At 47.6% G+C, this 70,594-nt stretch overlaps 2 protein-coding genes and 2 long non-coding RNA genes across 8 annotated transcripts in view; 2 read left to right on the top strand and 2 right to left on the bottom strand.

Annotated features, from left to right (window-relative positions):
• The window catches only part of LOC141571500 (uncharacterized), a 9,501-nt gene extending 7,634 nt beyond the window's left edge, over positions 1-1,867 (top strand). The window contains exon 3 of the long non-coding RNA XR_012496248.1: positions 1,540-1,867. This is a non-coding gene — a long non-coding RNA (uncharacterized LOC141571500). The remainder of the gene's footprint in view (positions 1-1,539) is intronic.
• RRM2 (ribonucleotide reductase regulatory subunit M2) overlaps positions 1-9,454 on the bottom strand; it is a 22,486-nt gene extending 13,032 nt beyond the window's left edge. For 2 of the 4 annotated variants that reach the window (XR_002138822.2, XR_012496247.1), the window contains exons 1-10: positions 9,254-9,437; positions 9,079-9,162; positions 8,592-8,735; positions 8,199-8,315; positions 7,513-7,646; positions 5,883-5,977; positions 5,624-5,757; positions 4,659-4,763; positions 4,459-4,572; positions 4,217-4,380 (exon numbers count right to left, since the gene is read on the bottom strand). Coding sequence is in view for 2 of the 4 variants with exons in the window: in XM_019748491.2 (XP_019604050.1) it covers positions 4,228-4,380; positions 4,459-4,572; positions 4,659-4,763; positions 5,624-5,757; positions 5,883-5,977; positions 7,513-7,646; positions 8,199-8,315; positions 8,592-8,735; positions 9,079-9,162; positions 9,254-9,355 (1,182 nt within the window). In the remaining 2 variants the exon portion in view is untranslated. Of the gene's footprint in view, positions 1-569; positions 919-1,904; positions 3,205-4,216; positions 4,381-4,458; positions 4,573-4,658; positions 4,764-5,623; positions 5,758-5,882; positions 5,978-7,512; positions 7,647-8,198; positions 8,316-8,591; positions 8,736-9,078; positions 9,163-9,253 lie in introns of those variants that run through there. The other 2 variants (XM_019748491.2, XM_019748247.2) reach the window with 2 other exon arrangements.
• Positions 9,455-32,949: 23,495 nt separating this feature from the next.
• Positions 32,950-48,894, top strand: LOC109460503 (uncharacterized). Of its 2 annotated transcripts, XR_012496245.1 has the most exons (5): positions 32,950-33,089; positions 33,177-34,180; positions 36,672-36,875; positions 43,338-43,390; positions 45,601-48,894. It is a non-coding gene; the product is annotated as an uncharacterized LOC109460503 (long non-coding RNA). The 2 variants fall into 2 exon arrangements; XR_012496246.1 differs by lacking the exon at positions 36,672-36,875.
• A 1,851-nt stretch (positions 48,895-50,745) lies between these two features.
• On the bottom strand, positions 50,746-60,810 carry KLF11 (KLF transcription factor 11). Its single transcript, XM_019755957.2, has 4 exons — positions 60,578-60,810; positions 58,683-58,952; positions 56,469-57,429; positions 50,746-53,386 (listed from the first exon to the last, which is right to left on the bottom strand). The coding sequence occupies exons 1-4, from the start codon at positions 60,617-60,619 to the stop codon at positions 53,106-53,108; spliced, it is 1,554 nt and encodes a 517-aa protein (XP_019611516.2). The 5' UTR covers positions 60,620-60,810; the 3' UTR covers positions 50,746-53,105.
• Positions 60,811-70,594: the final 9,784 nt, after the last annotated feature.

Here is a 70,594-nt window from a genome sequence, read left to right as displayed (position 1 = left end):
CTGAGTTGGGGTTATGCATCTTCCATGGGTTCCTACCCCACAAATCTGTGAGGTTCAGGCCTAGAATTTGGGGTTTTGAGTGCAAAAAGAGGAACCCCACGCTGGTGGGATTATTCCTTGGCACCCATTTCATTGGGTGTTGGGGGCCAGTCCCCGCTTTATGCGGAGGTTTCAGTTCCAATTCTTCCCCTAGTGCAGGTCAATCCCTCCCTCCAAACCCAAGGGGGTTTGGGGTCCCTCACACTCCGGTTTTTCTAAGGGACTCACCCCCCCCCCCCAGGGTTGTTCTAAGCTCAGGCTTCCAGGGTCCCTGCCGGTTCCAGCACCTGGGAACTCCCCTTTCTTGAGAAGTCATTACCCATTTAACTTTTCTTATTTGTCACTGGTAGGTGTTTGAAGCAGGAGGGGTTTTAGACTACCTCAGTCTGTCATCGTGCAGGAGCCACTCCAGGCTTTACGGCCACGCCATGAAGTTATTGAACCTTATACACAGCAATGGATTCAACCATTCTTGACATAAAACATTCTGATGTAAAGAATCCCTTCCCAGAATGACAAGGAGACACCACTGACCATGTTCCTCCTTTAATGCCCAGAGTACACCGGGAGGTAGACCCCTGTACGGGGGTGGGGTGGGGTCCTATCAGTGTTCTCTGGTCTAAAAGGGCCAAGCTGTGCAATCCTGTTGCCTGTAAGGCATGCAGCTACTCATTGATAAGGCTGGAACTATCTTGCTCTGCAGAGTTAAGTTAAACCATTAGCAGTCTCCAGACCCACACTGGCAGGGCTATTGATCCTTGATAACATAGAATCAACTCCAGGGCCGGATGGCTTTAACAAACACTCATTGAGTTCCAGCTGCAATACCAGTCAAGAATGTGATGAAATGTGCCTCTGCAGTGGCCAGGCTCAGTGCATCTGGAACACAAATCAGCAAGCACCTCCAGTTAAAACTGAGCAGGGCTGCCCTTTCCAAAAGTGGGATCCAGGCACTGGTATTTTTTAAAGCCCGTGGGCAATTATAAGGCATGCCAAGAGTTGAAAACCGCTGGTTTGCACTATATAAGGAGCCCTTCCCGTCCAGATCTCAACTATCTGAAAGGAACTAAGGTGAATTGTTGAAACTGCCGACTCCCAGATTTCACCCCAAGATTGACTCAGTAGGGCTGAGATGCGGCCCTTGAGTCTCTGCATCTACCAGGTTCCTGAGGCAACTCACTCCGTGGTCTGACAACACTTATTCGGATGCATGGAGGTGTGTTCTAGAAACAGTGTGGGTAGTGGGCATAGGCGGACGACAAAAGGGAACATGACGGTGGGCTGCCCACAGGGAGACTGTTGTAATAGTTGATGATCCTTAGAGCAGGGCTGCCCTGAACGTCCACAGTGGTGTCACCAACCTGACATTACCCATCAAATGACATTCACTGAGCACCTTTGGGGTGCAAAGGCAAAGCTCTCCACTGGGTTCCTCCAGGATACAGCTTTTTACCCATTATCCACCTCAAACGCTTGGCTCAAATTCATTTCCTCCTTCAGGAGCCACTCATGGAGGGCCCGGTGCTTGGAGGCTGTGCCAGGATGGGGAGATGGACAAAACCCGTGCCTCGAGTGAGCATTCTTCGTCACGGGAGAAAACTGGCAGGAACCCTGCTGCAGGGAGGCAGGAGGCTAGTCCCCAGTCCACCAGGGGAAACCACGGCGCCCCCTCCCTGGCTCTCCTCGACACCCCCATCCCCTGAGAAGTTTCATTTTAATCATTCAACACTTGTGCAGTATTCAATTTTAAGACTCAGAAATGCTTCAGACAAAACTCGGTTTCCCTTTAAGCAGACCAGGAAACTGAATCCTAGCTGGAAGTGAATTCCTACATGACACAGCAAATGGGACGCAGAATCCTAAACCCACCTCCAACCTCCACCTGTACCTGAACAGCACAAGGCAGTTTTTATTCATGTTTGTTGTACCAGTGCAAGGACCACAGAATCAGGATTAACTTCTGTTAACAATAACTAACAAGATAGAAAAGGGTCGCATATTAGTTTTTAAATGGATCATTTACACAATCAATGAAGAAAACTGACAATAGAACAGGTCAGTGGTCAGCCAACACACAACCTGTGTTAACAAATGTGGCCAAAGGATTGATATGTGTATCTATTAGTTTATACTTGCTTCTGAAATGTCTGAATGGCACATGTATTAGAAGCTCATGCAAAATTACTTTCCTAAATCACCAGGTGGCCCTCAGAGTTAGTTAGGTATTAGCACCAGAAGTAACTGCATTGAACAATATATACTTAGTTACAATCTGAAAGATAAGACTGGGTAATTATTTCAAAGTATAAACTATAGATATAATCTAAAAAGACAAAGCAAAAAAATATTTTCCACCTTAAAACACAGCTAGTAAACATAAATGGACTAAGTCCATAGTACCTGTTTACACACAAATTGAATTCAGAACAATTTTCAGAGAGCCCATTCCAGTCCTGGTTTTACCACGTAAGCAGGAGCAAAATCTCAGCTGGATCATTTTGTTCAAGGATGATTTGAAAGCCAATTGCCATTACTATCTTAGATCCCAGCCATGAATCTCTCATACTAACTTGCATTTGGGCAGAATACACTTTGAGAAATAAAATGAAACTAACGCTCACACACCCAGATTACCAATTGTCAGCCCAGATCACCTTCAATTCCTAATGATTTAAGATAAGAGCTCCTTCCCCTTTATCTCTTATCCCATGAAACTCAACCTGGGTTACAGAATACACAATACAACCCATCTACGTGGCACCAAATGGCTAATACTTAGGTACGCACAGGATTGAATTTATAAAGTTGATGAAAAGGCATTTCATTAAAGAAAACAAAGAATATAAATTAACATGCCTAGATTACACAGGCTTATCTTACTTTGGTCACCTGAACAATTTTGAGTTGGCTCCAATTAGTGGTCAGTAGAATACAGGGTGTCATCAAAAAATATGGTGAATGTTTAAATAAAAAAAAATTTATTACAGTAAAAGACACATTGCCATTATAAATCTCCCTCAAAATATGCCCCCTCGCTTCGAACACACTTATCCCATCGGTCTTGCCACTTTCTGCAGCAGTTCTGGAAGTCCTCTTTCGTGTCTTTACTTCATCTTCCATCATGACAATACTCCATGTCACACACTGCTTCAGGTACAGCAATTTCTGTCAAATAAAAACATTACGGTGTATCCGCATCCACCGTATTCACCGTATCTGGCCCGTGCGACTTCTGGCTCTTCCTCAAAGTCAAAATGACCATGAAAGGAAAACATTTTCTATTGACCCAGGGCATTGAGGCAGCCAAAACAGTGCAACTAAAGACACTCACAAGGGTGACCGGTTAGCTTGGTTATAACACAAGGGTGACCGGTTAGTTGGTTAAAACCTGGTGCTGATAACACCAAGGTTGCCGGTTCGATACCCGCATGGGCCACTGTGAGTGAGCTGCGCCCTGCTTAAAAAAAGAATTAAGAAAAAGATAAAGACACTCACAAAAGGACTTTCGGAACCGCTTTAGAAAGTGGCAAGAACAATGGGATAAATGTATTCTGAGCAAAGGGGATTATTTTGAGGGAGATTAATGGCAATGTGTCTTTTACTGTAATTTTTTCATTTTTATCCAAACATTCACTGTATTTTTTTAATCATACCTCGTATTTTACGTTTGGTGTATTAAACCAAATTAGCTTGAATTGGGCCTTTACATTGATAATACAAACTATGTTTATTTGTGTGTAAAGTGCCAGTTTTCTATACAATAAACTTTAAAATCTGCTTTGAAGCTGTGAGGCTGACACCTTCTAATGACCTTGTGGTAGTCACTGAACTGTTTAACCCTGCTAATCAGAAGCACCTGAGGCCCCACACTGAGGCCAAGACCTGTTCAGAGCCATGGTCACGCCGTGGATGGTCACGCCGTGGATAGCCAGCCAGCCTGCTTGCAAAAGTCAAACACTGAGCAGGTCTTTCATAAGCGTAGTTTTTGTACACACCTTCATTCTAGGTGAGACTAGCATTAGTAACAAATAGTATTAATATAGAGGTAGCTAGTTTTAAGTTGCTATGAATATTAACAAACATATGGATAACTCAGCATATGGCCGGGTGGTACACTAAGCAAACTAATTGTTTTTTTTTTGATGAGAAGGGAAAGAAAAATAAAAAAGAAGCACACCTTCAGTTCATTTAGAAGTCAGCATCCAAGGTAAAAGAATTCTCTGTCGGACTTGACATCACTCCCATTCTCTGATACTCGCCTACTCTCTTTTCAAAGAAGTTAGTCTTCCCTTCCAGTGAAATATTCTCCATGAAGTCAAACGGGTTTTCTACTCTGAAAATCTGAAATAGTTCACAGCAAAACATAAATACAAAACACCAGTTTTTAAAAGAACCACAGGGCTATGAACAATACTTTACCTTGTTAAAACCCAGCTCCAGCATAAGTCTGTCTGCCACGAATTCAATGTACTGCTTCATTAAAGTGCAATTCATCCCAATGAGCTTCACCGGCAATGCCTCTGTGAGGAACTCCTAGGGACCAAAACACAGCTTCTCAGTAAAATGGAAGCACGAAAGTGTCTTCTTCTGGCAAGCACGAGACTGTACACGTCACCCACCTGTTCTATCCTAACAGCATTGACAATTATTTCTTTGACTCTCTGCTCCGAAGGTTTGTGTAGCAAGTGTTTGAACATCAGGCAGGCAAAGTCGCAGTGTAAACCCTGGAAGAAAAGGTTTAAGATCACTGTAAAACCAGACTTCCATCATTAATATGGACTAGGGAATGGCTTTATCTTTTTCTGCATTCTCCTTATACATCCTGCTTGGCTGTACTAAAAGCACTTAAACTGTTGAGAGGACTGCCAGCTTAACTGCTCCCTACTCTGCTTATGTCCCACGACAAGGGCTCAGCCACACCCAAGGCTCTCAATGCTGCCACCTAGATGCTGACAGCAGGCTAGGTGTGGTCCTCACTGCTCTGTGATGTGGCAGAGAGAGGAGGCAGTACTTCCGCTCAAAGCATCCTTTTGCAGCAGGAAAGGCAAAACTCTGACTAGGCTACTTTTTAGAATTACAACTGAATGCGCAGGAAATCGTTAATTCAATTTCAAGTGAATCAAGTCTGCAATTCTTAGTGCATTGAACCCCAAGTAATGCCGATGTGGCCTAAACTAGAATCCCGGGGCACCTTCTCCTCCTGTCTGCAGCTTAATCCAAGTGCATTCAAAGACATACGATGGATCAGAATGGGTTCTCATTTCATCGAGATGCTTATCAACTGACTTCCAAATACAGTAGAATCACACAAGATACTAGGAAAAATAACACATCCCTTTAAAAATCCCATCATTCATAGAGAAATACCTATATATAAATATACTGTAATATACTAAGAATGAGTAAAATAATTTCAGTATATTATTTAAAGTATTTCATTCCCCGCCAAGTATATGGTTGAATTCACATGTAAAATGTGAATATAGGCAACCTGATACTGGGAGTTCCCATCAATGAACACGAGAACCTGCCTAAAAGTTGGTGATTGGGGTCCAGATTAGCCTAGTACTTGAACTAGACTCACCTCATCTCTGCTAATAAGTTCATTGGAAAATGTGAGGCCAGGCATCAGTCCTCGTTTCTTGAGCCAGAATATTGATGCAAAAGAACCAGAAAAGAAGATTCCTTCTACTGCGGCAAAAGCTACAACACGTTCTCCTATTTAAGAGGTAACACCAAAATATTTCTAGTGAGTAACTGTTCGGATTCATAGAAAGGGCCAAGAAACCAATGGCATTTAGAAAATGAAGCTTAGGTATAAGGAGGGCCACAGGTAGCCTTACCATAGGTAGCCTCTTTGTCCCCAATCCAACGCAAGGCCCAATCTGCCTTCTTCTTTACACAAGACATCGTCTCAATGGCATTGAAGAGAAACTCCCTGGGAAGCACACAGAGCGTCAGCAATTCCAGCAAAGACCGTCTGTCACAGGCTTCTGGAGCAGAACACTGGGACCAAGGCCAAATTGGGGCTCAAACTGAAATGTGTTTTTTTCTACTGGTTTGCTTTTTCCTTCACTAACCTCTTTAAAATGTCAACATTGATTTGACTTATGTTAATACAAATTTAGGTGTTTGTTAATTTGTGTTGAGCCCCAAGACTAAAAACACTAAAACTCTTAATCCATTACACGAAGAGCCTTTATTGGCTTAATTATTTCAAGTCCAGGTCACGACAAAGTTCACAGGCCCTATCTTCCTTAAATTTGAAGAACCATAAAATGTTAATCGCTAAGACTATTTAAGCTATGCTGACCATTTTTACCCTAAACAGACAGCATTTCTCCTACCAAGTCTGTATCAACGGTCCCCAAATGCCATATGTATATAATAAAATTATTAAATGGAAAATTTCAAAAATAAACTATTCATAAGTTTTAAATTACAATCCTGAGTAGCTGATGAAATCTTGTGCTGTCCCTCTTGGAACGTGAATCATCCCTTTGTCCAGTGTATCCATGCTATATGTGCCACCTGTCACCCATTAGTCACTTAGCTGTCTGTTATCAGAAAGAGACCACATTCGTAACTTTTATTATAGTATATTGTTACAACTATTCTGTTTATTATTAGTTATTGTTGTCAATATCTCCCTGTGCCTAATTTATAAATTTAACTATCATAGGTATGTATATATAGCAAAAAACCTAGTATGTACAGAATTTGGTACTATTCAGTTTAAGGCATCCATAGGGTCTTGGAATGTATTTCCGGCAGATAAGGGAGGACTACTATATTATGCAATTCCTCACTTACACTTCTAGGTCTTATTTTCTGTACCGTGTTTCCCCGAAAATAAGACCGGGTTTTATGTTAATTTTTGCTCCATTAGGGCTTATTTTCAGGGGATGTTTTATTTTTTTTCAATGTACAACAATCTACATTTATTCAAATACAGACATCATCTTCTTCTGGAACATCGTCATAACATACTAAATGCTTCCGTCTGCTGAGATCTTAACTGGGGCTTATTTTCGGGGTAGGTCTTATTTTCGGGGAAACACGGTATTACTAGCTCTTTAAGAAGCAAGCTACATTCTACTTTATATCCTTTACCCTGCCCAACCCTACATTGTAAATTAGGGTCTGCCACGAGTAAAAACTGTCAGACTAAGGTTTTAGTTCATCATACAGAGCCTACGGGATGTTTTCCCAAAAGAAGACGTTAGATTGAATGACCAACAGTAAGTATACTGCCACCTCTAAAAATGGAGTAACCTCGTCATAACTTTGTTTTTAGTGATTGGCTAAAAGTGAACTTAGGTTTCTTCCTCAAAACAGACACGATCATGGGTGCTAGCTAGGAATTTTTGATTTAGTCATTTGAGTCATTTTTCTATCCCGGTCAGAATCCAAAAACTTGAAATAAACAATTAGTGAGTCCTAAACATGTTGGCATACCACTCAAATACTCACCTTTCTTTGGAATCTTTAATGTAAGTATCAATGAGGAGACTATACATCTCAGAATGTATGTTTTCCATGGCAATTTGGAAGCCATAGAAACAGCGGGCTTCTGTAATCTGAACTTCTTGGCTAAACCGCTCCACCTAGTGGCAAACACATCAAAGTTCAGCGCAATTTGGGTTACTGGACATTGGTTGCATCATTCTCCTTTTTCGGTACCATTTTAAGGTGTGTTTCTCTATATAACTCATTATTCTGTGGTAAAGGTGGGCATTTCCTGTCATGTGCTCAATGTACAGCTCAGGAAATAGATAACCCCTATTTTTTAAGGTTTCTGCGAACCCTTGGTTATTGATTCATTCTTTCCTGATTCATTGTGAGAAGGATCCACTCAGCATAAGCGGCATATGCGACCAAATTATTAACACAGCAAAGGCACAAAAAGGACAGCAAACGTGATCCCCCCAGGAGTAAACCTATTACCGCTAAACGTTGTCTTTGAGCTTCTCCAGTCAGGGGAAAAAATCACCGTAAGGAAGAAATAACTGTGAACTATATTATAAATCAGGAAATGCCACATAAAAATTACCTTCTCGATACATTCAGAATGGAAAAACTTAATAGACGAGGAAAGAGAATTAGTTCTCCCTTAAATCTTGACGTGAATGAAAACGGACTTTTTTGGGACCACTCACCAGGTTTTCATTTACTATGCCATCACTCGCTGCAAAGAAAGCCAGGATGTGCGATATAAAATATCTCTCGTCGGGCTTCAGGGCTTCCCAATGCTGGATGTCCTTGGAAAGATCCACCTGAAGTGCACAAGGTCACAAGGGATTCAGGCTTGCAGGACCTCCTACGTAATTCTGAACCTTTAAGTCTGCGGGGCCCACTTGGTTCCCAGATCCCTCCGAGTTCCCTCGGCCACTGAGGACATCTAACAGCCTCGTGGGCAACCATCCCCACGAGGAACAACAGGACAGTCAAGTAGATTTCAAACCAGTTATAACCGCGACTGCAGGGGGTCTTCCTCCCGTTAGGGGCGACGCCTGAACTTTCTAAGTCTCCTGGTTCCTGAATCTGATTACCTCCTCAGCTGTCCAAAAGGAAGCCTCCGCTTTCTTATACATCTGCCAAATATCATGGTATTCGATAGGAAAGACGACAAAGCGGCGGGGGTTTTCTCTCAGCAGAGGTTCATCCTGCCCGCCGAGGGCAGACACCTTAGTTTTCTGTTGGGGGGGGAAAGTAATGAAAATGCGAAGTATCCATCGAACCACATGAAATTGCCATTTTTCCCATCCAGCTACATTCAATGGTCGGAAACTTCCTGCGGTTCCCTGTCTTACGTGTCAGCTATTACACACGAATCCATCCCCGCGGAAATTTGAATGACCGATACCGAGAGAACGGGCGGGAACCGAGCACGGGGCCGGAAGCGGTAGGATTTACGAGTAAGTAGAAAGACAAAGAGAACCGTGGCGCCAGAGAGAGAGCCGGGGAGGACCGCTGTCGCCCCCAGGCGCCGCTGGCCACGCCCCCTGCGCTGTCTCCGCCCTCGGGTCTCAGGCTCACCGGCTCCACGGACTCCGCCGCCTCCTGGAAGATCCTCCGGGCCACCTTGCTGGCCAGCACGCGGGTGCCGTTGAGAGCGGGTGGCTGCGGGGAGACATGAGGGGAGACATGCGGTGAGAGGCGTGCCCAAGTCCCACAGGTCCCCGCCACCCCGACCCGGCCCGAAAGTGCTCACCGTGTTCTCCTTATCCGCTAGGCTGAGCCCCTTCAGGGGCGAGAGCTTCAGCGACGGCTGCTGGTTCCCAATGGTAGCGAGCGGGACGCGGACACAGTGCATGGCTGAGGCGGCGGCGAGTAGTTCACACAGGTGAGGCTGTACTTAGTCGGGGGAGTCGCCTGCAAGGTCCCGCGCAGCTATTTAAAGCGGCGCCTTAGCTCTGCAAAGGCTTGGCGGGTAGTAATGAGCCTTCCCATTGGACGTGCTGCGAGCCCACCCTTAACCCCACCTCCCCAGTGTGGGTTCTTGGAAGCTGTTTGGCTGGCGGCGATAGAGGTTTTGCAAGTAAGATCGACGAAAACGCTTGCAAAACGGCTCTGTCCTCAGGGGAAATGCCTTGTGGAGACCTTTGAGCTCTGTGTCCCTGGGGGTGGGGATGCAAGGTCCCTGAGATCAGGCACATTTGTGGGCTCCCGACGTGCAGTTGCTGTCACTTGGACAAATGAATTACAGTTGGGACTTATAACGCATTTAACCTGAGATTATTAATGGGAGGACTAAATAGAATTCGTGTAAAATGCTCAGGCCTTTGTAAACCCTCAATTAAATGACAGAGAGAGCCTTTGGTGCAGTTTCCCACTGAAAATGTGGCTGCTGTCAGGCCACTGCCCCGTGTCAACATTGTTTTAAAAATTGGCAAACTGAGCAAAAATTCCTGAGAGAAAGTTCAGAGAATGACTGAAGAACCAGTTCATTGACTGCTTATTGGGCACCAAACAGCCAGCAGAGGTTGGAAATCTCCACTGGGGTGAGGGTGGCGACGTGTACTTGGTTTAAGTTTTCATTTTACTTTGTATTTGCTTTTTTTGATTTGTCTCAGACGTTTGCCTTGTAAGTGGCAAAAAACCAGAAATGAATGGAGAGCTCCTGTTAACACTGTGTGTACTGGAACCATTAAGTATAAGTAACTGAGCTAGCCAGAAATTATGACTCCGTTTTGAGTTTCTTTTTTCTTTCCCTGGCCACCAAAATAGGTGCATTGTAGAAAACTTGAACATGTGCGTAGTACCGCGAGGCAGGGCAAGAGTCGCCATTCTCTTTCACTATCCCCCAGATTGAGTCATTTGGGCATGTTCTGTTCCGCCTAAATGGTGTTTCCTTTGCAAGAAGGAAACCAGCGCAGAAAGCAGCGTGGCTCTCCCTGGCGGTCGCGCCCGGAGGAGACCGCCTTGCAGGGCTTCTGGTCCGCAGTGCCCTCTCTGCAGCCCTGGGGTCCAGACAGGGAAGGGTCCGGCCCCGCCCGGCCAGGACTTGCAGGCAGCCCAACCGCAGGAGGAGGGGACGCAGCCGCAGCCGCTGAGCGCGAAGCGCTGGGATTCGCTAGTTCCGCAGTCAACTGGACTGCTCAGCAACCCCGTCATTGGTCCGCAGGGTGCTCCCCAAGTCCCCATAGGTTTCGACCCTCTCAAACCCTGCTCTCTTCTCCCGCGTTCCGGCGGCCCTGCCCCCAGCAGTTGAAAGTTTACCGGTCCTGTGCTCGGGGTGGAGAAACTCAGTGAGGCTTGAGGAACTCAAGTGATTGTCCCAGAGCTATTCATCACTCCATATACCAGACACCGGCGGGATTGTCATAATCATACCCTACAGCCACTGGGCACCTGGACCAGGTGACTTACACTTTTAATCCAGACAACCATGTGAGGTAGGTAGTTTTAGCTCTGTCCCTTAGGTGAGGAAATTAAGGCCTGAGAGTCAAGGAGACTGCCCAAGGTCACGCAGCTCCTTTAACCGCACAGCTGGAACTTTTCTCCCCCAACTTTTTATTAAGAATGTTGTCAGGGGCGGCGGATTAGCTAAGTTGGCTAGAGCTTGGTGCTGATAACACCAAGATTGCCGGTTGGATCCTTGCATGGGCCACTGTGAGCTGCGCCCTCCACAACTAGATTGAAACAACTGCTTGACTTAGAGCTGATGGGTCCTGGAAAAACACACTTAAAATCAATAAAAGTTTAAAAAAAAAAAAGTTTTCAGCCTACAGGAAAATGGAAAGAATTCTGCAGTGTTCACCTACCACCTAGGATCATTTTGCCGTGTTTGCTTTATCCCCTTTATGGGTGTGTGAGGCATTTGTTTTTCTGAATCATTTGAAAGTAAATTGCATTGATGACCCTTCACCCCTAGATATTTCAGTATATGTCAACATGGAGTGCCTAAAAATAAGGACATTCCCTAACATAATCCTATATTCAGACCTAAGAAAACTCAGTTCTCTAATACCACCTAATATCTAGTCCATAATCAAACTTTCCCAGTCGTTTCAAATGTCTTTTGACTCTGTTCGTTTTGGACACAGGATTCAATTAAGTGCATGCATTACATTTGGTTATTGTATTTTTTAATCTCTTTTAATTAAAACAACTCCACTTTTTCCCCCATGAATTGACTTTTTGAAGTTCAGGCCAATTTTTTTTGTAGAATATCCCACATTCTACATTTGCCTGATTGTGATTTCATATTGCAAGTTAACTTGTTCTTCTATCCCCTGTATTTACTGTAAACTGGAAGTTAGATCTAAAGACTTTAGATTTAGCTTGTTTTTTTATTGTAGTAAACTATACATAAGCTAAAATTTACCTTTTGAACCACATTCAGGTGGGCAATTCAGTGGCATTAAGTACATTTATGTTGTGCAACCATCACCGCCATCCATCTCCATAACTATCATCCCAAACTGAAATTCTGTCCTCGTGAAACACTCGCTCTCCATTATTCCCTCCCATCAACCTTTCATAACCACCATTTGCCTTTCTGTCTATGAATCTAAGTACCATGTAGTGGAATCATGAAATATTTGTCCTTTTATATCTGGCTTATTTCACTTAGCATAATGTCTTCAGGGTACATCCATGATGTAGCATGTGTCAGAATTTCCTTCCTTTTTAAGGAATAATAGTCCATTGTATGGACGGACCACATTTTGTTTATGAGATTTCCTTTCTAAGACCCACGTGCCCCTTCCCTCCATGGAGCTCTTTTATTTCCCAACCACCAGGAAGCAAGGTCAACCCTCCTCAACACTGAGCTCCTTCCAGTCTGGCTCCAGAGCACCTCCTTTCCTCTTTTGGAACTTGACATTCCCCTTTCAGAGCTGCAGGATGCTCAGTACCCTCTGTGGGCCCTCCCCCTCCACACAACTCCTCCTGTGAACCCCACACAGACACACACCTCTGCTGACCCCAAGACCCTATTCCTGCGCCTCCCAGAGAAGACAGATCACAATTAAGAAATTGCTTTCTAGCCAGGAGAATTTAGACCTCATGGCCTTAGCAGAGCCATGAGTCCAGGACACGCAGACTCAGAGTTGCAGCCAGCTCCATGCAGGGCTGGAATCTGGTTTTCTTTTTGCTCAAGTGGCCCCTGAAGTGATGTAAAAAATAGTGTGCCCCTTTGCACACGTTTAAATTGACATTTAAACTCTTTCATCGCTTTAAGTAGTTGCAGGGGATGTAATTTCCACCAAGTTGCCAATCTGAGTATTTTTAATGTGTGATTCCTAGAACCTCGACTCCACAGACTTCTGTATTTTTGTTAAGCTTATTTTAATTTCTTGGTCTGTCCCTCCTTCTAATCTCCAGTTTTTAATGGTATTTGTAATCCAGTTTGTTTTCCTTTTGAAGTAGTTTTACTTCGGCCATGATCTCATGTTCCCCTGGGGGGAGTATCAGCTCCTCAGGGAAGGGCCAGTTCTGGAGAGTTCTGGAGAGGGTGGCCCACCACCGACCCTGCGTCAACACTTAGAGGCTTCTCCATGAGCTTTCACCTTCACCCTCAGAGAAGGAGCCCCAGCCTGAGGAGAGCCCCTCCCTGGAAGGTCATCCCCTGTCTGAGGGGGTGAGGGCTCTGGAGAATGAGGGCCCCATGCTGTGCAATTCCTACTAGAGATATATTTTTTCTTTTCTTCTTGCTGTTTTAAATTTTGCATCTATTACCTTTAAATATTCTTATTCTTAAATTATAAAAATGATACATTTTATTGTAAAAAATGCAAACAATATTAAAATGTATAAACAAAAGAGTAAATGTTTTCCATAACGTCAAGCCCCAAAGATAATCTGTCAGACCTTTGTTTTTAGGTGTACACTCCCTGGGATCCTAGTATACACACTGCTTTGTAGCTCGCTTTTCATGTGTAATAACGCCTGCACATCCCTCCATGCCTAGTGCCTGGAAATGTGGTGGAAGGTTAGGGGGGTGGGTCCTGGACCCAGGCGCTTGGGTGTGAATCCCAGCCTCCTAATGTAAGTCCTCCGTTGCAAAAATAATGGTACCTAGAACCTACGTCACAGGATTGTTATAAAAGGATTAAATGACTTAATACATGTAAAGCACTTATGAAAATTCCTGGAACATTGAAAGCACCAGATAAATATTAGTTGCCATTATAGTTTTTCTATCCAATTCCCTGTAACAAATTTTTGTTATTATAAACTAGTGCTTCAGTGAACATCTTTGTATTCCTAGAAGTAGAATTACTGGGTCAAATGGTGTAAACATTTAAATTTTAGATAGGTACTGTCCAGTTAGACACGTTAGAATGCTGGCCAATTTACACTTTCACTTAGTTTATGGGAGAGCCACTTTCTCTATATCCCGGCCAGGAATCTTTAATGGATGGAAACTAATATTTCCCTGTTGTCTTAATCTGAATTTATTTGATTATTAGTGAGATTGACTATGGACATATAGATAATTATATTTCTTCTCTGAATTTCCTGATATTTGTCCACTTATTGGTTGGGTTATTTATCATTTTGATGCATATTTATAGGTGTTCTATATCTTTTGGATGGTACCTCTTTTTCTGTTATATCTGTTGCAGTTTCATTTCCTGGTTTTTCATTTATGTCTTTTTTACTCCTTTTTTTAATTATAACTTTTTATTTTGAAATAGTTTAATTACAATAAGTTTTTTCATTTGTGTGTTTTTTCTTTTTTTTTTACATTATAACTTTTTATTTTGAAATAGTTTAAGACATAGAAAAAGTTGCAAAATTAGTCGAGTTCCTGTGTACCCTTTACCCAGGTTCCCGCAATATCTTACATAACCACGGGGTACATTGTTCAAGTCAGGAACAACCCTATTAAGTAAATTACAATCCTTATTGTGATTTCACCAGTTTCTACATGCACTTGTGGTTGTGTACATGGTTCTTGGAAATTTTATCAGATGTGCCGATTTGAGTAATCACCAAATCAGGACACAGAACGGTTCCATGACCATGATGAAAATCCCTGTTTTTCCGTAATAGTCACACCCTTCCCCAACCCTAACTCCTGGCAACCACTTGTCTGGTCTCCATCACTATCATTTTATCACCTACAGAATAATATAAATGGAATCACACACTGTGTAACCCTTTGAGATTGGCTTTTTTACTCATCACAAGGCCCTTAAAAGGGATTCAGGTTGCTGAGTGCATCGTTAGTTTGTTCCTTTTTATTTCTGAGTGGCCCATGGTATGGATGGACCACAGCGTGTTTATCCTTCACCTGCTGCAGGACATGTGAGTTATTCCCAAGTTTTGGCTATAACAGAGCTGTTATGAATATTCATGTACAGGTTTTAATGTGAATATATGTTGTCATTTCTCTAGGGTAAATATGCAGGAGTGTAATTGCTCGATTATATGGGTAAGTGTACATTTAACTTTACAAGAAACTGCCACACTGGTTTTGCTGCCTTGCTAAAACACCACACAAAGATGCATTTTCTTTTCCTTTTTTTCTAACTTTTATTTATTTTAAGTATGTTTTTCTAGGACCCATCAGTTGTTTCAATCTAGTTGTGGAGGGCACAGCTCACAGTGGCCCATGTGGGGATCGAACCGGCAACCTTGTTGTTAAGAGCACCGTGCTCCAACCAACTGAGCTAACTGGCCGCCAAAAGATGCATTTTCTTATAGAACATCAATGGCTTATATTTTACACTTGAATCTCTGATTTGCTGATAAGGGTGAGATCAAGCTCTACTTTTTTTTAAATTGATAGCTAATTGCTCCAATATCTTTATTGAATAATTCGTCTATCCTTTCTGTACTAATTTTAAATGTATCTTTATCCTATAGATACTAAACCTCCATCTGTCTATAGCCTATTTCTGGATTCTCAATTATGTTTCACTGATCTGTTACCAGACCTGTCCACATTCTTTTAATTAGTTATATAATTTATTTTTTATGCCGGCTAGGCATGACTCTTTCATTATTGTTCTTTTATTCAAACATTTCTGGGCTATTCTTGCAGTTATTTGTCCAGATGAACCTTACAATTCATTTGTCTGTCAAGTTCCAAATTAAAACTAAGAGCAAATAATGGAATTTTAAAATTATAATTGCATTGATTTTATAGATGATTTGGGGGAAAATATTATCTTAAACAGTGTGTCCTCCCATTTATGAACACAGTATACCCCTTCCTTAAGCTTTTCTTTTCTTTCTTTTTTTTTTTAACAATATGTTTGGAATGATCCCATTATTTTTAAAATATTTTTATTGGAGAATATTGGGGAACAGTGTGTTTCTCCAGGGCCCATCAGCTCCAAGTCATTGTCCTTCAATCTAGTTGTAGAGGGCGCAGCTCAGCTCCAAGTCCTGTCGCCGTTTTCAATCTTCAGTTGCAGGGGGCGCAGCCCACCATCCCATGCGGGAATTGAACTGGCAACCCTGTTCAGAGCTCCCGCTCTAACCAACAGAGCCATCCGGCCGCCCCATCATTAAGCTTTTCAATGACCACCAGTAAAGTTTTAGAATATTCTCTTAGGTTTTGCACGTTTCTCACTGGATTTACTTCTCAGTATCTTTATAGCTTAGTGCTGGGTCCTTCTTTCTGTTTCGTCGCTGTTCCAAGCTGACTCCCACTTAGAGCCATGTAGTAGCTGTTCTCCGGGCCTGAGATACGCTTTGTCCCGCTGTCTTTCATGGCTGGCTCATTCTTCTCATTCACATCTCATTATGGTGTACCTGTTCTGTCTCTCTCTAACATACCACTGACAGTCCCAGTATGTTCTTGACAAATATTCATCGGATGAATCACAGGAAAGAAAATCCATGATCTGGCTTCACTTCACTCTCTTTACCCAGAAGTTTCTGCTGATGTTTGATACACACTCTTTACTACGTTAAATACATTCATTATATATCCTAAATCACAGAGAGTTTTTATGAGGAATGTTCAATGTAATCAAATACACATACTCTTTTGGCATCTACCAATGAAACTGCATGATTTTTCTCCTTGAATCTATAGACGTAATTTGCTACATTGCATCCTGGAATGATATTAATGATAACATGGCATTTACTGTATATCAGGACTGTCCCAAACATTTTTTTATTTTTTTAAAGGAGGATGTAGCTCACAGTGGCCCATGCAGGGATCGAACTGGCAACTTTGGTGGTAGCAGCACCACACTCTAACCAACAGAGCTAACCTGCCACCCCACCAAGCACTTTCTGTGTTTACCTATTTTAACTCATAACAACCCCATGAGGTAGGTACATCATCATACACATGAGAAGGTGAGATACAGAGGGGAAGTAACTTACCCAGAATCAAACAGGTGAAACCAGTATTTGAACCTCCAGTCTTGTTCCTGAATCTGTGCTTTTAACCGCAAAGCTAGTCTGTATTTGCTATGGTTTCTATTCTTTTATTACTCTGCTAGAATCAGCAGGATTATTTAGAATTGACGTCATTCATAAATAGAATTGTTAATCTTTTATCATGTTCGCTATTCTCACATCTTTTGGAATCCAAGTAGTTTTGTTAAAATAAAATTAAGTATTTTTACATATTTTCCTTTATTCTGGTATAGTTTAAATTATCTGTCTTGTGTAAGTTTGATAGAATTTGCCTGTAAAACCTATCAAGGATGAGCACATTTTTTGTGTGGAGGGAGGTAAATATTTCTTTTTCACTTCCTTCCACTGGGTGAATATATTCAGTATTTCTATCTGCCTATCAGTTAGGGGTCGTTTGAGAGTGACAGAAACTACTGTAGCCAACTTAAGGAGAAAAGGATTTACTAAGGGGAATTAGTGCTTGTAAAGTTGGAAGGGCTAGAGGGTAGGATACCAGATTGAGCTTCCAGTAGCAACTTCCGAGAACACTGCAGACCTGGCCCCCAGGAGAGCTGCTACCAGGGTTGTGATAAGTGGACTGGTATCAGGCAGCCAGTGCCCCATTGCCAAATTCAGGTCCACACTGGCCAAGCAGGATCTATGCCACCAACCGGATGCTCTATGCCTTCCTCTTGACACCCATGTAGCTATATAAACTGCCATCTTTTTCTTTCAACTTTTTATTTTGGAATAATTTTACATTTATAGAAAGTTCCCATGTACCCTTCATTTAACTTTCCCAAATATTGACATCTTACGTTTGTTAAAACTAAAAGAAAACATTGGTACCAAACTATTAACTATAGACGTTATTCAGGTTCTACCAGATTTCTCACTAATGTTGTTTTTCTGTTCCAGGATCCACATTGCTTTTAGCATAAAAAAAAAAAAAAAAATGAAATCGGGCCAAATCCCACAGGTTTTAATAGGTAGTGCTCACAATTTTGCTGTCTTTTTCCTAAATAGTCTGAATTTTTTATTTCTGCTTTGAATTATTTGGCAGGTCAAAAATGTTAATTATCCATGTGGTTTGATTTCAGTGTTTGATAGCTTTTAATTTCTACCCTGTTATTACCTTGTGATCAGAAAATGCATGGCACGTATTTTTTTCTTTTCTTCCTCATTTTTTAAAAGTTAAAAAAAAATACAGAGAACAATTTCATTTTCTGAGGAACTGCCGTGCTGTTTCCCATAGTGGCTATATCATTCTACATCCCCACCAGGAATGCATAAGATTCCAATTTCTCCACATCCTCACCTACGCTTGTTATTTTATAGTCTTTTAAAATGATAACCATGTGGTTTTGATTTATATTTCCAGCATTAATTTTTGTAGGAATATTTTAACAAATTGACAATGTCCAGTTTGGAATAAAATTGATACTATTATCTGCTGCATATCACATAACCCTGCTTGGTGAAAAAGGCTGACAACGTTTGACAAGAGACCAGAGATTGGAGGTGGGACCTGGAAATGGAGGGGCCGTAACTTCAGTGCTTGGCGTTTGGAGTCAGGTCAGGCTGACCCCCTCTGCCACATCCTAGCTGTGTCCTGGGCAAGCTACTCTTCATTGAGTTTTCTCTCCCTCATCTGTAAAATGGGGTGTTAATACTTCAATAGGAGGTCGTGAGGTTGAAATGAGAGAATTTATGGCAGATCTAGCACAGTGCCTGGCAGGTCATAACCCTCAGGAAAGGGTAGCTGTTATGCTGATTAAGGCTTTGCTTAAGGGTTTCCCAAGCCCCCACCCTGTACCCACCATCCAAAAGCCCCACTGTGTTGCCTGATGAAACCCAGGGCAGGCGTGGGCTCCTTTCTCTGCCTGTGCTGATGGGCAGGCCCAGGAGTCTTATCTTGGCTTGGCCCCAGGGCAGTGCAGGGAGATTAGAGAGCTTAGATGCACGTTATCAAAACCTGCAGAATCAGACTTAGGCTGGGTTGACATAACCCAAAGTGGCAAGAAAGTATTCCAGGAAGTAGACACAGGATGGTGTAGTGGGCAGAGCATGGACTGGGCCCAGCTGCCTGAGTTCCACACTCAGCGCTTGTCCTGATGCACTTTGACTAAACCTGCCTCATCTCAGGCAAAGCAGACATCCAAGTCCTTACAAGGCCCATGATATTTAAGTGGGTCAACTCCCCACCTGCCCTGCCTGCCCCTGAAGGTGTATAGGAGGGACGTGACCCCCAAAATGTCTAGTCTCTTGACCCATTAGGAATGGGCAACCGACTCAAGCCTTCCTCAGGAAGCCCAATTTCAGGCCATTTGCCGGCTGTGGGAGGAAAGAGAAACTCTGACTTCCTGCTGCATTTGGAGTGTGGAGAACTAAGCCTGAGACTCATGGGAGCCCAGAGTGGAAAGGGGAATGAATGCAGAGGAAAGCAGAACCTAGAGATGGAGAGACTGTTAGTTAGGAATCTTTTGATTGCAAGTGACAGACACTTAAGCAAAAAAGATGTTACTGGTTTACGTGCTTGAAGAGCCCAGAGTAGATCTCCCGCTTGCCTGCGCCCAGCACCCACCAGTGCAATCAGCTTGGCTGACACCTTCCACCCACCCCCACCTCATCTCCCGGGATGCTCACATCCTCACCCCAGGCCAGCTTAATTCCTAAGCATCTTCTTACATGGAGCAGCCCCACCTTTCTCGCCCTCCCGAAGAGAATGTGTGTGGCTGAGACCTCACCTGTGGGTGAGTTCTGCTTTGACACAGAAAACAATTCAAGGAGAGCTAAAAAACTGTTTGGGAAACATCTAAACCAGGGGTGTCCAAACTTGTTTCAATGTTTTTCACCAAGGGCCATATGCGGTAAAATACAAACAGCCAGGCCACTCACTCGAGGTGAAGTACGTATTGCCTCACCTGGTTTATTTAAGTAAACGAAATATATTTTTGGAATTTGCTGCGGGCCAATTAAAAATGGATTGCAGGCCGCAGTTGGCCCGCGGGCCACAGTTTGGACACCCCTGATCTAAACATTACTTAATGTTAGCTTGGATAGAAAAAAAAAATCCAATTGATATTTAGTTCTTTAAAATCTGTACTTTTTACCTCCTTCTTCATAAAAAGAGCCTAGTGATTAATTTAGATCCTGATAACAAAAGACATCTCCCTGGTGTCTAGACAATATTCCCTTACATTGAAAAAATATACACACGTGTGCAAAATACATAGATGTAACAAAATCTTAAAAATCATGATTCTTAAATGTTTAAGGCATTTTTATTGCACATGTATGTAAATTCCCATAAGGGATGTAAACCATATTCACACGTGTGTCATCACTGATGTAGGTGCTGTGCTGGATTCCATTTGTCGGGCTCTGCACAGTCACCTGACCCTTCCCCACCCTGCCCTGTGCAGGAAGAGGCCTTGGGTAGATGGCACCAAAGAGCCTCCTGCTGCCTGGCTTCCACAATTCCCGCCAATGTGGGTGTCACTAAGAGATTGGAGGGAAAGAGGAGATGGGGGGCAGGGCACTCATCTCCCTGGCTCTCTACCTGAAGCATCACACAGGCTGCTGGCACCCCTTGACCAAGTCCCAACCCCTCTCCAACAGCCTTCTCCACAGGCCTGGACTCGGTCAGACAAATGAAGACAAACGCCATATGATCTCACTTGTATGTGGAATCTTAAACAAAACAAACAAACAAAAAACTCATAGATACAAGGAACAGATGAGTGGTTGCCAGAGGGAGTGGGTGGTGGGTGGATGATATGGGTAAAGATAATCAAAAGATACAAACTTCCAGTTGTAAGATAAATAAGTCCTGGGATGTAATGCAAACCATGGTGACTATAGTTAAAAATACTGTACCATGTATGTATTTGAAAGTTGCTAAGAGAACGGATCTTACACTTTCTCATAAGTAAAATAATTGTCACTATATGTAGTGATGGATGTTAACTAGATTTATTGTGATCATTTTACAATATATACATGTATGAAATCATGTACACCTGAAACTAATGTTATGTGTCAATTATACCTCAATAAAAAATTATAATAAATCTTGGTATTGGTGCACAGCTAGGTCAGTGGGGAGGTCTTCCTTTAGCACCGCTCCTGACGTGTTTGATGCTCTTCTGGATTTCTGGGGACAACAAGCTGTTCCAGGCTCCTCCTGACTTATTTCCTGCCCCAAGACATGGAATCAGCTGCCCTCCCAAAGCTTAGTTCCTCACGGTGGTAAACAGTATTGAAGGGCCTAACCTTGGTGTTACTGGTCCCAGGAGAGAAGGTGGTGGGCAGAAGTGCTACTGTTACTGAGCCATTTTTAGCAGAGGCAGAAACCAGAGATGAGATGTTTTCCAAAGGTGGTGAGTTCCCATAATGTTTTCCAGTTTTGCACATTGAGGGTTTCAGCCTGAGTGTGTGTATAAAGAGTTTCATGGACAACTAAGACTTTCTACTATAGTGACAGTAAGGATGAGGGAGCCAGAAACCCTACTGAGCCCCAAGGATTGTTTTAAGGGGTCAACACAATGTGTTCACTTTGGACTCAGCAAGCTTGATGCAGGGCACACTCCTCGGCCTGTAACAGATGCTTCAGGGTTATCAGAACAACATGCTGTGTTTTCATCTTTGTGAGTAGACATAAAGCTAAGCTTAATCTCCATATTCCCTACAGCCCTGAGCACACTGCCTTGCGTGTGGTAGGACCTGATAAATATTAAATTGCATTATGCATGGTATTGAAGGAATGAGCCAGTGATGGTGCAAGACACGGGGATGGGGTGGTGGGGTGGGGGGGTTGGTCTCCTAAGCTCTCCTCATGTTAACATACAACTCAGATCAAATAGTGTGCTTTCCAAAGGGCATCAGTCAAGTCACACGGCCTCCCTAACACCCTCAGCTGAAGGGCAGATGACAGCTCCTCAGCCCCGCCCATATAGAGGTTCTGGGAGCCCAACACAGCTTGGCCGGCCATCGTGTCCTAGAGAATGTACGGTGTTCAGCAGGGGGCGCCGTCGGCCTTTATGTCAAATTCACTTGCGCCCGGATAGAAGCCAAACGAGGAACCCTGTCCCAATGCTCTCTAGGAACTGAGGGAAACTGCTATGAAACGTGACATAAAGACACTATGAGAAGGGAGCGCAGGCTTCACTTTCAGAGACTGACAGCAGGGACACAGTTCATTATATAGAAGACACCAGGCCACATTTTTATTACAAAAGAGGCATTTTTATTCCACATAATAGGGGAAACTGCACTCAACCTATAGCCACCTGGCTAAGGTGCCTCGCCTGAGTACCTCGTTTGGTCCTTACGACAGGAGGGCAAGCTGTGTGTGGCACACACCAGTTGTGTGACCCTGGGCAAGTTATTTCCACCCTCTGCAGGCCTCTGCTTGCTCATCTGAAAGGATGGCGTTTAGCCTGCATCATCTCTAAGTGTCCCTTGCGCTCTGTCCAACTCTGACTTCTCATCCTATTGAGTCCAGGGCCAGAAGGTAAAGTGCTCAAGAAATAAGTTCTACTGGGACAACCGAGATGGCGCAATAGGTAAATGCTGTGCTTACCTTCGCTCACAACCACATCAAAATTACAACTAATCTACCAAACAACCATTATGGAGAATCGCCTAAAATCAAGCTGAACTGAAGCCTTTCAACTAAGGACACGCAGGAGAAGCCCCCTCCAGACTGGGAGGAGGGATAGAGACGTGGAAAACGCTGGTGCCACACCCACGTGTGACCATTAAGGATCAGGAGGGGTATTTCGGCTGTGGGGATCCCCCTCGTCCCCCAGAGGAGTGACAGAGCCCAGCCCCACCCCAGCCCAGGGTTCCAGTACTGAGGAGAGAAGTCCCCATAATTTCTGGTTGTGAAAACCAGTGGAGATTGGGACTGAGACTGAGTGAGCTGCACTCACAGGTGCTCCTCTTAAAGGGACCGCGCACGGACTTACCCACCAACAGAATCACTCGCTTTGAGCTCCAGTGCTGGGGCAGAAGCTGGAAAGGTGGCAGGGACACATGGTGGGGAACTGAGTTGTCCGGCTCTGGATGGGGGCTGGAGAGGCGGCTTTCTCCTGACGGGGGAGCTGGTGGAGGCCATTGTTTCATTGCTGAGCCCCCCCCCCTTCCCCATGTGTAGATGCAGGTGGCAGCCATATCTGAGTCTTCAACCATCGTTTGCCCCACCCTGGCAGTTCAAGACCTGGCCCCACGCAATTTTCGGGCACACCCAGGCCTCTTTCAATGGCTTTTATGTGCAGACCGCCTGCCTTGGCTCAAGCTGCAGACTTTCCTAGGGTCTCTCAAAGGTTTGTAGAACCCAGACACGCAGTGTCATGCAGGGTGTCAGTTCCCGCTCCTCGCACTAGAAAGCAGGATATGGTGAGGGCAAAAAGGAACAACAACGGAGCCACAGACAAGGGAGTCATACCACTATATTCTCAATGGCAGCTGGTCGAGACACAAAAGCAAACATCTGCCAGTACCCCAACTAGGGGTCTTCCTGCACCGCAGTCTCGCTGGTGGCTGGGGAGATATAGGAAATAAGATCAACATGATCCGCGATCCACAATCAGCTCACTAACCACATTTGCCAGCCGCAATCCGAATTTGCTAGCATCGCCATGGCTGTTATATTCGTGACTAACGGCTAACTGGTTACAGCTGACGGCCACCTGATCACAGCTGATGGCCATCTACTGCCCGAGCCAGCACCTTTCCACATGAGGCTGAGAGCCTGGAAACTGCTCTCTGGGACTCTGTCAGCATCTGGCTGGAGCATGTCCTGTACCTCTGGCTGAGCAGCCCTAAGCTGGCACTGGCAGCAGCCAGCCTTGGTTCGTGGCTTGGCCTCTCAAGATGCTTCTAAGTACAGCATGGGCAGGTGGCAGCCATCAGTGGTTTTTCTTTGTGGCTCCTGCTGGGTGGCCCCAGGTGGGACACGGGCTGTGGCTGAACTTGACCTACAGTGGATCCTGTTTAAAGTGGTCCTGGAGCTGGCGCCCCCAGTGGCCAGCTTCAAAGCAAGCTGGAGCATCACCCAGCCACCTCCAAGTACAAACACCCAAGAGGCAGTTTGGGCAGAGTCCTGCTGAGGAAGATCCTGCTCCATAGGGTCAGCCCCTGCACAACTCTTGCACTGTAGTCAAGGCCAGTTCTCATAATCAATGAGCCCGAGGGTCAGTCCCTCCCACTGATGTGCAATTATCAACCAAGGCTCAACAAGAGGAGGGCACACACAACCCACACAAGGGACACACCTGGAGTGCACAGCTCAGGTGACCAAGAAGACTGCGCCCCACAGCACACCTACTACATGAGGTCACTCTACTAAGACCAGAAGACATAGAAGCCCTACCGAATACACAGAAACAAACACAGGGAGGCAGCTAAAATAGGGAGACAAAGAAACATATCCCAAATAAAAGAACAGAACAAAGTTCCAGAAAAAGAACTAAGTGAAACGGAGATAAGCAATCTATCAGACACAGATTTCCAAACACTGGTTTATAAGGATGCTCAATGATCTAAGGGAGAACTTCAACAGAGAAACAGGAAGCATAAAAATGGAGATGGAAACCATGAAAAAGAACCAGTCAGAAATAAAGGATACAATAATGGAAATGAAGACTATATTACAGGGAATCAACAGTAGATTAGATGGAGCAGAGGATCCAAACAGCGATGTAGGAGATAAGGTAGCAGGGAACACCCAATCAGAACAGCAAAAAGAAAAAAGAATCCAAAACATTGCGGCGAGTTTAAAGGGACTTCAGGGACAATATCAAGCGTACCAACATTTACATTATAGGGGTGCCAGAAGGAGGAGAGAGCAAGGAATTGAACCTATTTGAAGAAATAATGACAGAAAACGTCCCTAACCTGGTGAAGGAAATAGACATAAAAGCCCAGGATGCACAGAGAGTCCCAAACAAGATAAACCCAAAGAGGCCCACACCAAGACACATCATAATTAAAATGCCAAAGGTTAAAGACAAAGAGAGAATCTTAAAAGCAGCAAGAGAAAAGCAGTTAGTTACCCACAAGGGAGCCCCCATAAGACTGGCAGCTGATTTCTCAAAAGAAACTTTGCAGACAAGAAGGGAGTGGCAGGAAATAGTCAAAGTGATGAAAAGCGAAGACATACAATCAAGATTGCTCTACCTGCAAAGCTGCCATTTAGAATTGAAGAACAGATAAGGAGCTTCCTAGTCAAAAAAAAGCTGAAGGAGTTCATCACCACCAAACCAGTATTACAAGGAATCTTGGAGGGATTTCTTTAGGATAGGAGGGGGGTTAAGGACGGGTGAAAGGGGAAGGGGTTTGCAAATTGGTTGTTACACAGTAGTCATGGGGTTGTAGGTTATAGCATAAGGAATATAGTGAATAATATTGTAATAACTAGGTATGGTGCCAGATAGGTGCTAGATTTGTCAGGGTGATAGATGGGAATGGATTGGGGGCAGGGTGAAAAAGGTGAAGGTATTAAGAAATACAAACTGGTAGTTAATACAGTATGGGGAATACAATCAACAATGTTGTAAAGATCATGTAAGGTGTCAGATGGGCACTGGACACATCAGGGGGATCACGTCATAGACTGTGTAGGTGCCTGACCAATGTACTATACACATGAAACTGAAGTAGAATAATAGTGAAGGTCAACTATAACTAAATATACAGGTACATATAGTCACGGGATGTGGAGTACAACACAGGGAGATAGTCGATGGTATTGTAACAGCTGTATAAGATGTCAGAGGGGTAGTAGCATGGGGGGGTGTTATCACTTTATGAGGGGTTTAAATGTCTAACTATTACATTGCTTTGTACACCTGAAACTAATAAAAAAAATTAAAACAAAAAAAGAATAAGTCCTACTGTCACCATTACAGTGGCCGGCATGTAGCAGGTCCTCAATAAATGTTCACTAAACTGATACCAGCCATTAGTTGGTTCTCAGTTATTCCAGTTATATTATCTGTCTTCAATTCAATTACCAAACTTTTCTCATGAGCTCTAGGGAACAATTAGTTTTTTCCGCTAATTCTCTGGAAACTGTATTGTGAAATTTGAACAGTTGCCATTTACAAATGCATTCATTTTTAGCTCACATTCTTATGTGCTAGACACTGTTCCATGCTGGTGGCTTGGCATGCATTACCATGTTCACTTTTATTCACTTTTGACAGCACAATGAGGCAGGTGTTAATTCCCATTTGATGGATGAGGAAACTGAGGCACAGAGAGTTTAAATAATCTATCCAAAGCTGCAAAGATGGTGGAGACGGGACTCACATGTGAGTGTGTTTCTTTCCAAAGTGCCACTACTCCATAAAGCTGGCACCGGAGAACAGACCCCATTTCTGTGTTGACGTTGGCTGGATCACATTGATGCAGCCAGACATATTTCTGCTCTTGAAGAACAAAACCCTACAAAAGGACAGTTCTGTGGATGGTTTGCCCACGCTTGTCCCTAGAGAGAAAGAGTGGCTCTCATATACCCTTCCCTCACACTAATTATTGACTCAACGAATAGTTACTGAGGGCCAGGTACTATTCTAGGTGCTGGGCTCATAGCAGGGCACAATCCACACAGAAATCCATGCTCCTGGGAGCTTGTATTCTACAGGAGGATAAGAGAAGCAAACAATAAACAATGTGTATTAAATTGTATATTCAGGGAGAAAGGGCCATGAAAAGAAAATAGAGCAAAATAAAGAGTATGTGAAGATAGGAGGGGTATTTAATTTAAAATAGGCCTTCCCGTGATGATGAAATGGGTGTGGAGACTAAGGGGGGTGAGGGATGTGGATGGATGTGAGCTGTGCAGGTTTCTGGAAGAGTAACACAGGCAGTGAGCGCAAAGTACAGAGGTATGTGTGTGTCTAACATGGTAGAGGACAGTCAAGGAGACTGGGGCCTGGAGAGGAATGACAGAGGGCAACGGAGGTGGTCACAAGTGGCCAGGTTCTAGAGAGGTAATTGGAAGGCAGAACTAAAGGAACTGCTGATGGTTTGAAGGTGGCATGTGAGAGAGAGGAGGAGTCAACAGGACCCAGGGTTTTTGGCCCAAGTAACTGGAATAACAAAAAATTTACAACAATGCTGTAGCATTAAGAAGGGGCCAGCTTTTCTCTCTATCCCCATGGCCTCTGTAGACCTTTGCCCAGTGGTCTGGATGACATGCCTGTGCCAGCGTGGGACAGTGGGAGGCGCAAAGAAATCAGGAAGTATGACAAAATTATTTTACAATGTATCAAGAGTTAAGAGACAGTACCTACTTTTATTTTCATGAAGAAAAATATATGATTTTTTAAAACTTTTAATTTTGAAATAATTTTAGATTTACAGAAGAGTTGCCCAGAGAGCAGTGTCTGGAGCGCTCCAGCGTCCCCTACTGTTAACATGTGGCATAACCACAGTACAATAACAAAAAGAAGACATTACCTTTGGTGCAACACTATTAACTAAACTGCAGACTGTATTCTCATTTCCCGATTTTTCCCCTTACTGTCATTTTTGTGATGCAGGACCCCCTCCCTGTGATTTGTTGTCATGTCTCCTTAGTCTCCAGTCTGAGACACTTTCTCCTTGGTAACTGCCTGGCACCTCTCTCCTTTTTCCTGGAGCCCCAGGTCTGGGCAAAGTCTGAGTCAGGGGTAGAACTCTGCGCCGGGAGCCAGCACCAAGAGAGGAGCGGCTCAAGCTGGGTCTCCCTCCCTGGCTTGGGCCATTCCCTGGCCCCCAGCTCACTGCAGTTCTTACCCTTGGGGACTGAGTGCCTGGTCACCACCGCCACTTCTGATCAACAGAGCTGGATCTGGGAGGCAGGAAAACAGCCCCGTTGTGTTTTAGCGTAATAGTGCCTATTCACCCACAGCACACAGACAGCTAAGGAAAGGGTTGAGCCTCCCTGAACTCCACTAGGATTGAAGTACCGACTACCCAATTTGCTCCTGAGGAGGAAGAACGACGCAGCCAGTAAGAAGAGCGCCCGCTGCCCCATTTCAACCCCTCTTACCCCATCCGGAGTTTCACAGCGTGCAGCCAGGGGCACCAGATGCATGTGGCATTTTGGAGCTAAGACCACAGTGGTGTTGCTGGTACTGTTCCAGTCAGGAAAAGCTGGTGGCCCAGTTACCATGGGAACCAAAATTTGCTTAAGGGCAGCTGGTGTTCAGATCTTATTTGGACTTAGAGATGCAATAGAGACTTAGAGATGTACGATGTCATGATGGTGGAGGTACCACACACAGTCAAATAAATCCTGCAATTGATCGCTAGAGGTGGGCACGCGTATGCCAGGCTGTGCAAACTGAAAGGTGGACTGGGATCTTTTCAGGGCATGGAAGATGGTGGTACAGCCCTCGTTTGGGAGAGGCTTCTCAGAGAACAGGGTACATGCTTTGTAAGTGCCACCAAAGCTCTTCATGCAACTGTCTGCTGGTCTGCTGATTGGGGTGGCTCATTGGTCATGGAGGGCACCGCCAGACACCAGGACACATGAGCTCTGCAGCGAGACTGTCCAAGGTTCTGGCACTGATTAGCTGTGTGACTGTGGGCAAGTGTCTTGGGCTCTCTGAGCCTCAAGGCTCTGTCAAATGCAGGAGCACAGAAACTACCCCATAATGCTGCCAAGGGTTAAACCGTGAGAACCTCACAGAGTGCTCAGGACACCGTAGCCCTCGATAAATGGTAGATCTGAAATCCTTGCTCTGGGCCTGGAGGAGTCATGTTTCCTCTTCCTGGACTGTTCTGAGCACATGCTACCCAGAGATCCTTCCAGCGCTGCCTCCACCATCTGGTGTTTGCTGGATGCTCTTGCTGGCCCTGGCTGTTAGTACACAGCGCCTGCGGGGTCTCTGCTCCCGCTCCCCACATAAAAACGCAGGATGTGGCTAGGCCGAAAAGGAATACCCATTGAGCCATACCACTATAGGTAGGGGAGTCATACCACTATAGTCTCACTGGAGGCTGGATTCACACGACGTGCGACCTGCTGTCCGCTTTTCTGCCAACTGACTGACGACTCTCCTTGACTCCACTCCCCAGTATTGCCGCGGCAGTTATATTAGTGGCCAATGGCTCAAGGGTTATAGCTGACAGCCAACTAGCCACAGCTGATGGCCATCTACTACGCGAGTCAGCACCTTTCCACATGAGGCCAAGAGCCTGGAAACTGCTCTCTGGGGCTCTGTTCCCACACTGAGATCCAAGTGACAGAGTGACATCGGCACTCAGAAGAAGAAATGGGCTGGGGCCGACAGAAGCCTTTCTTTCCTTTAGGATTTTATTTCACTCCCAACACAGGATTCTTTAAAAAAAATCAGAGTACTGTTTCCCCACACTGTGGCAGTAAAGCTAAGTACCGCCAGGGAAGGGCATTTCTCTGTGCTTGCCTCTGGGCATACCAGGCACCGAATGTCCCGTGCCTTCCACATCCGGGTAACTTGGCCTCTGCTTTTTGGGAGACTCTCCTTCTGCGCCTCCTTTAAAACCCAGGTGTGGTGTTTTTTCTGTGACCTTAATTGACCTCTCCCAGAGTTTTTAACTCGTGTTAATTTTTCCTTTCTCTGTATTTTGTACCAGTTATTTCACATTTCTCTATTTTAATTATTTACCACAGCTGTCTTGTTTGCACAGTGGAATCGAATAGACTGTATGTGGTGTTTATACTTGTTCAAACAGACTGAGTTTCTTTTCTGATAATTTTATTTTGGTGTAAGTTTGCTTTCAGTTTAAGTAATCAAAACACACTTAGGTAAGTATTCTTGAGTGGATTAAAAATAGTTTTTAATATATTCCTAGTGTAGTGTGATGATGCTTGCAAAACTGGACATTGAAAAGATTTTTCCCTTTTATTTGTGTCTGAATAAGAGAAAGAACTGGGAAAGCAAATGTTTTAACATTTTATCTCTAAGCAAAAAAGAAACTGTAGAAGAAGTAGAAAAATAAAGATGACTTTCAGATCTAGCTTCTGGTTTGTACAAAAGGAGGAATTTAAAAATTCAGAAGGATGATTTGTCTACAAGAATCTTTTTACTTTGGCTTTCATAACTCAACATTTCCCTGGGGCCCCAGATGAGAATGCTGTTAGGTATGAAGGCAGAAATAAGTTACTGAAACTCTTAGGTGGTTAATATTAACTTTCTTTTCTTTCATGAATAAACCATATCATCTGGGACTAATGGGTGAAACTCAGGGCTTTAACTAAACCGGGGATTGGCAAGCTTTCTGTAAAGGGCTAGAAGGTAAATATTTCAGGCTTTGCAGGACAGTGTCTGAAGCAGCTACTCAGCGCTTCATTGTGACGTAAAATCAGCCAGATGTGCAAAAATGTGTGTTCCAATAAAACTTTATTTACAAAAGCAGAAGGAAGCCAGACTTGGCTTGTTGGCTATAGGTTGCTGACCCCTCAACGAAACACTCTATTTTCAGCTCTAAGTATCCGTTCTCTTAAACACACCATGCACATACAAAAGGAAGCTGCGTTGACCAGGTCATAAGGTTATTATGGCATTATAAATATTTGTAATTTTAACACCAGTGATCAAATTCTGAGTGAGTGCAAAGAACCACACCTCTCAGGGCTGGGAGGCCAGATTTGGGTGTCACGATGGCCGTTTCAGATCCAGAAGAATGACTTGCCTCCTGTCCGGTCAGAGCCCACCTCCTGCTCTCTCTGATCCCATCCTTACCCAGTCACCCACTGTGGTCTAGGTCTCTTGCGCCCAGTAGGAGACTGCTGGCTATGTTTGTTTACTTTAGAGTCAAGGGAGCACAAAACTATCCAGAACCGTGGGCCGGCAGTGTGGCAGAGCAAGCCCAAGACCGTCCCAACTAGAAGTGTTAACTTTTTAAGAAATGTAGGAAAATAATGCTTCTTCTATTACTCAGATATTTTATGTGACTTACTTTATTAGTCAGGGTTCTCCAGAGACACAGAACCAATAGGATACAATGTTACAGAATGGGCCAAATTAATCACGATGTATGCGTGCCAGCTCTGAGGACTTAATCTTATTTCTGAGTAAATACTGCAAAGGGGTTCTGCAACTCATTAATTGTCTTTAATGAATAGCGCTGGCTCTTCCTTACATCTCTCCCCTCAGCCCTCTCAGTGGGGAAACCATGAGTCCAGATGCAAAGCTTGGACACTTTGCACGAAGACAACAGCAATTCTATGAGACACCACTGTCCATGTCTCAGCAATAATTGATAGCGCTGTGGCTTTCTCACATTACTGATTAAGTATTCAAAATAGAAGCCCGGCTTGCCTGTTCCAAATGCTACCTCATTACCCATCTGAATATACTCGTAAATGTTACCTTTCTGCATATTCAGAATAACCAACCCCTAAGCAATGTATCTGTCCTGTGTAACACCTAGTGACGTGTCAGCGGCGGTGAAAATTGTAGAGGTCTGAGCTGGGATTGCAGATCTGGAGGGTCCCTGAAGAAGAGCAGTTGAGTAGGGCTTTGACAGGGGGATAGCATTTGGCATCCCACTGTAATGGGGGTGGTCCTGGAGCTGTGGTAAGGAGAGGACCCCCTTCATCTCCAGATGCCAGGCTAGTCCTGTTGCCAAGGGAAACACCACTCAGGACACATTTCCTGCTCAGAGTACCAACAACTGCAGTTCTCTCCCAAAGTATAATTCGTTCTTATTTTTCCAGGAGTTAGGCAGACAGCTCCCAAACTGGGCCTCATCTTCCACCCGCCTCACCGGCCACCACCACAGTTACTGCACAAAAGAAATCTGTCAGCTGGAGAAGTGTGGCTGCCAGGATGCTTCCTGAAGAGGGATTACACCCCATTTTCAATGTGCCAATATTCCTAGGACTTTGCTAACCCTTTGGGAAAAGAGATTCTTGTTTATTTCAAGAGATGATCTCAGGTGGCCTTAGTCATGTGGGAAAACTTGGGTTGTTTGCTTACAGAAAGCTCCTCATAAACTCAGTCTGGGGTTTTTGCACGTCTAATGGGAGCCAGGTCTCCAAATGGAGCTGGTTTTAAATGCACTCTCAGAGTAGAAAGAACACAGGGTTGGCATTCCTCTCACCAAAGCGAGCAAGCTAGGAAAGTCTGAGCAAACAAGCTTGGAATCAAATGGTCAGAAAAATCCATTGCCTTGGGAGGTAAACGCAGGGAGCTGTGAGTATAAACTATGAGTCACATGACAAGAGACTCTGCTTAGGCAGAAGTAAAGCATGTTTTCCTTTAAATGATTAAACTTGGTTGAATGTAGTTCAAGAAATATTTTTCCTTCTGAACGCTTTTCCCCCCCCATGCTTAAAGAGTTTCAAGATGAGATTTGTTTTCTTAAAGAGAATACTTATGTCAATAGTTTCTGAAGTAGACACATCTGTGGACTTAGAACACCCAAATGACATAAAATAAGGTATTTGCCCCAACTCCTGCACCTAGATGGTTAAGATAGTACATCAAAAAAAAAAAAAAAGAGGGAGGTTATAAATACCTCCATAGTCTCTGGATACTAAAACAAATGGCTATGGACTTGTATCCCATGTTTATTCCTTTTTCTTGGGCAAAAGTTTTTGATGCCTGCTCCCAAAGTGATAAAATAATAAAATTTCAAGTGTGTGGTTTGGAAAAGTTGGCCAACATTTCATTTATACAATTACTCTGCAGTCCATTCTGGATTCAGCTTAATGTCAAGTCAACACATATGAGTTAAACCCAGGACATGTGAGTTGTCCAGCTTGGGAAAGGCTAGTTTTGTAAATAAGTGGGGAAGAGAGAAGCAGCAACCAAGTCGAAGAAAAATACAAGGACGACCACCACTAACATCACTGGGGTTGAGCCTAACAGCTTTGGGGCGTTTCCTGCTTTTGTTGTGGGGTTAGTTCACTTAAAAATAAGCATCTTTCTCCCTCCCTTCCTCCCTCTTTCTTTTTTCTCTATCCATTGACCAAAACCTAGAATGAATTATGATCAGTACTACTGGTATTTCCTTTGCTTTCTTCTTGTGCGGAAAGCATGCTTTCTCTGTCTCCCTCTTTTTAATTTTTTTCTTTCCCAAACGTGATTACTTTTTGATGAGTCTCAGCGTTCAGGAGCCAGATCTCAGAAGGGGCAGGAGCGGGATGGGAAAACGAGGGGCCTCACTGCCAGCTGCTGCGCTCGCCTCCGCTGAAAGGCAGGAGGGGCCGTCCGTGAGGATCGCCCCTTCCCTCCTTCTGTCCGTCTCAGGTCTGTGGGTGCGCGGGGGGGGGGGTGGGGGGGCAGGCACCTGAGGTGCCAGGCCCTGCACGTTCCTTAATATTACTCAACCCTCAGCGGTATTTTCATGCCCTGCCGCGTCCCCAATTGAACGTCTGAGGAATAGGAGGCTGCGAGAGGTGAAGTCGCCCGTGGTCCTGTAAGCTCCGGAAGGACAAGTCTGTGACGTCCCCTCAGTGATCCCACCCGCACCCCACGCAAACCTGTCGATGAGCGTTTGCCTTGGGTGTGCTTCCCACCAACGCACAGAAAGCCCTGCGGAGTTCACCCCAGGCCGCTCGGAGCCCCAATGTCTTCGGTTCTTCCAGGCTGCGGAGACCCGGCTAGAAGGGGCCGGACCCGAGGCGGTGGCGGGGCGGTGGAGGGAGACGGTGGAGGGAGACGGAGTAGGGGGTGTCTCCACGACCCAGTTGCATCGAGCCCCCGCGCCCCCCGCCCCGGTCCCCCCGCCATCCCGTTACCCCGCCCCTGGCTCTCGCTCTCGCACCAACTCGCCAGGCCGGGGTCCACACCCCCGCCCCAAGCCGCGCCCCCTTCCGCGTCCCCGCCCCCGGATCTCGTCCCCCCACCCAAGCCCAGGTTCTCACCCCCGCCCCCGGCGCCCCCCCAGCGCTAGTGCCTTGGCCGCCCCCACCCGGCCCAAGTTCACCCCCGGCCGCGTCCCCGCCCCTGGGCCGCTCCCGCGGCGACCGGCCTGCTCAGCGGGCGGCGGGTGCGCCATGGGCAGCGGCAGCAGCCGGAGCGGCCGGGCCCTGAGGCGGCTGCGCGGCCCCGACAGCCGGCCAGCGGGGCCCAGCGGGGCGGCCTCCGAAGGCGGGACGGGGCCGCTGTTCTCGGCGACCCCCGCGGCCCGGGAGGAGGCCCCGCAGGCAGCGGCTGAAGCGGCGGAGGGTGAGGCTGGCCCCGACCCCGGCCCCGCGGCGCCCGGCGACGGCCGGGACGAAACCCTGCGCCTGCTGGACCAGCTGTTGGCCGAGTCGGCAGCCTGGGGCGCGGAGGAACTGGCCTCGCGGGGCCCGGCGCAGCCCCGACCCGCCGCCGGCGCGGGGGGGCTCAGCCCGGTGAGTGTCGTGTGCGCGTCTCTGCCGGGAGTCCCTTCCCCGACGGCCGCGCCCGGGAGCGGTCTCTGCGGGGCCTCCGCCCTGGCCCCCAGACCCCGATGCCCTCCCTGCTCTCTCCCTGCTCCTCCCTCCCCAGATGCTGCTCTGCTCGTCCTCCCAGCCGCCTCCATCCCCCTGTGGGCTTCTTGGCCTGCGTGATGCTCTGTCCCCCCCCCCCCTCGCGTCTCCCCGCTGACTCGCCGTCTCCGAATTCCTCCGAGGTCAGGGCCTCTCCTTCCCATCTGATTTTCTCCCTGCCTGCCTCCTCTGGGTGCTCACTGCCTCTAGTTTGGGGTGACAGTGCTGGGAGCAGCCTTAAAGGGTAGGGGGACAGACGTCTCTTGGCAGAAAGGCATCTCTCGGACTTTCTTCTGGCCAGAGGTCCCCTTTCTTTCTTCTTGGAACTGTGTCCACCCGCAAAGTGCAGCTTCCCGGGCTCCTTCCAGCCCGGGAGGGAGCTGGCCAGGGGTGCTGTTTTCTCTCGGCTGCCTCCCCGCTTGGCAGTCCCTGGGGACACTGGTGGAGGAGGTGCTAAGTGGTGTGGCCGGGAGCCAAACAGTGGTTCACAGATGCCCTGCGAGTCAGACCCCTCAGGATCTCCCACTGGCTGGCCAAGCAATTCGCACACTACTGCCTATTTTTAAGATGCCTGGAATCTCTTTTTGGCTTCCGATTCTCTTTTCCAGAACACTTGTAACAACAGCCCTGCTATTCTAGAAAAACAATAAAAATGAGAACTCTGGTTTGGCGACAGTCTTCCCTCCAGCAGAGCTGAATGTACAAAATGGTTAATGTCAGCTCCTGGGCTTGAGGGCGAAGCTGCAGGCAGCACCCCTCCCGGGGAGCCAACCGCAGGCTCTGCTTAACTGAGGGACCTGAGGGAATGTCTTCCTGGGCAGCCACTAAGCAGTAGCATCCTGAAACGCCTCAGTGGGGGTGGGGGGGACTGGCCCACCCTGGACATTGCAGACAGCCTCCCACCCCGTCCTCCCGCCCAACCCCACCCCGTTACTCTCCTCCCCGTTACTCACTTTCCCCGTTACTCTCCCAAAGTGAGCTGCAGTAAGCAGGACTGAATTATATAACAGGATTCCTTTACGGCTGCATCAGCACTGTTATATAACACTAAAACTGGATAAACAGTTGAGAAAATTGGGGGAAATTCTGAGATAGCGTAGAAGCAATCTTTTAGTGTTCAGTTTTCAAGTGCTTTGGAAACTTGAAAAGTGAAAATGAGAAGAAAATAGAAAGAATGCCCCCCCCCACCTTCGCTGAGTATCATAGACTCTTAGGGTGCAGGGGCCGCCTTACTCATCCTCTCAGTCATCTCTCAGGTATTGTTTGAGCACCTACTGTACGCCGGGCATTGATCTAGGTGCTGGAGATGAACACAAATGTCACATAGTCCTTGCCCTGAAGTCCACAATCTGACGGGGGTAGGGGTGGGGTACACAGACAGAAAGCAGAATACAGTGCAGTTCAAGATCTGCATTGAGTCCGCAGGAGGAGCACTGAGCCCTTGAGAAGTCAGGGTGGCATTCCAGAAGGACAGCACTTGACCTGAATCAGGAGGGTCTGTGGCATTAGCCAGGCAAACTGGAGAAAAGCATCTGGGCAGAGAGAACCTCAGATGCAAAGGCAGGGGTGGCCCAGGAACACACAGGTTGACCCGGCTGTTGGCTGCTGTCCATGGTCGGAACGCAGCTACTCTGTAAGGGTTGGAAGCAGAGTCTCACAGTGCCTTGCCTGATGCCAGGCCTCAGCAGTTGCTACCACGTGCTGGTGGGCACGGGAAGGCACAGAAATGAAGTGGACAGGACGTTGCTGCAGCATGCTTGAGAGATGCTGAGGAAACCGTGGCACAGGAGTGTGAGTTCCCGCAGAGCTGGGACAAGCCCAAAGGGGACTCCAGTGAGGATGGTCAGCAGTGGTTTGGCCAGAACAGACGTCCTTCCACACCTAAAGCCCAGGAGCCCCATTACCAGCAAGGAGGGCAGCCCCCAGGATACCAATTCCGATTCCCACTGGACTTTGCCTCCTGACGGCTAATGTCCAGGATCCCTTTAGTTTCTTGACAGTTTGAGAATCACAGATTGCTAGAGCTGTAAAGGGCCTTATCAACCACCCAGGGCTGTCTTGTCATGTACACTGGAGACCTGTGGGTCCAGCACGGTGATGCCCAAGTCTCCAGTAAGGACCAGGATGCAGGCCAGGTGCAAGGACCTGGCTGTCCGTCATGGCTGAGTCTGGAGGACGAACAGGGTAGGAAACAGGTCACCTACCTACCGCCTGTTCATGAGTCTAGTTAAGTACTCAGTAAATGTTGATTGACTGGAGGCTTGGTAGAATTATGTGAAAATGTATGTGAATGTGCTTTATAAAGTGACAAAACACTACACAAATGTAATTTATTGTTATTTTCCTCCAATCCTACTCCCTTTACCTTCTCCAGGTCTCCCTGAATTTCTTTCTCGTTGGAAACACATTCCTGAAGGCCAGGACCCTAGGACTGGTGGCCTCAGAGTCAGAGGGTCCCTTTGAAAAAGTTCTTTGTCATATTAGCAATGCAGAGCAGCTTTCACAGTCGAGGCCACCTGCACCCGCAGCTTTTGCTGCCAGGGACGCCGTGAAGTGCGGACAACAGCGCCTTCTGGTGGTGAGAGGGCGGAACCTGATTGGCAAAATCCTGAAAATTGCTGGGGTTGGGAGACAAGGTGCCAGGAGAGCCAGTACACTGTTCTTTCTACTGTATGTTAGAATTTCCCACAGAAACATAAAAAAACCCAACCAATCAGATAAGCCTGGGGTTCAAAGAAGGATAATTCTTAGATAAGGAGGAAGGGGGAAGTCTATGCATGCAGTGGAGTATTACCCAGCAATAACAGGGAGTGAACTACTGATACAGGCCATGTGGGTGGATCGCAGAACCACTATGCTAAGTGAAAGAAGCCAGACAAGAAAGAGTGCACACTGTGCTATTCCACGTATCTAGGCTACTAGAGGGTGCACATGAGACTGAGACAGTGGCGACAAAGCAGGTCAGTGGTTCCTGCAGGTGGGAGGGCTGGTGGGGGGGGCAAGGTGAGGCAGCACAGAGGAGGTGAGGGACGTGTTTAGCATCTTCATTGTGGTGATGGGTTAGCAGGTATATGCACAGGTCAAAACCTACCAAACTGTATCCTTTAAACAAACATCTGCTGCTTCTATGTTGATTGTAGATATATGTCATTGGTATGTGCACGTATATAGTACATAGAAAGCTGTTAAGAATTGAGAGTTAAGGGGAGAACGCTGTAAACAGAAGAAGCAGAATATAATACATTTTGGTAAATAAGCGATGTCATGGATTTTCTCACTGTTGCTACTTCGCTTTTCTCAAAAAACCCTACTTGTAAGAGTCACAGGAGACTAAGAGATCATCTCATTCAATTCTTCCCATACTAGCCCTGACAATTAAGTTGGTAACCTGTTGCAACGATGTCGCTAACCTTTTTTGATATCAGAGGGATTATTCACTATGAGTTTGTACCAACCGGACAAACAGTTAACCAAGTTTCCTATTTGGAAGTGCTGAAAAGGCTGCGTGAAAAAGTGAGACGACCTGATCTTTTCGCCAACAATTCATGGCTCCTGCATCACGACAATGCACCAACTCACACGGCCCTGTCTGTGAGGGAGTTTTTAGCCAGTAAACAAATAACTGTATTGGAACACCCTCCCTTCTCACCTGATCTGGCCCCCAGTGACTTCTTTCTTTACCCGAAAATAAGGAAATATTGAAAGGAAGACATTTTGATGACATTCAGGACATCAAGGGTAATATGACGACAGCTCTGATGGCCATTCCAGAAAAAGAGTTCCAAAGTTGCTTTGGAAGGTGGACTAGGTGCTGGCGTCGGTGCATAGCTTCCTAAGGGGAGTCCTTCGAAGGTGACTGTCCTGATATTCAGCAATGAGGGATGTAGCACTTTTTCTAGGATGAGTTCGCGAACTTAATTGTCAGACCACGTATTTTCTCTGCTTCTCCTTCAGCTGTAGTTTTTCAGAGCCTGCCTAGGATCTCGAGTGATGACACATCCCTGCCCCGCCCAAACACGCACGTCTTCCTGAGCTCAGCCGGGTTCCCAGGGCCCCAGCCCAGGCGCCGCCCCCCCCATCCGCCCCACCCCCCCCCATGGTTCAGATGTCTGACCACAAGATGGCAGGACGCCAGCGGGCTGGTGGCAGAAGCTTGTGTCTGCGCTAGGCCTGGACCAGCCAGCAGGGGCTGCTGTGTCTTCACGTTTCATCCAAGCTCCCCTGGCTGCTTTAACAAGCTGTACTGCTGGGAGGGCGTCTAACACATTTCCCACCTGAGAAAGGCAAGTTAAAGGCGGCGACAAATTGATGAGAGAAAGGACCACAAATTCAAACTGCAGGCACAGAAAGAAACACGGGTGAAAACTGAACAGGTGTAATAAGGCTGAGCCGTTAGGGAAATGACAAAGGAAAGAGCATGACCTTTCTTTCGGAATGCAGTTTTAGAGTGTACAGCTCAGACGTGATGGTGTGCCCGTCGTCCCTGCCCTGCAAGGGAGGCCTCCAGTATGTCCCCGTTAGTAGTAAGCAGAGCAGCGTGAAGAAGTGGAGCCCGGGCTTCCTGGAGATGTTTGATTCTAGTCTTGTGCCCTCCTGATGGGAAAAACTGCATCTGTAACAACACCTTGAAATCTGGTGATGAAAAGCAAAGCCACGGCAGGTGACAGCAAAAGCTGGTTCCAGCAGAAACTGACAAGAGGGAACTAGGGTCTCTATAGAAAGACTTTATAAAAAACAGCTGAAGGATGGTTGGGTCGAAGTATTACTTTTCTTCTGTGTTGCCCCTGAGACTATAACCAGGCCCAGTATTGGAAGCTGTAGGGAGGCTGATTGTGTCAATGTAAGAGACATATACTATCTTATACTATCTACCCACGAGAATTGAAAGAATTTGAGCGTCTCAAATAGGCATCTGTACACCCATGTTCATAGGAGCGTTATTCCCAATAGCTAAAAGGTGGAAGCAATGCAAGTGTCCATCGACGGATGGATATACAAAATCATGAACAAAATGGATAAAGAATGTGGTGCAGTTGTCCCTCAGTACGTAACCATAGGGGACTGGTTCCATGTCCCCCTGCGGATACCAAAATCCACGGATGCTCAAGTCCCTTGTATAAAATGGTGTCGTTTTTGCATGTAACCTATGCACAACCTCCCGTATACTTTAAATCATCTCTAGGTTACTAATACCACCTAATATAATGTAAATGCCATGTAAAAAGTTGTTCTACTGTATTATTTACTTGTTATACTGTGTTAATGACAAATAATAGTCCATACGTGTCCGGTACGATGCAGCCCTCGCTGTCCTGACGACACCGTGCATTTCAGCCACACATTTTGTTTTTCCGAATATTTTCCATCAGCAGTTGGCTGAATCTGGGGGTGCAGAACCTGTGGATATGGAGGGCCAACTGTATTCCATACAACTGAGTGTTATTCAGTCTTAAGGAGGAAGGAAATTCTGGTACATGCTACATGGATGAACCTTGGGCACATTATGCTAATGAAATAAGCCAGACACAAGAGGACAAATATTGTGTGATTCCACCTAGACGAGGTGTCTAAAGGAGTCAGATTCATAGGACAGAACGTAGAATGGTGGTTGCCAGGGGGTTGAGGGGTGAGAGTTGTTGTTTAATGGGGACAGTTTCAGTTTTGTTACATGGAAAGAGTTCTTGAGATTGGTCACACAACAATGTGAATGTACCTAATACTGAACTGTATACTTAAAAATGGTTAAGATGGTAAATTTCAGGTTATGTTTGCCAATTAAAATTTTTGTTTGATAAAAAGAAAATTACAAAGAACTTTGAGATAGTCTGGGCTGCCCTGAGCTGGAATGGGCTGCTTCTCGCAGCAGTGGAGGGTGTGTGTGTGTATGTGTGTGTGTCTTTCCCTCCTCTCTCTGTCCTTCACTGCCCCATCCCCATTCTCTATCCCTCTTCCCATTGTGAATTCCTTGCTGACTTGGGAGTCATTTCATCTTTATACTCTTCAAAGGCACAGTGAGCCTTCCGAGAAATGTGCAGTGAAGATTGACTCCCGTCGCAAGCTCAGCAGCCACCAGCAGCCACAGTTGGCTCCTTGGGTACCCCTGGAGCAGGGCTGTGCACCTTTGCTATGTGGCCAGTGTCCCCTCGGAGATAATGCCAGGCCGGCAAGAACAACCTTTTCTGGCCAGTGCATTGAAGTGAACTTGGCTTTGTGTCCGATGGTGTCCAAGAGTAAAGGGAACAGAATTTAGGGTCCAATGAAAGTAAGGAATCTAATAGTAGATCCCTCATAAACTAGGACCCTCAGTGGTCCTTTAAGACTGAATAATATTCCATTGTATGTATCCCTAGGGATTGCAAGTAATGTGTAACAGCACAGAAGAGAGCAGGAGGGTAACAAAGCAGAGAAGCTATAACCACGGTCTAACCACCTTTTAGGGTTGCAGCCCAAATTCCCATCACTGGGTGGCCCAAAATATCTACACACATAGATTTAACACATTTTTTGCGGGAAACGAGTAAACTCGTCATATCGCTTTTGATACCAAAGCGCGGGAGACGAGTTAACTCGTTTTGTTCCGCTAAGCGGTGGGACGCGGGAAACTTGTAAACAAGGGCGCCAAACGGGTGACGGACTACGCATTATCTATTGTCAGCGGTACCTTATGCGTCTACCTGCCGATACAATAAATTTGGGACCGAACAAAAACAATAGCCATAAAAGTAAATAGCGGTAATATTTACCAAAAAAAGACACAATGATTCCAACAAAGGATTTAGTTTTTGCATTTTTGTTCGTGTCTCCAGTGACTCCATTATACTGCTTTCGTTCGGACGTCTTACTTTCGTGTTTCTGAGTTCATTCTGCTTTTATAAAATATTTTTTGTTTTAAATTACTGAAATTTCGTACAAAATACCTAACTACTGTTGTGATTGGTGCAAAATCATAGTTTTTTTTGAACTGCCTCTAGTTTCTTTTCTGATAAATATTATTTTTGAAAGTGATAATTTTATTATCCCTGGACATGAATCAAGATACATACGAGAGTGACGATGAATTGTTTGTTGACAATTTATCTAATTATTCCTGCCAAAGCGGCGTACCGCAGTGAAACGCGGTACATGTGCAAGTTTTGTAATGTACCCCTGCACAAAGGAAAGTGTTTCGAACGCTACCACACAGTGAAGCACTATTAGGTTATAGTTTTTTTTATAAGATCTGTTGAAAATTTCGAAAACATATTGTAATTTTGTATACATAAAATTATTTTGACTGTGAAAGAGTGTTTTTTTCTATGTTTACCTAGAATGTAGTAATTTTGTGTACATAAAAAATAGAATAACACATATTTTGCAAAGTAAATAAATAGAGACCTCTTTTTAAACTAAAACACTGAAAGTTTCATAGAAAAATATCAAATAGATCGAAAGATATGAATATTTACGGAAAGTCTAATTTTGGCGAGAAAATGTCAAAAAAGCCCCGTGTTACGACGCGATTTGGCGGGAAAATGCCCGCTTACTAATTTAAAGTGGTCTCAGACCGGAATGCCTCCTAAGGTGCCTGGCAAGAGCAAATGCACGTCCTCTCTGGAGGAAGTCATCTTCCACTTAGGCCTCAGAGAATACCCACAAAGAAATTCCCAAGGATAACAACGCAGCACACACTAAAAAATAACCAACTACCTAAGGAACCAAGAAACAATAGATAACAAAACTAGATCAATGAAGACTTTAGTTATTTGGATTACCAGACAGAGACTATAATCAACTATGTTTATTACGTTTAAGGAAACTACCTGCAAAGGACATGGACCTATAAGAAGTGACCTAGCATTTTTGAAAAAGAACCAAATGGAACTTGTAGAAATGAAAAATACAATAAACAAAATGAAAGATTTTTATGGTATGGGTTAACATGAGATTAGACAAAGGTGAATAGAAGAAAACAGAGGACACAGCAAAGAGAGGCAAGGATGTGATACAGGATCGCTCAAGGAGAAAACCACAGCAAACCTAGGAAGCTGTGAAGCAATGAAAACTTTCAATAAAGGGACAAGACAAAGACGCCTGTTATCATCACTTCTTTCCAGTGTAGTACTTACTGGAGGTCCTAGCCAGTGCAGAAAGGATCGGGAAAAACTGTATAAGGACCGGAAAGGGAAAAAACCAAATGGTCATTATTCCCAGCTGATGTGAAAATACCAAAGTATCTATAAATAATTAGGACTAATAAAAGAGTTTAGTAAGACTGCTAAACACCCCCTACACACATACCATATATATATATTTCAGTCATATATCTACAGCAACAAGCAGGTAAAAAATAAAATTCCATCTAAAAAAGATAACACTGATAACAGCATAAGTATCAAATATCTAGGAATTGGTCTAAAAGGAGATATCCACAGCCTCTACAGGGAAAATGATAAGACTTCTTAAAAGACGTCTAAGAAGCCCTGAATGAATATATTCCCTGTTTATAAATCAGAAGACTTATTACTATAAAGATATCAATTCCCCCTAAAATGATCTGTATAGTAAATACAAGCCCAACAAAATCCCCAAGGGGGGACAAGCTGAGTCCAGTACATACATATGAAAGTACAAAGAACCAAGAATAGTCAAGCCTTTTGAAAACAAAACAGGTGGGAAGACTTGCTTCAGCTTACTGTCAAGGCTGTGCTGCGTCACATGTACTACGCGTGTGCACCCTTGACTTAGGATGGAGACGCACTGGGGCACCTCAGGGAAGGCGTTCAGGTGCAGGTCGTGAGGTGGGAGATGGGGGTGCTGGCCAGGTAGCTGTCTAGGAAGGGGGAGCCTGTGTGAGCTTTGTAAGGTGCCCCCCTCCTGCAGCCTCAATTTCCCACCTGTAAAATGAGTGGGTAAACTAGATGTCTGGAGGGAGCCTTTCTGGCTCTGCTTTCTCGGGTCCTGGGTTGGTTGAATGTCCATCGTCCATCAGCAGAAAGCCAGAGCGTTAGGAGGCTGCACCACTGACAACCTTCTGATGCCTCTTCCTTTTGTCCTTCTCAAGGTGTCCCCTACACAGAGTGCTGAAGGCCATCCCGAGAGCAGCAGCGTCTCCGAGTAAGTACAGGGAAGCTCGTCTCTGCCCGAAGCCACAGGCTGTTCTGTTTGCTCCAGCTGCTCCCAGAATGCTCATTGCTCCCATTTTTCTCCAGGTCCCAGCTTCTTTTCCAGATGCAGCTCTCTCTTTACATGCAAAACTCTACCCCTCAGAGGACGGTCCCTGTCCTGGGAAAGTGCAAAAGCCTTACAGTCTCACAGCACCTCTGGCCTTCCCGTGAAAAAGGCCATGACCCAGATCACACAGGGCATTTCCCATCCCCCTCTCACTCATTCACCTGGATTGAGACACAGACCTTGGCCGTCAGGAGTTTGCAGCCTAGAGGGGAGACAGATGGACTCCACTGTCCCATGATGGTGTTATCAGGAAAATGTATTTAAAACCCCCGGAAAGTGCCCACTGAGGACCCCAGGCCCAGAGACCTGGGCTCGTCTGTTCCTGGCCTTCCACACGGCCCTGCGCTGCGTGAGGCTTTCAGGGCACCGGAAGCAGCCAGTGGGAGGGGGCACACTGGAAGGAGCGGCTGGGGTGACCCTGGACCCCTGACCCATTCCCACTTTAGTTTTCTTGTGTCTAATGGGGTGACAGTGATCTGCACCTTGTCCCTGGATGCCGATGACTACTGCTCAAAACCACGGATGTGAAAAGTTGTGAAAATTCTGGCTTAATGGCTATTCTTATTACCAATTCCAAATGGTTTGGGGGCAAGAATCTTGCTGGCTTCCCTTACGTACCAAACCTTGGCAGAGGTCCCTCCCTGGACAGGGAGGCCTCTTCAGAAGTGCAGGCCACAGCAGGTCAGAGGGGACAGAAGCAGCCTGGGCTCACGGAGGAGCTGGTGTTTAAATGGTTGGCAGGACCCTCGGAGGAAGGAGTTCAGGGAGGAGAGAGAAGGGAGGAACTGGTGGTCCAGGTGGCAGGAGCCGAATAAGCCAGACACACAGGTCTGAACACATCACTTATTCGGGACACGGCACACAGGCTGCTGGCGGTTAGCACAAGGTCTGTGGAAAGGAGTGGACAAGAGGGGTGTTTGGAAATGTAAGAGGGCCTTGAATGCCGAGCTGAATGCGCTGGCCACTGCTGTCAAGTAGGATGTTGGGGCTGGCTCTGGGCGTTGGGGCACCAGCATGGCAGCAGCAGAACGCGTACACGGCTCTCCCCGCTCACACCGGCAGCCAAGGCCGAGGGCGGCCCTGTCAGCACCGCGCAGAGCCCTGGGCCTTTTCCTCCTCCTCACTCACTATGCAGATTCCCAAGGGCACTGCCCTGCACCTGCCAGTGGGAGGGGTCTGCTGCCAGGTCACTGTGACTGTGGGCAAGTCATTTCTCATTTGCTAACGGTGCTGGCTTGGGTGACTCCCTAGAGGTGTTTTTCCTGCTGGGAAGCCCCCAGACCCAGCAGTGACGCCCTGGGATGCCTGTTGGACAGCTGGCTTCCTGCTCAATCCCCTGGCTTGGCCACGAGACCCTGTTGCCCTTCAGGGTGTTCCAGGTGCCTCGTCCTTTTCCGCATTCCTTCTCACTGGCCTCTTCAGTGAGCCCGGGAGGGGACAGGAAGTAGCGCTGGTTGGGCCTCTCCTCCATACCAGGCTCTTTGCTGGGACCTTAGAATACTGCTGTGCTGGGAGCTGTTTCTGCCCACTGCTTCCTGGCGCCAAGCTCCGTGCTAGACACATGACCTTCGGCATCTCAGCTCACCCTCAGCAGGTCCTGTGAGCTCCCAGCACCCTGGAGGTGCAGGAGCAGGGAGTAAATCAGGCAAATGGCTGTGACGCCATAGCTCCCATTTGCTGAGGGCAAGGTTCAGTGTCACATGCTGTCCATGCATTATCTTATTTATGCCTCAGAATGAACCTATGACCACAGCTCCATTTTAGAGAAAAACATTGTACCTGAGCTAATAAGTGGCAGAGCTGGGATTTGAAGAGGGTCCTCCCACCCTCGAGCCCTCACCCTGCAGGCGCTGGCTCCCTCATCAGCGAAGGTCTTGGTGGCTGAGGCCAGGGAGATGAAACCAGAGAACAGGCCGAGGCCTGCCCACTCATGCAAGAGACTGAGACGTGTCCCCAGGGCAAAAAGGCTTTGGGTTGGTTTTAGGATGGATCAGAATTCCATAAAGGGGCCATTCTGGTTGTCCAGTAGAGATAATGAGTTTGAAGGCGACACCCTGTCTCCTGACACCGCTGTCTGTGCTTCTGGCCCCCAGAGCCCCAGGCAGCAGCCACAAGAGGCCCGAGAGGCAGTCAGCCATCGCCTACGACTACTCGGAGGAGGAGCTGATGGCCAGCATCGAGCAGGAGTACTGCCGCTGAGGCCCCGCCAGCCAAGGCTAGGGTGCCCCAGTTCTCCACACCTGACGAATGCCTGATGGGACCTTTGCACTGTCTTCCCTCTGGTGGAAGGTGGAACACCATAGCAGTGAGGCCATGAGAGCCTTAGGACGTTCCCGCCGACCAATGAGAAAGCCTACAAGGACGCCCCGCAGGGCCAGGAGAACCATAGCTTGACGGGAAGGTGGGACTTCTGCTGGACCCAGGTGTGGCTGCGCTCTGGAAGGGCAGGGTGACCGGGTGGCCAGGAGGCAGGCCTGAGCAGCTGGTGAGAGCGTTGGCACAAAGGGGCACTGCAGGCGACGGCAGCTCTGGCCTAAGCCGGAATCGGTCCCAGCTTGTCCCAAGTTTACCCCACACAGCAGCTTCCCTGGCATGACCTGCAAATGCAGGATCGCCTCAGAAACCGACACATGGCCACTCGGCACTGTCCCCAGACGCACAGGCCTGTTGCCATCATGAGCAAATGGGCATTTCCACGAACTTCCATCATTTGACGAGAGTGCCTCTGATCAGATGTTCCACAGCCGGGAAATGTTTTCCTGCAAAGTCAGAGGATGGTACCACAGCGCCTGTAGGGTTGGCTCAGAACCGCCCCAAAGCGAGAGCTATTCCTCATCCAAGCCCAAGCCATTTCTTTGGATATAACGACTAAAGACATTACTATTTTAGTAATACACATGCTTCTTTTATAAGAAGTTAAAATTGTATTTCTCACAAGACGGATCAGGCCTTGAATTTAATGATATAAAATGTTTACAATTTCACATCATTTTGTGAAAATGGAACACGTTCAGCTGGTTTCCAAGAGAAAGATGATATCTCTGCATTTGCCAGTGGAAACGTCATAAAACCCTCAATGAGGTAAAAGTGCTAAGGAAAAAAAATCCCTCATGTAGTTAAACAGTCTGTCAGTGTCAAAGTGAAGGCACTTCATCAAAGCTAAGAAATCAGAGCAGTTGTTCTCAGGCCTTTTTGCTTTATTCTTTGAATTCAGAAAAAGTGTCTTCTGATCAGTGGCTCGCCAGATAAAGCTGTGTGCGCCGCTGGAAGCACCGCCCCACTGGGGAGCTGAGGGCACGGGTCCTGGAAGGGCGGGCTGGGCCCAGGGGAGCCCTGCTTGCATGAACCACGGCCACGTGCCACCTCGGGCCTTCTCTTGGTAGGTGGGTGTTGCTTCTGAGCCTGAGCCTTTCTCCTCTGGAGCTGCGTGTGGGGTCTGCACCTGGACAGGGAGGGCCGTGGCTGAAAGAGGCAGGAGGGAAAGGGCTCCAGGTCCGAAGCGACGAGGGCGCATGTTAATGTCTGGAGCAGGCTCAGCACCACACTCGTGTCTCCTGGTTTCTGTGCTGTGTGACTGCCTCTGAGATGCTACAAAGCACCAGGAATTTAGACAACATGCCCCATTCCCGGCTCCGTTTTCTTGGGGAAGGAGCTGCTCCACGCCGTGCTGTCACAAGCATTCTTAAGCCTCCTCGGGCCCAGTGTAGGCTCCCTCCTCCTCACTGCAGCATGAGCTTTTCTAAGACAGTCCCTCCCCTTTGACGTTCAAAAGTCCTGGCGCCATTTCTCCCAGGGCTGCCAGTCTTGGCTGTGCCAAGTCAGCATGGGTGGACGCCCCTACTTTCTGTTCAGCGGGGCCCTCATCACACCTCCTGAGCCCCTGCTGCCCTGAGCCTGGCACCCTGCTAGCTGCGGGGCTTGTGCGGAACACCACGATCTGGTCCCCACCAGTGTATTCACCTGGCAAAGGTCAAGGCCGTCAAAGACTTGTAGCCAAAGCGCCATCGAAGGTCTAACCTGTGGGGTTTTTTCTGTTCCAGCTATCATGAGGCAGGAGAAGAGCCTCAGTTGCCATCAAAAGGATAAATCACAGCTGAGGCTCTGAAGGTCAGTGCCCTCCTATAGGAAGGACGCAACATAAAGTCAGACCACTGGTGTGGTGACATCTGGGTCCCCTAGGAACAAATCAGATCGGAACTGGGGCTCCATTTTCTGGTGTGATGAAATCCTTTAATTTCTAGAGTTGGAAAAGGAAAAGCTGCCTTTTCTGTGAGCTGTGGACCCTGGCAAGGAAAGGTGACACTTATTTTAAGTCCTAGAGTGGTGGATGACATCTGATGGACACTCCGTGGAGCTGGTGCCTGGGGGCACGGAGACAGAGACAAAATGAACGTGTGATTTCATGTGACACTGGGGGTGCAGGGCGGTCCTTCTAAGAGCCAGGCCTTCACCAAGGTCAGGGGTCTGTGGCCAGTTGTCAACAATGACACTACATAGCAAGAATCACAGCCGTGGTGTTGCTTGGACTTCCTGCTTTCTCCCTGGGGAGTGGCCAACACTCATTGTGAGCTAACTCAGCCCCAAGAGGTTTAGGACAATTTGCAGGAAGGGGAGAAACTGCAGAGGGCGGGGCTGACTTTCCTACTAATCTGGCAGAAAACGATTTGAGTGAAAAATAAAAATAATACGACCTTAGTAGCACCTTACGTTAGTGAAGCACAGGTTACAGAAACATTCTTTTTTTCCTTTCTTTTAAAAAATATATACAACTACTTGAAGAGGGCTTGCTCCATTCCAGGCTCTATGCTAGGCGGCCCTGGAAGTAAAAAATAAAGATGCCACAGGAATAAACCAAATGCAGTGAAAGCACAGATGAGGGGCAAATAACTCTGCCTGCGTTTCCTCAGAATTCCTGCAGGCTACGCTGCTCACCCATCCTTGGCAGTAGCCAGGCCCCCTTCCTGTGCAGCAAGTGGGGACAGGGGAGCTGCTAGGGGGCCCAGACTCTAGTATGCGATCTCGGGATCTTAGCTTCCTGAGTGTTCAGTGGGCAAACAGTGCCTGATCTTCCTACTACCCACGATAACTGGGAGGCCTGAACGTGCTCTGTCATTGCAAAGCCCACGTAAGGAAGTAGGGGCCTGGTTATGTGGAAGGGGGACCCTGTCGGGCTCCTTGGTGTAGATGGGGGAGTTCATCTGTGCCACAGGAGGCCACAGCTGGGACTGGGGCTTGGGGTTTGGCCTACCAAGAGGCACAACTCTCCTCAGGGACACCCCCCCAAGATTATAAATGAGGTGCCCTGGCTTCGAGCCCCACCCCATTTGCTAGCAGGAATTTTGCATTTTTCTGATGGTCTCTAAATAAATGGTTCAGAGGTTCCCCCAGAGGTGTTTCCATGAATTGTGTGTCACCTGCCCTGGGAGCTGATGCTCAGTTGAGCCCCCTTGAGGCTGACCACAGGCCTTGTGAGTGAACTCAGTGGCTTCAAGGGTACCTGCCAAAGCCAAGATGCCAGGGCCTTACTAGTGGTCAGAACCTGGAGTGTTGAAGGAGCCCAGAGGCTGCCACCAGAGCCGGTGGGGAGAGCTGGAAGCTCAGCACTCAGCTGCTACTGTGCTGTACTGTCATCTCACGTACGTGCATATCCTCCCCAGCACTTGGCTGTGGCATCTTGTCGCGTATCATCTTTGTTTGTTGGCCAGTTTGTATGCTGAGCTCAGCAAGACCATGCTGGGGGGAGGAAGCGTATGTGCTGAGCCAGCTCCGAGCAATCCTGGGACCCACAAGGCTTCGTAGGGAGTGGGAGAGACCTTCGAAGAGGGTGTCCCTAACTTAGAAGTGACTGTTGCAGCCCTCTGGGGTAGGGAGTCCTTGCTGCCTGGGCTTCCTCCCAGGATGGGGTCCAGCTGTTAAGAAAACGTCTCACGTTCCTCATGAAAGTCCCTAAGCAAAGAGGCAGGCTGAAAACAAAGGTCCAGGGGATGTTACAGCTGGAATGTAGAAGCTGGTGACAACAGAGGGAGGACAGCAGGCACAAAGTCACAAAGCTGAGGCTAACAAGCTGGTGGCTGTCACCCCGACGCTGAGGGGTTTGGAGGTAGAGAGACTTTTCTAGGTGGACTGCTAAGTGCAAAGCCTGCTGTGATCATTTACTGCCTTTCCCCAACACGCCTACGTGCACACGCACACCCATGACCAGGACCAGCGTGGGCCACGAATCCCATTACATAGCTTTGTCACCATCACAGCCTGGGATGGGTGACAGACGGATGTGGAGTGTGAAGGGCGTCCAGGGTGACTTTGCACCTGAACAGCTACAAGGATGGACTCACTGTTCCTTTAAAGACAATGGGGTCAACTGTGAGAAGAGCAGGTGTGGGAAGATGAGGGGCTTGGCCATTTTAACACATTGCGTACGGCGGGGTTTAAATCCCTGATGAAGATTCTCGTGATCCGTACGCAACGTGTTAAGTCTGAGATGCTGACTGGACAGGTCTCAAGTAGATAGTTGTTATGTAGGAATTTGAAGCTCAGGCAGGACGTACAAAGGAGAAAGATACATTCAATACATTCGGGGTCTTTCTTTGTGGTAGACACACTACTTTTATCTGGTCACAAGGCTGGAAAAGTCACCAAGGTTGTGAAGGGGAGTAGAAAAAGGGTCAGGGAAAAGAGGGGTCCAGCAAAGCGACAGTGAGGTAGGAGAAAAGCAGGAGTGTGTGGCCTGCAGGGGGACAACCAACTGTCCATGCTGCCGAAAGACAACTGCGATGACAGATCTGGCGACATCCACAGCTCCTTCAGTGGGGTGGGTTCACCCCAAGACAGAATGCACCCCAAGAGCAGGAATGCAGACTGTGGTCAGTGATGTCCTTTTACAGCCTGGGCTGGGGGCGGAGGGAGGCGGGAGGCGGGGGAGACAGGCTTCCTCCCAGCCCACCTCCTGGCACAGGGAGAGCTCGAGGACAGGGACACAGGGTTGCCCAGCACCCACGGTCCTATTCTGCCGGGACCAGACCCAACGTCAGAAGAGACCAACACAGAAGAGTCTCGCCATACGTTTCTTTCAGGAAGAGCTCTCCAAGGAATCTGGAGCGTGCCCTGAGGGCAGAACGGAACCCCAGGAAACAGAGGAGGAGGGTCAGGTTGGGCCAACACACAATGAATTTTGTAGATGATTTTCTGAAAAGTGACCGGGTACGTTGTAGCGCAGTTAAATGGCACACCAAGTCCAGTTTGCAACTTAAAAAAGTTTTATAAGATTCAAAGAAAAAAGTTACATCACATATTCACTTAAATAATAAGTCTAAGTCTGTTACATAAAACATAATTCCAAAACATTACATATTTTATTACTAAAACTACTTAAAAGGCTCAAAGTCAACAAAGATCAAGCAAAACTGCTCAGGAAATAAAGTGCACTGGGGACGGGCCACGTGCTCGGCTCTGACACCCGAGCCACCAGCAGAGGGTCAAACAACCACCAGAGGGTTTTGGTTCTCAGGACAGTATTTTCCAGACAAAAACTGTTGCCCTATTTACAATCTTTCAATCGACAAACAGAAGGCAAAAAAATGGAAAAAAAAATTTGTTTCTAGGAGTTATTTCTAAATCTAACCAGGGAATGGAAGCGAAAGTCAAAACCATTTTTAACACATCTATTCTTCAGAACCAACACTGCTCAGAGAATAAAGTTCAAGATGACAAGCAACCAGATACTCGCAGACCTTGTATTTATCCACCAGAACGTTAGTAGGACTAACATTATTTTGTATACTTAAGGAAAATATCCAAATTTCATGCCACTTATGGTATGCACATCATCAGAAATGTTTATGCTGATTTCAGATACGAGTGGGAGAGAAAGGAGCGGGGTGGTGGGCTATGTACATTTAATTATGGTTCTCTTGCAACTGTATTGTATCTCATGACCAGTACAAATACTCAACTAAGGAAATGTCCACAAATGTGAAAATCTCCTAAACATACAGCCAGCACTTACAGACCAGTACGTCAATGAGCAGTTGATACTCAGGGGCAACTTAATGGGTATCAACTCATGTACAATGAATGACCGGGTGAGGCCATTCTAGACTAGAAAGACCTGAACACAGAACTAATGATCTTTATTCAACATTTAATCTTACCATCATTTTAACACAGGTAAATGCCAGTAACTAAGAGGCAAAGACAAAATCAAAACACGGCACAATAAAAGCCATTCCCAGGCTCCGAGCAGCGCCCTGTGTACGTCACACGCTTTCTTTCTGTCGCCTGGACTCCCAGCACCACCTAAGCAGTCTCCCTCGGTGGCTTCCTGGATGTGGGGTGGGACGGGGTGGGGGTGTCATCTCTATACCTGGGGTCTGTGCTCACACAGCTTCAAAGTGGTGTCCACCATCTAGTTTCTAGGCAGACTGCAAAACACCCCCATTCCACGTAATTTTCTATTTGACCAAAACAATTTCCTTCAAATAACATGAAAGGGCAGCTGGGTAGTATCACTGCCATTTAGCATACATAACTCGCATTTCCTATAGTTCTTAGTACTTAATAAAAGAATCAGAATACTGCAGCTGGACCATATGCATGTACACTTCACCTCAGATAAGCTATACTTTGGTGCAAAGTTCCTCAACCAATAAGGGTATTTCCTTTTTCTCTAGGAAGTTACTCTACCCACAGAATACTACAGATAAGGCCACAGCAAAAGAAGTCAACTGATAATTGACAAAGCAGCTGGGTTTCAGTGCTTACATTATCCTTTTTTTTTTTTTTTTTTTTTGGTGTTTGAGGTACAAACAGGAAACTGTGAATGGTTTGCTCTTGGCAGAGCAGACATTCAGATCCCACAGCAGCTTCCGGCTCACAGGGTATCGAGTGTTTGAAGTTAGCCTCTGGGTACATCCTCCACAAGTCACACCACAGACACAGGTGACTAGCCCTACTTAACCAAAATTTTAATTCCTTGGGTTATAGGCTTTAAAGGAATGGTTGCCTGGAATTTCCCTGGAAAATGCTATGAAGAAGCTGACTGCAAAGTTCCCCACCCCCATTTCTTTAAGAGACCTCTATTCAACCAGTTGCATTTCTAAAGAATTCTTAGATCTAAACGGCCTGATTACAAACCTGTGATTTTTTTTTTCTTGGGCTGAATAATATGCCAAGACTACTAAAAGGAGGGTTATTATAAGAACATTGTTCAACACTGAAAAGAAGATTGTAAAATCTCCCATCTAGAAATTTTATAAATGTTTTCATAAAAACAGTATAAAAATTAGTACCGTCTCATTTCTATAAAACACGAATAGAAAGGTTGTAAAAATCCAGATATTGTAAAACTTCCTGCCGAAATGACTGAATGCTGGTGATTTAGACTATCAAATTCTCTTCCATTTCCTTAAAAAACTCCTGAAACTACAAAAGCTATTGAACAGGGTCTCAACCAAAAAAGAAAAGTTAACACACTTTAATCAGAACCAGCTCCCTACTTTTCCTTAGTCCCCAAGACAATTTCTTCTGGAGAGAAAACCATCAGTTCCTTCCCTGAAAGGAGGCTTTTGAAAATCCCCATCGGCAAGTCCCCGCTGACCTTTCAGGCAGAGGCTGGCGTGCTCACCAGTGGGCGCCTGGGCTTCTCTGCCGAGGCAGTTCTGTTCAGTCTGCCAACCTCGGCCTGCCAGCCAGGGATCTTCTTGGTCGTCATGTGGCGCCGGGTGTGCTTCGTCAGGTGGTCGCTGCGCATGAAACGCCGATCACACACAGGGCACACAAACTTCTTCTCCCCGGTGTGAGTTCTGCGGTGGCGAGAGAGTTCATCTGAACGAGCAAATTTCTTATCGCAGCCATCCCAGCTACAGCTGAAAGGCTTCTCTCCTAAAGAGGTGAGAAAACACATTAAAGAAAACGTAAAGGCTTGGCACCTTATTGGACAAATGAATTCGTGTTGTTTTTAAATTCTGTTCATCAAAAACTGGAAAGAAAGAATAACCCTATTATTCTGGTATCAGGTTATTCAGAAGTCAAGAAATCCTCTAAGATGCATTTCTTCCTGCCACACCTAAGATGTAATATATCAGGGCCCAAAGATGTCAAACTAATCTTTCAAAAGATAGTTTAAAATGTTATCTCCGATTGTTAGCTTGCGGTAGGGGGGGGGAAGATTCTTGAAAGGAATAATTCCTTCCCTCTGAAGAAGCTGCACATCTAAAAAAAGCCCTCCTAGGACCTGTAAGACTTCTTAAAATCATTAATTCCATCTTCATATTTGTTATTACACTGACAGAGATTAGTTACAAAATGGGTTAGAGTTCTTACAGCCACCTTCCTGTACCGTTACCAGCTCCACGAGTCTCTTTCCTTCATTCAGTTTCCAAGTACCCAGCAGCTGCCCCATACTGTGTCTTCCTGAAGTTGCAGAGGTGAGCTGGGGAGCTTTGTCCGCAGGAAAGGTGGAACCCTTCTCCACAGAGCAGGAGGGCTCCCTTTCCTGTGTCCTGACGCTCTTCTTACCTTGACCAGGGTGTGACAAGCATCCGCTGCTGTGCCACCTCGTGCACTGATTTGTTAAAGGCTGGTATACACTGCCAGGGAACAGGCTGGTATGCACTGCCAGGGAACAGGCTGGTATGCACTGCCAGGTAATCTGCCTTTCTCAGGGTCTAGGACTTGTCTAGCTCAGCCATCTCCATACAGCTTAGCCCCAGCACGGCACTTCATGTGGCAGGCGGCAAATAAATGGTTTTGCATGAATGAGTGTTGAAGAGACACCAACTAAATATCTGATGTTTTTCAAAGTTGAATTAATGGGAAAATTTGGCATCACAATGGTCTTTTATGAACCATTTTAAGAAAAAGTGTGAACTTCATGGATTTCAAAGACCCCATGTTGTAAGCACAAGGATGGCTACCTGTTCCCAGGAAACCACCACCATTGGCAGCACTCCAGGATGGCCAGGTGTGGGCGGAGCTAAACAACCCTTTGGCGTGGGATTTATAAAGTGCCCTACCTGTTTTCAACATATCAAAAATGTAGCTTTTGCTCATTCCCCCTTATTCTAATTAGAAATTTTTTCAGGTTGGTAGAAATATATGAAAAACTATCTTCTCTAAGGTAAACTTACCCAAAGTTTCTGTTTCTTATGAAAATTCCAATTTAGTATTGACACAATGGCATAAGAAGTTGATTCTTCAGAACCTTTATGGTTATTTAAATTGAAGTATTTTGGGAAACCTGAAAAGAGCCTTCTCTTATGCCATCCTGTCAGTATTTCTACCAAGGGAAGCAGATTGAATTAACAGTAAAACCTCACTCCCCCATTTGGAATCTGTGTTTGGATGTGATCGGAGGTTCACCTCGGTAGCCTCAGTGAAAAGCAGAATCACCAAGTCACTGAACCCCTCAGAGGACCACAACGGCCCCTCTCCAGCACCAATGAGCAACCATCACTGACCAGTGTCAGGCTGTGTCAGACAGCAAGAGTTTATAGCCAGTGAGACCAGTCAAGTATAGAACTAAAAAAAAGAAAAGAGAAAACTGTGGTGGGATACACAATCAACTACCAGGGTCAAAGAAGGAAGGAGAGACCGGGAAACCCGTCTGAGAAGTGACTTTGGGAAGGCCCTCACAGGGTTTTCAGTAAGGAGAGATGGGCCGAGGACAGAGGGTGAAGGCCAGAAATGTGGGACTGAAGGCAGAAGGTAAAGGTCGAGAGGCAAGTTCTTCCAGGGCCAGGTTTGGAGCCTCATCTGGAAGCAAACAGCCACTTGAGAATGGGGAGGCAGTAAAGCTCCTGTTGTAATGCCTGAACCCCAGACTCGGCTTCATTCTGCAAGTGGGAGCTGCCACGATTAGAGCGTCAATGAGCTAATCAGAAGCCACTCGATCTCAAGTGCATTTTGGAATAAAGAACAATAATAAGTACCTCCAGTTCAGCCTTTCCTACACTCTATTCCACAATTCGCTGTTGTCCCACAGATCATTAGCAGGTATTTTGGAGGAAGGAGGTTTCATGATCAAGAGAGTTTATGAAACACATCTTCACTGCAGAACCTGTGACCTGTCACCGTGCTTATATGTATGTATTAGTGTGAACCCTGAAAAGCGAGTTTAACAAGCTGACTACTTAACCATAGGACCCTTAAAAACAAAAGAACACTACCTCAAAGAACAAGAGTGCCACAGACACCTGAGATACTCTGCCCTAATCAACTAAAGCAGAAACTCTACCAGGTAACCTCCAGACCAGTGCAACACATGGTGGCCACCAGCCCCATGTATCTATGTAAATGTGAACTTAATGAGAGCGTACAATTCAGGTCCTCAGTCAAGTGCAGGTGGCTAGTGCCTATCCTAATGGAAAGATAGAGAACATTTCCATCATTGCAGAAAATTCTACTGGAAGCAGCTGATAAGACAATCAAGAAATCACTAAGTCATTATAGTTGATTTCTTGTGTGATTTCTCCTGAGTTAAACACTGTATCCTCCTGAAAGTAAGAAATCTATATTCAAGTTCAAATATTCTAGAATTCAAACTTTCCCATGCTTTGGAGAGACCTTCCGCAGAACAAATCTAAGTCAGTCACACTGATGTTTACTGAACGTGAGTGTATATTTTCTAAAATGCAAGGAAAGAACGGGATGTGCAGTGCGATGTGAAGAGAAAGGGGCAACGTGAGCGTGACCCTAAAAGCCCACGAAAGGTTCAGTCTTGGGACTATACTACATTTTACGTACTGGGGTGAGCAGATGCTATGTTCTAGAAAAACTACTGCTGATTGTACCAAGGTTAACCCCAACCCCTACAAGACTATGAAGGCCTTTCAGAACCACAGGAAAAAGAACCACTCCACTTTCTCCAGGGGTTCTCATGCTTCCCTCCCACTCCAAGAAGGCTCAGGGTGTTTCCTAACCACAGGGTCTGACTTCCCAGGGCCCTACCTGCCTTAGTACTTACCTGTGTGAGTGCGAAGATGAGCCTTGAGATGGGAACTTTTGAAGTAGGTTTTCCGGCAGCCTGGAAAGTTACAAACATAGTTCCTCCTTCGGGAAAAGTCTACCTGAGGAGCGCAATTTGGACTGGAGGCAATGAACACTGGAGCCGGGGCAAGAGGCAGTAACTTGGTATTCCCAACAGCCATTACACTCGATGAACAGGTGGCAGGCTGGGGGAGTGCCCCCTGGGGCAGAACCAGCATCACAGTTCCCTGAGGCACAGACGGTCCCACAAACACAGGCTGGGGCAGTGGAGCAACAGCGTGGGGTAGGATGGGCTTGACAGTCCCGGCAGCTACTTGGGGAGGTGGCTTCAAAAAAGCTGACACCATGCCACTTTGTCCAGTCACAGGAATCATTTGGCAAAGAAAAGGGAGACTGGGGACAGAAATCAGAGGGGTGGCTTTCCTTGGCACGTCATTTTCATAATTCTTTGGTGAGCAGGTTTGAATTGCAACTGGCCAACATGCCTGCTGGCTTTTGTCAGTGGGGACCAGGCCACCAGACTTATGCAAACAAGGCTGACAGGAAACTGATTTAACGTTGAGTGAATTGGTTGTGAGGTGGGCGTCCTGCAAAGCTTCAGTATGTCCCACAGACTGTGCTTCTCCTTTTCTGTTGTCTGCAAGTTGGTGTTCTTGCGTCTGGGTGGCAGGAATGTGGACAGGAACAGGACTCCCCATGGTGTGGCGGATGACACTCGTCACCACAGGCCTGCAGGGGGGGCCAGGGGCTGGCTCCAGCAGCTCTGGCTTCAAACCAGGCAGGCCCCTCTCTGCCCTCCTGCTCGGCGCTTTGTCTGCCCCACCAGAGGCTCGGGGGATGGCCATGGCCACGCGTGCTTTGGAATCAGTTATTTGGGAAGGAACAAGTGTCCCTGTCGAAGACTCCGCGAGATCAGGGCTCTGAGGAGGAGTCATGCACTTAAAAAAAAAAAAAAAGGTACTGTGTGAAAATGTCGTTTTGGTTAAAGTTTAAAAGGGGCTTACTTTGATCATGTTGCCCCAATGCCTTTAGAAAGCAGAATCGAGAAAAGACTGGTGTAAGCCTGCTCACAATAGTCCGCAGTAGATCTCAAGGCTGCATGAGGCACTTCACTTCCTACTTTTCTTCCTTTCCTGTCCTCCCAAACACACCCATTGCTGGATTGTAAGAATGTCAGTGCCTCTCCTGGGTTTGCACAGCTACTGAAAGCAATTCAAGCATTAGGACTACAGATGAGAAAAAAAGTTTATATTCAAAAGGAGAGCGTTTCACAATAATTTTAGATTTTCAAAATTTTTAAAAATCCTAGTAGTAATCACTTCACACACACTTAGCCAGTGCCTACCAGATTCAAGGTAAACCTAGCAGAAGGATCCTGAAAAGCCATGCTCTAAGCAGGGGTCCTGCCTGAACCATGCCTCTCCTTGTACTGCTCCCAACATTCCCACTTCTTTTCAGCCTCCCCGTGGAAGAGCCCAATGCCAAGTAACTGAGAAGGGCGCCCAGCAGCCAGGCCAGTACTCGTACAATCCTCTCTACCGTCTCCAAGTCCCTTCTCATCTCTCTCCAAGTCTGCTTTCCACACTCTCCTTCCAGTACAAGCTTCCAGCCCAGGATAATTAGATTACGATTTTCACTTCGTATAGCAACCGACGGCTCTCCACTCCTCCAAGCTGAGAAGCAATTTCTCCCAACAATTTCATAGTGTAGCAAGTTAAGAAAACACAAAACAGGGCTTGACTGCAGCCAGCTCACACAAGAAAGAAGTTGGCTGCCATAGGGAGGCAGAGAGGCCAGTCTTTTGACCTAACTAACAAAGGGTGTCTGGTGCCAAACCACAGGCTTTCCCGAGCTGCCACCCACATATCCTGAGCCTGGACTGGGTCATCGGATGGAACCTAGCTCCCACCCTGAAATTCCCCAGGGCAATGAGTACATTTCACTTTCTTGAATCGATCTGTAACAGGTTTTGTCCTATGGACATTTTAATCCTGTGGCTGCAAGCTATAATCTATCAATGGAAAGAACCTATTTCCAAGAGATAAAAGAAGTTTTGCCCTTAGGTCCTCCACAAGGGGAGGCGATGAACTTGCTTGCCAGCATCCCAGTGAATCTACCATGATTTCCACAGCACATTTATTCAAGGTACGCTAGTCACTGCACAAAAATACTCCTCTCTCCCACCTCTTACCAGGGTCGATAAAGAATGGAAGTCCTTTGGTAGCTCAGCTGAAGCTTCGTCCACATGCACAGTGGTGCTGACATCCCCTGAGTCAGAGACTGGTGTGAGGGGTCTTATCTTTAATAGGTCACCTTTCTGGGATCTTTGACCCCAGGAGCTCATGCAAACAAGAGCCTCCACAGCTTCGATATCATTTTGTTCCAAGATGCTGCACGTAGACCTTTCGCTGTCATGCCGCTTCCTCTCCAGGATTGACTCACATATGTCCATGATGTCAACCTGAAGGCAACACAATGGCTTCTCAGTCCAGGGGAAACACAGAGGGGTAACCCCGATGGGCACGTGGATACACACACCAGGAGTTTCCACAACATACGCAACATGTATACGACACTCCACACAGAACAAGCTCTGTTCTAGGAAAAGATGTCAACAACATTCATGACAATTTTGCTTTTAAGCCAATGTTCTGAAGAGGGAAAGAAAATGACTGGACTTGGCTGGCAAGAGGTGTCCACAGAAAAGCCTTACAAAACCCTTTAAAAAGATTACTGATATGAAGTTCGTATTTTTCTTTGGTAAACAATTAATGAGGTTTTAATTCCAAAGGTGTAAGCCAAAAAGTGGCTAGTCACACGGGGAGGTAGAACTGACATCAACTCTAAGTTTTCTGGTTGGTTGAAATGACGGGATGGCTCTTTTGAGTTGACAGAGCCACTAGGAGCGCGTCCTTACAGATGCATTTTTGGCAGCTCTCTGGAGCATTCAGCACAGCCCTCTCAAGTCCGGGCATTACCACAGAGAACTTTGGGAGTGGGGAGGCTGAACTCCACGGCCCCATGAAGGTCAGGCCTATGGTGGTGCAGCCTTGTTCCTGAGTCAGGAACGTAAGTCACTCCTTAATGCCACAAGGGGTTGGGGGGGAGGGGCGGCGGTAAGAAAAAGGACTTACAAGATCTACCACAACCTAGGAGACTGCTGTCTTCCAGGTATCACACCCGCTCTTTCTAAGCGGGAGGTACGGGGGTGGGGGAGGGAGTGGCTGGAAGTTATTGATCTCTTCCCAAAGGCACTTCAAATCTGTAAACATTTCCACTCAGCCTGCGCAAGCATCAAACCCTCTGTCCTGCCCTGGTTCTCCCCAGAGCACACAGGTAATGAGGCTGCCTTTACAAATGTTACTCTGGCCCAACTTCTGCCTAGTCTCAGGGCAGTGAAGTCACAGACGTGGGGGCTGCCGCCTGCTCCGCCCCCACAAGCAGCAGGGGACCAGCGGGAGCAGAGCTGCCAGAGCGCGCTCCCCGCCCCTCAGCAGTCCGCACCTCTCGACGACCAGGTCCCAGGTGTAGCCAGCGACCTCCGGGAGCCCCTCAGGTCCGGACTGCAGGAGCCCCTGGATGAGGCGAGGGGCACCCTGCCGGCTCCCATGTCCCCCAAACCCCGGCGTGCCCCGTTCCCGCCAGCTCTCGCCGCGTTCCCACAGCCCTGACCCCGCCCCTCGCAGGCTTTGCCCCGCCCCGCCTACCACATGCCGCGTTCCCGCCAGCTTTTGCCCCGCCCCCTCGCCCTTTCCACTACCCGCATGCCGTGTCCCGCCAACCGCGCCCCGCCCAACGGCCACCACCTCACAGGGCCAGGTGACGTCATGGCCTGGAAATAGCCCCGCGCCCACCGCCGGCTGCCCTGCCGCTGCGGGAGCGCGAGACAAAGCTGTGCGTAGGACCGCGCGGGGCACACCCCCGCACCCCGCCCCACGCGGCCGCCGCCCCTCCCAGCACTGCAGCCTGTCTCGGACCCTAACGGTGCAGCTGCGGCGAGGCACCGCGCGCCCCCGCCCTCCTTCGCGCTCCAACCCGCACAAGAGGCGCGGCTCCGCCTCGCCCCTCAGATGGGCGGCCACTCACCGCGCGCGTCTCGCCCGGACCCGCGGAGCCCGGCGTGTGCATGGTGCCGGCGGCTCAGGGGCAACAAAGCGGCCGCGGGGCGGGAGCTCAAAGCACGGCAGCGGCCGCACGTGCGTGGCGGAGGCGGCGTCCGAGAACTAGAGCTCTGGCGGCTGGCACGCGCCTCCTCCGGTCCGCGCAGCTCTGCCCCGGCGCGGCCCTCGCCGTGCGGGAGGGGCGGGGCTGACGTGGAGGGCGCGGCCGCAGGGGCGGAGCGCGGAGGCAAACCAAAATACACCGCGCCCCACAGGGGCGCGGCCGGATGCCCGCCAGCCAATCCGCGCCCGACCCGTGCACGGCCGGCCAATGGGCGCCGCAGGGAGCCGCGTGATCAAAGCCTGGCCGCGGCGTGATCGGGCAGGGAGGGATGCGGCACGTGTTTTGGTCGGGGCGAAGGGGCGGGGCCTCAGGCCTTGGAAAGTAGGGGAAAGGTCCTGGCGGCGGCGTGGCGGCGAGGGCGGCGCGGGTGGCGCGGGCGGCGCAGCTGCGGCGAGGGAAGTCCCTGGGCCCGCCCGGGCTGGCTGGGGAGGAGGATCCGGCTTAAAGGGCCCGCAGCGGGGTGGCGGTTTAGCTCAGTTGGAACACGGTGCTAATACTAACACCAAGGTTGCCGATTGGATCCCCGCATGGGCCACTGTGAGCTGCGCCCTCCTAGAAAAATAAATAAATAAGGGGGCCGCTACCCGCAGCCTTCCCGGGCGCGGACCCCCCTGGACTGAATTCGTCCAGTAGAGGGGACTTACCTGGAAGTTTCAACCCGGTATTGCTTGCTTGTTTTTAGTTTTTATTGATCTACTGTCCACTGCTAAGTGTGCATCACTGACCAGGAAGAGCTTTGAAAGAAAGCTCGCTGGCTCCGGCTGACACACCTGCATCCGCTTCTTCCTGCAGGCACCCAGAGCCGAGTTTCTAGGCCTGTGTCTGGGTCTGACACCCCTTCCCCGGCAGCCTTGGTCTGCAGTTTCCACTCTGTTAAGTGAAGGCAGGGGGAGCAAGACAGCTGATCATCTGAAAGATGCCTAGTGCAACCTGCCCTTTCTTCCCGCACCCAGTGTAAGCGTCACCTGCTCTGGGAAGTCCTCAGGCCTGAATGAGAGAGATGCCCAGGGCACCTTCTTTTCCCGTGTACTTCCGTTCCCCTCATGCTGAGAAGGAAACAAGTGGGGCCAGGGTTCTGTCAAGCGCTTGTTGCTCCCAGGTGAGGCCAGGTCTAGTGGGGCAAAGGGCTTGAGTAACGTGACCGACTTCTTTCCGTTTCCTCGGGTCCTCCACAGCACCTTTCCTGACCTGTAACTTGCCTGTTTCTTTAGTTTTTGTTCTTGTCTCCCCATCAGAGGGAACGCTCCCAAGGTTAGGGAGCTTGTTTAACTCAGGTGAACCCCCAGTGCCTGGCTCACTGCAGGCACACAGTAACTATTGGTTGAATAAGTGAATAAAGGTGAGCACCTACTGGGTGCCACCCCACCCAGTCCCCATCTATCCTGCAGACACCTCTAATTCAGTATCCTTGAATCTGAACTCATATTCTATCCAAATCTGGATTTCTCACCTCCAGATACCTCAAAATTCCAGGGTCATCTTTGATCCCTCCCTTTCCTGCACTTGCTTCTTTCTTCCAATTACTTCCTGCCCTTCTTCCTAAATACCTCTCAAACTATTAACTTTTCTTTGTCACCCACTCCTGCCTTCGTCTGCGCCACCATCCTCTTTCACCTGAATTACTGAAGCTGCCTCCCAACAGGTCTTCCTACCTCCAGCCTCACCACCTACAGTCTGCCCCTCATCTCACTGACAATGATCTTCCAGAAGTAGAGATGGTACCAAACCCATTATTCAAGCCCTCAGTGGGAATCCACACAGCTCCGACGGGACTGAATCTCGCTTCTTAGACAGTAATCTATGACTCCACATAAACAGGCCCCAGCCAGAGCTTCCTGCATCATTTCCAACCAGTTCTTCAAATAAAGAACCCTTTGCACATGGTGTCCCTTCTATGAGGAACACCCCAACCCTTCTCCACTTTTACTCTGTACGACTGCAGTGTGACTCCTCAGGGAAGACTTTCCTGGATGGCAAACAGCAGGGCCACTCAGCAGAAAGCTAAGCACAGGGCTTTAGAGTCAGACCTGGTTCCAAATCCCAACTGCCACTGTGGCCAAGTTGTGGCTGCGCTGGCCGTGTCTCATTTCTGTGGAGTAGGAGGTGGCAGCAGCTCTCCAGGAGTCTGGCACCTGAGCTTCTCTTGCCTCAGCTTCTGTTTCTGCTCCCTGGAGAGCAGCAATGGCTGGAAACTTGGGCAGCACACTGGCTCAGGGCTTGTCAGGCATAAAGCCCTATTCTTCCCACGACTAGCCCATGTTGCAGACAGACAGATCTTCACTCATGCTGGTCTGTCCTCCCTTCTCTCCCATCTCTACCCAGACTCCTCTTTCCCATGAAGGCTTTCTGTACACACATGCGTGCTCACACACACACACCAGTTTGTGGTTGCTGCCAAACCCCAGATTCTGGACCTGCCTGTAGCAGAAGGATATTGACATGTTTGTAAACTAAAGACAGTTACAGGTCATTCTCTCAGATGTTACTCAGGCCCTCGTCCTCACCAGGGGCTACACGACTTCCGGCAGAGCAAAGACTGGCAGGTAGACTGAACATGGACACAGAAACTCCTCCAGAAAGTAGAGCAGGATGCCACTTGATAGGCTGCCACCACTGTCTCGTGTCCTTCCAGAGAGAGTCTATGTACACGCATACATACTGTAACACAAAGGATCGTGTTCTGTGTACCTTCTGAACCTTGTTTGCTGACTTCTCAACATGTCTTGGTGGCTATTATATATCAGCACACAAAAAGCAACCTCATGCTTTGTAATGGTTAAATAATATCATATAGATGTGTCATAATTTATTTAACCACTACTACTTAAGTCACGAGGGGGGTTAGGTTGTTTCCAGTTTGTCAGGACATGGTGCCCACACATTGTTTGTTCACAAGCAAGGATAACTGTAGGATCACTTCCTGGAGCTGGAATTGCTGGGTCAACTGCTCTATATTTCTTTCCTTCCTTTACTTTATTATTTTTTAATCATTATTATTATTATTTTTTTTTTTGGTTTTTGAAGAATTTGAAGTATAGCACAGATACAGGAAAGTGCAAAACCTTAAGTGTACAACTCAGTGAATTTTCACAAGGCAAACACACTTATGTCACCAGCACCCAGATCAAGAAAGAGATATTAGAATCCTGAAGCCCCCGCCATGATGCCCGCCCAGGATAACCCTTATCATGACACCACATTCCTTTCGCCTGTATTGAAACTTGTACAAAGATAATTATATAGCACATTCTCTTTTGGGTCTGTCATGTAGTTGCATCCAGGTGAAATTCATTTATTCTTTTTGCTGTAGAACATGCAGTGTACTGGCTCGTTCTTCTGTTGGTGGCCATCAGGGTAGTGTCCAATCAGGGCTGTTATGAATAAAGCTGCTATGACAATTCTGATACACGCGTATGTGCATTTTTGATTTGGAAAGATTGTCAAATTACCCTTCAAACGTGCTTGTGTGCGCATTGATCCCACCAACAATGGGCTGCAAAGCCAGTTCCCTGTTTCTTTACTAATGTGGGCCTTCTGTCCTTTACCAAGCTAAGTGGAAAAAAAATGAGAATTCATAAGACTATTTTGTATTTCTTTGATGGAGTTTACTTGAGAATTTTCGTATATGTAAAAGCCATCTTGATTTCTTTTTCTGTGGACTTTGGAAGGAATTTTAAATGACAGTAGAGAAACTTAAGCATGTTTATATGCTGAAGGGAAGGGGTCAGTGGAGAAAAACGGATGATGCAAGAGAGAGAGGGAGGGGCCGATGGTGGAAAGAGGCTGGGGGTGTGTGTGTTGGGGGAGGACCCAGGAGGCACACACAGGAGAGCTGTCCCTGCTCAGGAGGGAGGACAGGGGAGGGAAGATTAGATGGCTGCAGATCCAGGAAGGTTCTGGGATAGGAGAGAAGTTAAGGGTGCTCACATGGGATCCACCAAGGGTGACATGGGAGCATAAGCCATCGGGGAGGAGGCCCTAGTGAGGTGAGAAAGCTTTGGACTTAGAGAAACATGTCAAGGACTTGACCAGGGAGGGTGACAGCAATTGCCCACTGCACTGAAGACCCAGTCAGAATGTTGGTGTGACCCTGAACAGAGAACTGGGTTCTTGACCTAGCTCCTGGTGTTAAACTCCTGGGTCACGCGGGGCATGTCTCTTTGTCATCTTTGAGCCTCAGTTTTCTGACCTGCTAAGTGGAGTTGGATTAGCTTTGTGATTTGAATCAGTCCTGAGCTATGGCCCAGTTAGTTTTCATGGATTTGCTTTGAATGAGAAAAATAAGGACAAAGAATGCATTTTGTCATGTAGTTCAGTACAATTTAAGGACTATCATTTATTCAGAGATTATATCTTCCAAATCTTTTCTTGTTAGAATGTCCTGTCTTTTATGAAAAGTTGGTGAGAGCAGATGCTACATAATGCCCTAACTTATGAAAGCAAAACATTGGCAACCCAATGGCAGACCCCCCAATTTGTTCTGAAATTTTGTGGTCAGTGAAATGCCCAAATCTGGGAATCTCTGGACTAGATGTTTTTTGGAGGTCTGTTCCATCTCTGGTAACCATGGTTCTATAAGGGCTGGTCTCCTTTTCACACTGAACTCGGAGGAGCTGATTTCAGGCCTAGTCTGAAACAGACGGTTGGCGCAGACTCCACTTCACTCTGCCCTGGGCCTGGCAGCTGCTGAGAGGCGAGGACCCACAGCAGGCAGACTCTCCTCCTCCAGACCCTCAGTACCCCTCGCAGGTTGCAGACAGGCTGGCCCAGGCCTCGGCGAATACTCAGCCTTTGGTCAGAGCTCAGCTGTGGAGCCAAAAAGAATAAAGCAAGGCTGGGGGCTATCCTCCTCGCCCCACCTGCCTGCCAGGCTGGGTGGGTGGGTCAGGGAGCGCTGGGTCCAGCCCATCCTTCCTGCCTTTCTCTTTCTCCCTGGGTTGGGTTCACTGGGATGGAAGCTGCACAAGGACCAGGATATGCTGTAAAATAACTAGTTGCTTGACTGGTGGTCTAATGACTTAATAAATGACTGACTAGTGAATGGATTATTGAATCACTGACCCACAAATCCCCTAGCTGTTGAGTGATTAATCCATGCCTGGCAGTGGGCATCCATCACTCCTAACACCCCAGGACTCCTGTCTTTTTCCCTTATAGAGGTGGTTGTGGCACATACCATCCAGAGCAACCTGTTCACTTCTTAGATGGGGAAACTGAGGCCTACCAAGTCCACATGGAGCCATTTCGCTCAGGAGAGAAATAATGATACTGTCTGCGATATGTTTGAGTTACAAAGGAGGTTCAGCTCAACATTTATTAAACATGAAACGTGGGCCAAGAGTTGCGTGAGTGTTAGCTCTTCATCCTTTTTTATCCTCTGATTTTCAACCCCATTTTACAGATGGAGAAACTGAGGAATAGAGAGGTAAAGTAGCCTGTCCATCACTGGCTGGTGTGGGTGAAGCCAGGATCTTTCTCTCCTACACAAGTCCAGGGCTTCTTTCTCCCAACTGTCTTCCAGAAAAACAGGCACTAAGAACATTGTGATCTCTGTGAGTGCGCCTGGGGCTGTGGCAGCTCCCAGTAGACACAAGGAGATGGTCAGCTCTCTAGGATGGGGCTGGGGGTACAGTGGGCCCCTGGAGGCTTCTCTGGGGGGACTGGTACGTGGCAGGAACACAGGCAGGACAACCTATGGTGAGGGGAATGAGAGCCCTACTATGTGCTCAGCGATAGGGGATCATGGAGGAATAAGACCAACCCTGACCTTTAGGTCTCATCGTTTGGCAGGAGAGACGGGCCCACCAACAAGGGGATGTGCTTACACCAAGGGTCATGCTGGAGGCACAGGGGCAGGGACACACAAGAGACCTGACTCCCCCTGCCAGTGACCGGGGCGGTTTCCCACAGGGGACGTCACTGGAGCCAGTATTAAGGGACAAGTAGGAGTGATTTTTCATCCAGAGAACGGAGGTGACTTCAGTATTGATAACACACGGCACCACCTGTGCATATACAGTGGGTGCCTGATCGATCGAAATAAGCCCCGGAAAAGACCTGTGACAGCATCCAACCCAGCACTGTCAAACATGAAGGCGTCACAATCCCCTGGGGGTGTGTTAAAACGCAGACTGCTGTGCCCACCCCAGATTCAGTAGGTCTCCGACAGAGTCTGAGAAGTTGCATTTCTAGGAAGTTCCCAGGTATTGCTGACACCACTGATCCAGAGACCTGGCCGTGCCCATGAACACTGCTGATCTAGTCCAAACCCCTCAGTTTGTGGGAAGAGAAACAGACCCAGAAAATGGAAGCAACTTGGCCAAATCACCCTCTGATTGTAAGCAGAGATAGGCCAGCAGCCCATGCCTCCAGATGGACTCCAAACTCAGTGCCTCCTCCGCGCCACAAGGCCCCCTGGATGGATGCCCCAGGGCCGCTGTCCTCAGATCAGATCAGCCAGAGGAGCAAGGCTTTGGAGGCCAGCGGGGTGTTGGGCAACAGCATGCACTATCTGCTGGCCTGCGAGGGCAACCTTCCAAGTGTCCCCGTGGCCGCCCGGCCCTTCTGCTCAGCCAAAAAGCTTGTAACTGTGTGTGCTGCCAGCTCGGCTTCCCCAGTGACCCAGTGCGGCATTGGAACCAGCCCAGCCGGGCAGTAGTTCAAACGTTGGCACAGTGACCATTGGGGAAGCATCTCACAGGGAGACTGTGTGGGCTCAGGAGGGGCCTGAGCCGGGATCCGTGGGAAGCCTGCACCTTATCCCCACCCTCTGGGGCAGCTGGGCTTCACTGCCCCTGTGGTCCCACACGGGCCAGCTCCCAGCTTAGAGCTGAGCACAACAGGTCCAGGAGGAGTCGTCCCGCTTTGCCCTGAGCAATAACACAAAGTAATATGAACAATGTTAATATAAAGTAAAAAATAGTCATATTTGCCACCATTTATCATACATGTTTTCCCATGATCTCATTTAATTTTTACATAGACTTTGCATTGTAGGCATCGTCACCTCCATTTTTACAGAGGGGGAAACTGAGGACAGGGTGAGGGGTAAGGAACTTACCCAAGTCATACGACTGTCTGGGGTGGAAGCTCGGTCAGCCCCAGAGGCCCTGCTCTGTCCACTGCCCTTCACCACGCCCCCTGGCCTTGCCCACGAGTGGAAGCGTGCCTCTGGGCCATCCAGTACTGTTGTCCGTGGACAACACTGGGCGTTTGAATTTGCTGGTTATGTCCTTAAACAATGTTTTCGTGGCTGGCACAGTTGAAAATTTACTTATTTTAGATAATAATTTAAATAAACTTTAATATTACCATTACAAAAGTAGTCCATCCTCATTATAGAAAGTAGAAATACAGAAAAGTACATAGAAAGAAAGTAGAATTTTCTTTTTTCTCTCTCCCCTTTCCCTTCCCGTCTCTTACCCCTCCCCCTCTTTCTCAGCATATGGAGAAAAAAGTGAGTCTTTCCCTATTCCATTTACCTCCCAAGGCAGGTAACCAGTGCACACATGGATGCTGTGCTGTCCACATCACACTGCAGTTCACGCTTCCGGAAGTCTTTTGCCCAGACCCACACCAACAGCCCTAGCCCCTGAGTTCTAGAGACCCTCCAGGAGCCCTCCTAACATCCCGAATGCTCAGTTTCTTCAAGTCTAAAATGGGAGTAATAACACCTCCCTCACGGAATCGTTCTGAGAATTAGAGCTATTCCACAGCACAGGGTACTTACAGGCAATCAAATGATCCCACTCAGAGCAGGTTGTTTCTGGCTTAACTGGGCCCGATCTTCCCCTCATGTTAGAACCAGTCTGTGCGTGTATGTGTGTGGTTTTATTTTATGCCTGGGGGAGAAACAGACAGCTAGGAACCTCACACTGTGGGACTGCATCGATAGCCCCAGATGTGGGACCCCAGAAACCTGGGCAGGGTGTCACGCAGGGACTCACACAGGGTCTCTCTAGTCCTGCTCCCTACATAAGAACTCAGGACACAGTGAGGCCAAAAAGGAACACCCACGGAGCCACAGATAGGGGAGTCATACCACTACAGTCTCGCTGGCGGCTGGGTTGGAGACACAGGAAGCAGGAGCCACACGATTCGCAACCCGCCATCCAGTTCTCTGCCAACCAACCTCACTTGCTAACTGCAATCCACAGTCCGCCCTTGCTAGCCCCCATTTGCTGCCAGCGTAGCCACAGCAGTTATATTAGCGGCCAATGGCTCACTGGTTATAGCTGACGGCCAACTAGCCACAGCTGATGGCCATACAATCACAGTTGATGGCCATTTACTTCCTGAGCCAGCACCTTTCCACGTGAGGCCGAGAGCCTGGAAACTGCACTCCTGGCTCTGTCCTCACACAGGGGCTGGAGTCCCAAGGGGCAGGGGGAGCGCCCCCAATTCTGGTGTATGGAATCACAATTTCCACCCCCAGGCTGGGTGGTCCCAGGGTGCTGTTGGAGCTCAGACTCTCCTGCAGCCAGGCCTTGGAGCATTTTCAGACACACTGTCACACTGCACTGCCCAGACAGTTCAGAGCAGGGCTTGGAGACCATTCAAGTTCCCAACCCTCAGGCTTCCTGGCTCCCAGTACAAAGCTCTGGGTGGAGAAGGAAGGGAGGAGATGAGAGTGTCGCAGGCCCAGCTCATTCCTCTGTGTGAAAGTCGGTGGGAAGGGGTGCTGGAAGCTCCTTGTCTCACAGGGGTCCCACTGAGGGCTTTGTCTGGTACCTGGGAGGCAGGACGCTCCCTCCCCCTCCCCCCTCCCCCTCCCCTCCCCTCCCCTCCCCTCCCCTCCCCCTCCCCTCCCCTCCCCTCCCCTCCCCTCCCCCCCCACCCCCCGGGAAAAGCCCTCCCCAGCCTATGGGTGGGCCTGGCTACCATTTCCCCTGCAGAGGGACACACCCAAGCTGGTTGCTTCAGCAGCCAGTGGGGAGGGGAAGGGGAGTGGTCATAGGGAGGCAGGCTCCTCTCTGCCCCAGCCTCAGTTTCCCTTTCTGGGCTATGGTTAGTATGGTGGCAATGGGCTGGCAGAGAGCAGATAAAACAGGCCACATGGGCTTTGACCAGCCTCTGGGTTCCCACCAGTGTCAGCTAGATTCCAGATACCCAGGCAGTCCAGATGGAGCACTGGGGCTGGGAAGCATTCGTTACCCAGATTGCCTGATTCATGTGGAGCTCCCACTCCTCGTTGAGAGGACATGAAAGGGTGAAATGGCCCCCACTGCCGTCCAGAAAGTGGATATGCTATTAATTAATTTCAACAGATTCTTGCTGTCAGCCAGCCCTGAGCTGGCCCCAGGGATCCTGACACAGCCACCTTTTGCTGCCCTCCTGAGTGCACAGTATAGGGGAGGGTGGTGGTGGGGGACACACAGGTGACCAAGTATTGGGAACTAGGCCAGAGGAACTGCAGGGAGTGGGGACCCCAAGGCAGACAGGTGTTTCATCTTAGGGTCAGCTGAGCTTCAAAGAGGAAAGGAAAAAGAGACAAAGTTGTGTGTGTGTGTGTGTGTGTGTGTGTTGGGGGAACCAAGGTCCACAGGAAAATCATGAAGGCCTGGAGGATGAGGGGCTGAGGGAGATTGGTCTCCCCATCACAACGACAGGTGAGAGTGAGGGTAACGGCCCATTATAAGGTGAGATTATCAAGGGCCTTGCAGGCTGAGCTGAAGGTTCGCATTTTATTCTGAGAAACAAAAGCACACATTGATGGGATTTAAACTAGGGGAACAGGCAATCACATTTGCATTTTGGGACCATGCTTCTAACCATGGGGTGGAGAGTGGATTGAGCAGATGCAAGGCTGGAAGCCAGGAGACCAGTCTGCAGGCAGCTGCAATAATTCTCTGATGCAGAGAAAAAATGGGGGTGTATTCG

The sequence above is a fragment of the Rhinolophus sinicus genome, linkage group LG05, assembly GCF_036562045.2.
Source record: "Rhinolophus sinicus isolate RSC01 linkage group LG05, ASM3656204v1, whole genome shotgun sequence".
In the NCBI taxonomy this organism is placed as follows: Eukaryota; Metazoa; Chordata; class Mammalia; order Chiroptera; family Rhinolophidae; genus Rhinolophus; species Rhinolophus sinicus.
This window is presented reverse-complemented; position numbering and strand designations above follow the sequence as displayed.

What these genes read in the sequence shown, in the direction of transcription:
- KLF11 (XM_019755957.2), bottom strand. Translation starts at nt 60,619, where the DNA reads ATGCACACGCCGGGCTCCGCGGGTCCGGGCGAGACGCGCGCG. An exon ending in GTCCGGGCGAGACGCGCGCG is followed by an intron (nt 58,953 to 60,577) that starts GTGAGTGGCCGC and finishes TGTTGCCTTCAG; the next exon opens with GTTGACATCATGGACATATG. An exon ending in TCCATTCTTTATCGACCCTG is followed by an intron (nt 57,430 to 58,682) that starts GTAAGAGGTGGG and finishes TTTTTTTTTAAG; the next exon opens with TGCATGACTCCTCCTCAGAG.